The sequence below is a fragment of the Budorcas taxicolor genome, chromosome 13, assembly GCF_023091745.1.
Source record: "Budorcas taxicolor isolate Tak-1 chromosome 13, Takin1.1, whole genome shotgun sequence".
NCBI classification, from domain to species: domain Eukaryota; kingdom Metazoa; phylum Chordata; class Mammalia; order Artiodactyla; family Bovidae; genus Budorcas; species Budorcas taxicolor.
In genome coordinates, this window is record NC_068922.1 from 78,121,669 (window position 1) to 78,192,049 (window position 70,381).

General features: G+C 54.5%; 1 long non-coding RNA gene across 1 annotated transcript; it reads left to right on the forward strand.

Annotated features, from left to right (window-relative positions):
- The first annotated feature begins 17,290 nt into the window (after window positions 1-17,290).
- Window positions 17,291-53,235, forward strand: LOC128058516 (uncharacterized). The gene is made up of 3 exons (XR_008200495.1): window positions 17,291-17,416; window positions 20,985-21,153; window positions 52,301-53,235. It is a non-coding gene; the product is annotated as an uncharacterized LOC128058516 (long non-coding RNA).
- The last annotated feature ends 17,146 nt before the right edge of the window (window positions 53,236-70,381 follow it).

Below are 70,381 nucleotides of genomic sequence, written 5' to 3' on the forward strand. Positions count from 1 at the left end.
CGCCCGCGTCCTGCCGGCCTTTGCCTTCCTTCCTGAGCTAGTGTGTGGGCTCTGGTGCCACTCCCAGCTCTGCCCTCATCTGCTGGTGTGACCTGGGCCGAGCAGCTCCCTACTTTGTGCCTCAGTTTCCACTTCCAGAGCCTGCCCACGAGGGCATCTAGCTAATATAGCGCCGATGAGCAGACTCAAGGAGTTCAGTGTGTGTAGATCTCAATACCACGCCCGCCCGTCCCAAGCACACAATCATAGGAGCCGCAGTTGGTGGTGTTATTCCTACTTGCAGGAAGGAGGGAGTCTGTGTTGCCCTTAGACCTAGGAACACCAGTGTGGTAAGGCAGCTGGCATGGGATGGAAAGTTCTGGAGAAAGGAGCTTGATTCAGACGGCCTGAAGATTACTCAGAAAACTCACTTATTTCCCACTCTGAGGCTTTAAAAAAATTTTATTGTTGATTTGAGGATAATTGCTTTACCATGCTGTGTTGGTTTTTGCCATACAACAATGTCAATCAGCCAAAAATATCCATATATCCCCTCCCTTCCACCCTCATCTCATCCGGCCTCCACCCCGCCCCTCTAGGTTGTCACTGTGCTGCGCTTAGTTGCTCAGTCGTGCCTGACTCTCTGCGACCCCATGGACTGGAGCCCGCCAGGGGATTTTCCAGGCCAGAATACTGGAGTGGGTTGCCATGCCCTCCTCCAGGTAATCTTCCCCACCCAGGAATCGAACCCAGGTCTCTCACATTGCAAGCAGATTCTTTACCATCTGAGCCATCAGGGAAGCCCAAGAACACTGGAGTGGGGAACCTATCCCTTCCGCAGTGGATCTTCCCGACCCAGGAATCAAACTGGGGTCTCCTGCATTGCAGGCGGATTCTTTACCAGCTGAGCTACCAGGGAGCACTGTTATATACTAACTTCCCAGCAGCTCTATTTTATGTGTGGTAATATATATATATATTTCAATGCTCCTGCTCAGTGTGTCCCACCCCCTGCTTCCCCTGATGAGTTCACAAGCCTGTTCTCTATGTCAGCGTCTCTATTCCTGCCCTGCAAATAGGTTCATCAGTACCATTTTTCTAGATTCCTTATATATGCATTAATCTGCAATATTTGTTTTTCTCTTTCTGACTTACTTCACTCTGTACAAGTGGATGACTCACTCTGAGTTTTGAGGAAGTTCTTGGCAAGCTAAGGTGAGACCCACACGGGCTTCACCAGCCTGCACCCCGGGCAGGCGCTCAGGGCCGTGTGCTCGGGAGGGCCCTGTACTTGGGTTAATGCTCTGCTGTTGCGTTTTGAGATTCTTTGTTGTTTCAGAACCCGAGTCTCCTCATTTTCTTGGAGCCGGGCTTGTGGCGTCCAGCAAGGTCACTGAGCACTTTCACCAGAGTTTCTCCTTAGACGTTCAGGAACATTCTCTGAGTGTAGGTATCACCATCACTAACCTTGCTGACCTCAGTTTTCCTCACCTGGGAAGAAGGAAGAAGTACTTTGTGCAGGGCTAAGGGAGACAGGAGAGGAACTCTGTTTTCTGGTTCCCAGCTGCCATCAGTGGCTGAGCTAAGGTGAAACTCAGGAAGATTAGGTCTTGGTGGGGCTAACCATGTGCCCCTGGAGCACACAGTACGTGCTTAATAGATACAAGTTGCTCATTGATGCCTTGAGTGACCTCTTTGCCTTTTATTTCAGATGATGCTAGTAAGACATGCATTCATTCTCTTAAGACGTGAAAACATTTCTGATGAGGCTCGCTTGCCCCAGAGCCAATCCCTTCCTCACCCTCCTTGGAGGGTTTTATGATTTGGGGGTGCAAACTTCCGGACCCTGGTCTATGCATCACTTCGATCTGTGTGCCAGTGTGGACCTCCCCGGCAGCCCACTGGTTAATTTCCACTGCAGGGGGTGCAGGTTCTATCCCTGGTTGGGGAACTAAGATCCTGCATGCTGTGCGGTGCAGCCAAAAAAAAAAAAAAAAAAAAGGTGTGTGCCAGTGTGCCTTTTATTCCACGGACAGAGAAGCCTGGTGTGCTACCGTCCATGGGGTCACAAAGAGTTGGACACAGCTGAGCGACTAACACTTTCACTTTTGGGCTTCCCTCATGGCTCAGATGGTAAAGAATCTGCCTGCAATGCAGGAGACTTGGGTTTGATCCCTGGGTTGGGAATCCCTGGAAATGGGAATGGCTACCCACTCCGGTATTCTTGTCTGGAGGATTCCATGGACAGAGGAGCCTGGTGGGCTGTAGTCCATGGGGTCACAAAAAGTCAGACACATCTGAGCAGCTTACGCTTTCACGATGTGTCTTTTCCTTCCTTCCTTTTCTCCTGTTATACTTTTTAAAAGGCGAGTCTTTTATGGAAGTATAACCTGGGTACATTTTCACCAGCCTCATCCACCCAAAGCCCACTCTGTGGGCATGTCCTCTTGTGGCTTCCCACCTCCTTCCCATTTTCTAGCCCGTCTCTCTATTCCTGAGTCCCCGTCTATTAGTCCTGTCTGTAAGTGAAGCATCCGTGATCCTCCATGATAGCCACCCACTTGGTGCCCAATAGGTAAGCGGCTGGTAGATGAACTCACGGAAACAAAGGGAAAAAACAAACATCAGCAAAACCCAGTTCTGGGTCACTGAGGGCCCCGTCGAGGCAGCTCTTGGTTAGCTGGCATCTGTTGTGAAAGCTGTGGAAGCACAGACCATCTGGTACCTGAGCGTAGTGTTTTCCAGAGAAGAACACTGAGGGTGTCACGGGGTCCCTGGAGGGAGGAGCTGACGGGATGGCGTTGGGGGGGGGGGGTACCAGTCTCTGGGATCACTGAACCTCAGGTCTCCAGTATTCTTCGGAGGTCCCCAAACTGGGAAGTGACCACATGGCATCCTGGGCCCAGAGCCTCTGATGCCACTTTCCACGTTTCCCTGTTGCTGTCTGCTATGTCTGTGACCCTGCGTCCGGCGCACAGAAGACTCTCAAGGGTGTGCTCCAGGAATGAGCACAACCTGGGCTAAGTCCCTGCATACAGCAGAAAGCAAGACAGCCCCAAACCGTGTCTTCATGGCGTTTGCACCCTCATGGAGGGAGGTACAGCCAGTCAGACGGTGAGCGCTGTGAAGAGAAATAAAGGAGAGCCTGCAGCCCTCGGGGCTCCTCTGTCCGTGGGGACTCTCTGGGCAAGAGTACTGGAGTGTGTTGCCACGCCCTCCTCCAGGGGGTCTTCCCAACCCAGGGATCGAACCCCGGGCCTCCCACATTGCCTGAGCCACTGCGGAAGTCCGCAGAAGAGGAAGGAGAGGGAATTCTCTGGCGGTCCAGGGTTTGAGGCTCCATGCTTTCATTGCCAAAGGCCTGGGTTTGATCCAGGAACTAAGATCCTGAAAGCCTTGCAGTGTGGCCAAAATAATAATAATAAAAAAAACACTTTGATTATAAAAAGAAAGAAGGAATGCTGGTGTGTGTGTGTGTGTGTGTGTGTGTGTGTGCTTGTGTGTGTGATGTTGCATTTAACTACAGAGGTCAGGAAGGGCCTCAGTGAGAGAGGCTGTGTTTAAGCAAAGGCCTGGAGGAGGAGGGAGAGTGGGACAGGGGCCAGCACCTGCAAAGGCCCTGTGGTGGGGCCAGGCCTCCCCTGTGGGGGAGCCGCTTGGAGGCTGCTGGGAGTGAGGGGGACAAGCAGGAGAGGCGCTAGAAGGCGGTGTGTGGATGCGGTCATGGAGGGGTGGCATTCTGAGCAGAGGGGGATATGATTTGATTTCTCCCCCCAGGGTTATGGGTGGTGGCAGCCAGGGAGAGGAGAGACTGGAAAGAAGGAACGGTGGAAAGTGCTGAGTCCAGGGCCTGGTACACAGTAGGCACTCAATAAATAGCATCACGGTACTGTGGAGTCTTTGAATGGAGTGACCTGCTAAGCTTTAATGGAGGCCTTGCAGGTTGGGTGAGGCCCGGGGGGACCCCTTATGGAAGGCTTGGAGCCCCCTGATGAACTGGGTGGGGGAGAGGCAGGGGAAGACCCCCTGCAGTGCGGCAGGAGTGGCCGGTGAGCGGGAGGAGGGGCCAGGCCGGGGCTGGCAGGGAGCCGGGAGCTGGTGGGGGCTCGGGGACTGGTTCTCTGTCGGGAGAGGCAGGAAGCAGACCGTGCCCCCCGAAGCGCCCCGCAGCTCCCCAGGGCCTCTTCTGTACGGCTTCCGAGGAGTCTGATTCCTGGCGGGTGGCCTCTGCTCTGTGGCTCCTACCCCAGGCCTCCCAGGCCTCCCAGCTCCCTCTCCTGCACGCGCCATAGCTGGCTCCCCCATCAGCTTCGTCCTCCCTGGCCAGCACATCCTTGCTCACACCTCGGCCTCGCCCCTCCTCACCTCCCGCCCTCCCTCCTCTTTGGAGGGCTGCTCCTCCAGCCCCCAGCTTCTGCTCCTCTGTCTCCTGCTCTGCCCATGCTGCTGCCTCGTCGACAAATGCCTTTCCCTCCCCTCTCCCCCAGGTTCATGCCTACTCCTGACTTAACCCTCACTGGAGAGGGTCCTCACCCAAAGAGGACTTCCCTGACCCTCCACGTGCTCGCTTCCACCCCTGTGCGTGGTCTTCACAGCCAGGACCCTGTTCAGGGTCTGGATGTGTGTGATTCTCTATCTGCGGTCACTCTCTTCTGTAGGCGCTGAGATCCTGGGGCAGGAACTGGTCTGTCTCGTGGATCCTGGGCTCCCAGGGCTTAGAACGGCACCTGGTACTTGGTAGGTGCTCCGAATCCTGCATGGAGGTTGGGGGGTGGATGGTTGGATGAGGGTCTGTGAACAGGGACCTAGATGAATAGATGGATGGATGGATTTGGATGGGTAGGGTGGGCTGCGTGATAATGTGAACAGTGAACAGGATGAGGAGGGGTGGGCTAGTAGGCAGATCGCTGGTGGGTGGGGGGATCAGTGCTGGCTAACTGACAGGAGTTTGGCCAGGGTGTGTGGCGTGCAACAGAAAACTCGTGGCCTAAGAGTTAGGAGACCTTGGTTCAAGTTCAGCCTGGCTGCATATCGACACCAGGGCCCGTGGAATCTCAGCCTTGTCCAGTCGCCTCTCTTTGCCTCTGTTTCCCCTTTGATTGCTTTTTTTCAGCTTCATTATTGCTTACGTTTCACCGTGCAGAGTCCTTTTTACCACCCCCACCAATGTTTCCAGAGCCTCACATGAATGGAACGAAAGGGAGACTCTGAGATGGAGGGCAGGGCATCTCCCGGGCACTGCGAGCTGCAAACGCGGCTGGAAAACACAGCTAGACAGCCCACTGTTTTGCCACAGCCTCTCGGCTCGACGAGTCCCTCTTCTCTGGGAGGTGTTTGCTAAACACGCAGATTCTAAGGGTCCTTCACCCAAGCTCCCACTTTGGGTGCTTTGGAGCATCCAGAAGCCGGCAATTGTGATGATTTCTGAGCTTATCCCTGGGTTACAGTCACTGCCACCTTCCTAGACAATTGGATCCTACAGGTCAGCAGCCCAGCGAGTGTGTGAACCTGAGTGGATACACGTGTGTGTTGGGAGGATGCGAAAGGACTGGAAACAACCAGGATGTCCATTAGTGGGGCTGGGCAAGTTCGTTGGGGCTGGTCTACTCCCTGGAGGACACAGCAGGCGTTAGAAATAAGGAAGAAGGCTTTGATAAGACAAGATCTCCAAGATACGGCTAAGTGAAAAAGCAGGTGCAGAACAGTGTCGTTCCACCGCTTGTGTTAAAGCATTCATAAAAGAAGAGACATATGGATATGCCTGGATGATTCTGGAAGGACACACAAGAAACTGGGACCGGGGTGACCTCTGGGGAAGGAGACCCCGGGTCCAGGAGCAGGAGGGGGACCTTTATTCATATCTGCATCCCTTCCTGGGTCCTGGGTTCAAAGTCTGACACTATTCAGCTGTGTGGCCCCAAGCCCTCTCTGAGTCTCAGTTTCCCCCACGTTCTTATAGGGTTGTAAGTTTCCAGCCCTAGCCTGGGCTGGCTGGAGGGCCCAGACGAGCTGATCCTGCCTCCCCTTCTGTTTTCCAGGACGCTCTGGGTCAGGCCCCACTTGGCGCAAGGAGGGTGGGTACCTGGGGAGGGGGTGGCCCCGTGCAGGGCAGAGCTGAGCTGGAAAAACCGGCAGGGTTGGAGCAGTCAGGGCAGACACGGTCTTCACTCCTCTGCCTGGGGCCTCTCAGCGTCACTCATTCCCACCCTGCGCCCCTGATGGGCTGGACCCGAAGGGCTTCTCTAGACCCGGGGCTTTGGCCTGGAGACCAGTGGGGAAGGGGAGAGTGCCTGGGCTTTAAGCTGGGGCTAGAGGGCAAGGAGAGAGACAGAGAGAGAGAATGGAGAGCAGGAGAGACACACACACACACACACACACACAGAGCCAGGTGCAGCTGAGAGAGGTGAAGAACCAGAGACAGCAGGAGAGACACAGTGGGGATCTCGGGGCAGGAGTTGGGGCGGCCAGGATCCTGGGGCCGCCTGAGGTACAGGGAGCTTGGGGGCGGGAGGGTGTGGGCACGGGGCAGAGCCTGCTGCAGGCCTCAGCAGCAGGGCTGTCTCCACACCTCGGGGTGGCAGCTGAAGCTCTGCGTGCTCCTAGGAACCGGCTCAGGGGGGCCCCTTCTCTCGCCCCTCCAGCATTCTCTTGGGACCTTGTACCTGGAGGCTGCCTCTCCATGGGGCCCTCTCAGAGCAGAGCTGGGGAGGCCTGGGGTGAAACTGGACTAATTAGTGCTCAAAACAGATAATCGCTGCCTGGAACTGCCTATGGGTCCCTGGGATGGCTCCGTTGGGCCTCCGATGCAGGCTGCCAGAGCCCCGAATGTTGGACCGAGGAGGGCTCCAGGGGCCTGGAGCCTCAGGTCTGAGAACCTGACATTGCTCAGCACCCCCAGGCCGTCCTGCAGATCTGATGCCCTGGACTCCCAGTCTGAACGCATCTGTCCTAAGCCCTGCCTGCAGCCTTCCATGGCTCCCAGTGGCCCATAAACTAAAATCCCAGCCCCTCACCTTGGTCTAGGGGTGCCTGTTGATCTGTTTCTGCTCCTGCCTCATTACCCTGATCCTCCCTTTCTATGCTTTTACCCCAGATAGTCCACACTGGGCCACCACAGGACCTTTGCATATGCTCCCGGGATTCTCTTCCTCTTCCCAGAGCTCTGTCCTATGTATGCTTCAGCCCTCAGCTCAAAGTCACCTCACTAGGAGGCCTCTCCTGCACCTCTTCTTCCTTTTCTTCTTCTGGGTTTTTTTTTTTTTTTTTGACTCTTTAGGCCAAGCCACACGGTGTGTGGGATCTTAGTTCCCTGACCAGGCGTTGAACCCACGGCCCCTGCATTGGAAGCATAGAGTGTTAACTACAGGAACACCAGGGAAGTCCCTCTTCTTCCTTCCTTTTAATGGGACTCCAGCTCTGAGGCCTGCTTCCTCCATGCAAGTGTCAGTTTTCTGAGGACAGGCACCAGCTCTGCTTGATCATCACTGTGTCCCTCCGTGAGCCAGCCTGTGACCGTCAAGAAGCAGCCTGGGCATTTCTGCTGTGTGGATTCCTCCTAGGAAGGGATCTGAGAGGAACCCCTGGGTCTCCCTGCACCATCCCCACCCCTCCTGCAGTCCCAGCCTCAGAAGATCCTGCCTCTGAGTCCTCACAGCTGTGGGGTGGCCCTGGGTGTGATGTTGTAATGAATCACTGGCCAGAATCCAGTCCTGATTATCTCTGGGCTGTGCCTGGCCTACCTGACATCGAGGGGGCTGGGACCACAGGCCACCGTATCAGGCGCCCCAGCCATCCCACTGGGCCTCTGGCTGCAGATAACTGCACAGGCCCTGCTGGCCTCACCTCAGCTGAGGCACCTGCACCAGGGACATGCTAGGTGGCCTCGGGCAAGTCCCTGCCTTCCTCTGGGTTCCCAAGTCACGGGGGGTGGGGTCCTGCCCCATAGAAGAGAGTGGCAGGTGCAGGGGACGTGGAGTCTGTGGCTGGGAGACCTTGGATGTGATAGAAGTGACTTCTCAAGGAGAGTGAAATAGGAAAGGGGTGACACATGATGAGATTCCCATGTGTCCCCCATGGGGGCAGGGAGAGTCCGGGGTGACTGACAGCCCAAAGGAACCCTGGGTGCCCCAGGTTTACAGTGTCCTGAGGCCCATTGAAGTGGAGGCAGAACGTGCTGGCAAGTGAGGCTCTGAGCTACTTCTTGGGCACTGATCCCACGATGGCCTCAGTTTCCTCCTTGTAAAGCAGGGACCGTAAGAGTTTCCACTTCACAGGGACGTGCTTACATGGGATACTGTCTGTGAGGCACTTGGAACCGTGCCTGACGGTGGGAAGCAATCACTAAGGACCGTTACTGCCACCCCCGAAGCCTTGCCTTTTGCGGTCCCCACTGCTCAGGGGTTCCCACCCCCGCACCGTTCAGCCTGGACGATCGCTCTCCTGCTCCGCCTCACCCCTACATCTCCTCCCCACGTGCTGCCCGATGGAGCCTTAGGAAACATAAGCAGGATCCCCATGCAGCAACTTCGCTCAACAGTCTGCGTGGTTCCCACTGCCCTCAGAATAAGGCTTAGCCTCCTAATCAGAGCCCGAAGTTCCCCGCCAGGCTCCTGCCTCTCTCCCTCTCAGGCGCTCTGCCGGAGCGCTTTCCTCCCTGCCCCCTGCGGGTCTCGTCTCCGTGGGTCTCTCCTTGCAGCCGTCGTTATCGCCCTACGGTCACACTCGCTCAGCCGGTGACTCAGCGGAGGTCTAGTCCCCGCTCCGGAATGCGAGGCAGGAACCGTGTCGGTTCTGTCTCCAGCTCTATTGCCATGCCCATCACAGGGCTTGACACACACCAGGTGTAACATAAAGATTTGTCGAATGCATGGATGAAGAATGGTTTGGTGAGCTGGAGGTTGGGGTGGGATGGACGTCACCGAAAGCTCAGGTTCTTCCCACCTCGTGGTTCTGTCCTCTCTTCTCAGCCCCGTTCCTTATAGCTCCATGATGGCTGCCAAATCTCCTGCCATCTCTTCCTCACGTGGCTATGGTCAAGGCAGGCAAAGGCCTTCATATGTCCTCCTAAGAATGAAGAAATTGTTCCCAGACGTCCTTTGGCAGAATTCCCCATCTCACTGGCCACAGATACACTCCACGTCTAACCTCAGCCAATCAGTGCAAGGGGAGAGAGAGGGCCACGTTTGGCTGGGGCCAATTAGCATTCGCCCCCCCACCCCAGGGCACTGTGGGCAGAGTCTGCCCTTGACTTATAAGAGAGAATCCATCTGGGGCCAGAGCTGTGGACCCTGAACTGGGGGCATTCTGAGCATCACTGAGGCTGTGGGTCCCCCACCCTGCCTTCCCTCTCTAGGGAACCCTTGGGTGGTGTCTGTGAGAGGAAAGGTACGGCTGGGTGAGGGTGTCAGGCAAATTAGATGGCCAGAGGCCTTCTCCTCAATAAATATTGATAGAGCCAGAAATGGAGCGGAGGTGGGCGGGCCCAGAGCGAATGTAGGGAAGAGGGAGCCTGGGCCAGGGATACTGAGGGAGGGCCAGAGAGAAACGATGGAGAGGTGGAGACACTGAGGGAGAGACAGAGAGACATGGGGGAGAGACAGAGACATGGGGGAGAGACAGAGACATGGGGAGAGACAGAGACATGGGGGAGAGACAGAGACATGGGGAAGAGACAGAGACATGGGGGAGAGACAGAGAGATATGAGGGAGAGATAGAGACATGGGGGAGAGACAGGGGGAGAGACAGAGACAGAGGGAGAGACAGAGACATGGGGGAGAGACAGAGAGATATGAGGGAGAGATAGAGACATGGGGGAGAGACAGGGGGAGAGACAGAGACAGAGGGAGAGACAGAGAGACAGGGGGAGAGACAGAGATGGGGGAGAGACAGAGAGATATGAGGGAGAGATAGAGACATGGGGGAGAGACAGGGAGAGAGACAGAGACAGAGGGAGAGACAGAGAGACAGGGGGAGAGACAGAGATATGGGGGAGAGACAGAGATGGGGAGAGACAGAGAGACGGGGGAGAGACAGAGATAGAGGGAGAGACAGAGAGACAGGGGGAGAGACAGAGATAGAGGGAGAGATAGATATGAGGGAGAGACAGAGAGACGGGGGAGAGACAGAGACATAGGGGACAGACAGAGACATGGGGGAGAGACAGAGACATAGGGGACAGACAGAGACATGGGGGAGAGACAGAGAGACAGAGGGAGAGACAGAGAGACAGAGGGAGAGACAGAGAGATATGAGGGAGAGACAGAGACATGGGGAGAGACAGACAGAGGGAGAGAGAGAGAAGACATTAAGGGTGAGTCAGAGACACTGAGGGAGAGACAGAGACACTGAGAGAGACAGAGAGACAGGGAGAGAGACAGACATGGGGGAGAGACAGAGACACTGAGGGAGAGACAGAGGAAAGAGAAAGGCAGGGAGACACAGAAGGGGAGAGAAACAAAGAAAGACTTCTCAGGAAGGCTTCTGCATCAGCGCCTTAGCAGGCAGAGGCCCTGTCATGGTGGAGCAGTATCTCTGCCCCTTCTCCTTGCACTGCTGTCCTGGGCCAGTCGTGTGCCAGCCTAAGCTTTGGTGTCCTCCTCTGCTGGATGGGGTAAACGACCCCTTTCCATAGGACTGCTCAGCAGGCCCAGCACACCGGGATTATCATTGCCTCAGTGGCCTCTTTTGGCCTGTAAGTGGCCTGGAATGGTTGGGAATTCTTGCCCCAGGGGACAGGGGGGATGTGCCCAGGGTCACAGCAAGAGGGCAGAAGGGATCTTGGCCATGATTCTAAAGCCTGCGCCCTGTCTGTGCCCCGCAGGGCTGAATGGAGCAGGGAGGAGGGGCATCCCAGCTGCTGGGCACCCTGAAGGGCGGTGCTCACAGCAATCCTGGTGATAAAGCCGATGGCCCCTGTGCTCTCAGGGTGGCCCAAGTACTGGACACCAACCCGCTGAGGGCGAAGCTGCTCGATTCTACTCATTTTGTACTTCCTAGTATGCTGATGAGGAAACAGCCTCAGAGACCCGCAGTGACTTCCTAAGACAGAGCTGGGGTTTGGACTCAGACAGGCCTGGGTCTGAGTCCCTGCTCCTCACAGGCTGGCTGACCTGCGGGCAGCACCTCCTTTCTCTCAGCCTCAGTTTCCCCATTTGTAAAATAGGAAAACAGCAGTTTAAAAGATTTAAAAGACATGAGGATTAAATGAGATGATGTAGAGAAAACGCCTAAGCATGGGTCCTGGTACACAGTCAATGTTCAATAAAGGTTAAATGGTAGGTTGGGTAATAGTTTTAAAGTAATTTGAAAACAATCCCTTTAATTGCTCTCCTTTTTACAGAGGAAGAGCTGAGGTCCAGAGAGGGGAAGTGACTTGCCCAAGGTCCCCGGCCAAGTGGATGAGCTGAGATTGGAATCTCGTGATCCAGAGGCCAGAGCTTGCTGCTGGCACTTTGTGGCGCCGTGATGGCTCAGCTCTGGACTGCCCGTTGGAGTGTCAGTCCCTGTGGGTCAAGGAGATGCCCGTGGCTTGGTCCCGTGTCCCTCTGGCTTGGCATTAGTCGTATCACCCGTTGGGATGGTTGCAAAATCCCACTCTCTTTAGCAGTCGATAAAGAGCGCCCATTGCAAAACTCTCAGCAGCAAAATTATTAAATGTTGTGTCACCCTGCGGCCAGGCCCTGGGTGCCCCTTTCCTGCCTGGAGGCCTGGGTGGAGCCGAGTTCTCACTCTCTCCCTCCGTGCCCTGACCCAGCAGAGGCTGGGGTGGGCTGGAAGTCAGCAGGGGGCTTTCAGGGAGTGGGCAGAGGGCACACCTGGGCCCTGGGCCCACCCACAGCTCTCCACTCTCAGGAAATGATGGCTCCACCCTTCCAGGTGCTCAGGCTCAAACCTTGGGGTCACTTGATCCACCTCTTGTCCCACATCCGATAGTTGGTAGGAGATTCTGTCAGCCCTACCCTTGAAATACATCCAGACCCAACCAGGTTGCCCCCCTTCACTTCCACACCTGGATTCAAAGCACCTCGTTGCTGATCTCGCCATTCTCCACACAGCCCAAAGGGTCCTGCTAAACCCAGGTAGATCCTAAGTCAGATCTTGTCCTTCTGCTTAGAACCCTCCGTGGCTCACGTCCAGAACACAAGCCAAAGTCTTCCCAAGGCCCACAGGGCCCCTGCCTCATCTGGCCCCATTGCCTTTCTGACCTCCTCATCACCACTCTCTCTTCCTAGCTCACTTTTCTCCACTCCGATTGCCTCCTTGCGAGCTCTCCAACACACCAGGTGTGGTCTCACCCCAGGGCTTTGCCTTGCTGTTCCATGTGTCTGGAGCGCTCTTCCCCCAGCTCTGCCGCATAGCTGGATCCTGCACATCATTCAGACCTCATCTCAATGTCACTGCCTCCAGGACGCCTTCCCTGGCTACCCTGCTGAAGCGTCACCTCCAGTGTCACCCTCAGCCCTTCTTTCTTTCTGACTCGCCATCATATTACATATTTGTTTATTTGTTTAATATGTGTCTCCTTCCTCAGGGCAGGGACTGTTGTCTGTTCTGTTCACAGTCCTTCCCTGGTGCTCAGCCCAGGCCTGGCCCATAGCGCGTGTGTCCGTGTGTGCGCAGTCATGTCTGACTCTTCGTGACCCCATGGACTGCAGCCCACCAGCCTCCTCTGTCCACGTCTCTTCTTGTCCTCCTTCTCCAGGCAAGAATACCAGGGTGGGCTGCTGTTTCCTCCTCCAGGGCATCTTCCCGATTTAGGGATCGAAACTGCGTCTCCTGCATTGGTGGGCAGACTGTTTACCACTGAGCCACCTGGGAAGCTCCTGGCACACAGTAGGTGTGCCACAAAGTTTTGCTGAATCAGGGCATGAGTGGGCAGGAAGGGCCATGTCGGCCTAGATTACACCTCAGTGAACCTCACCAGGGCCAGTGAACGTGCTTTGCCCTCTTCAGCTTGTATTTGGAGACATCTTCCTGGCCAGCCTGTCAGATGGTCCCTCGACTGCCCGACTCCCCCCAGGGCCCCCTATCCAGCTCCCTGAGAGCACTCACCATGAACTTGACTTGTTTTGTTTGTGTCTATATCTACTCTCAGCCCTCCTTCCCCTAGCCTCGGAGCTCTGTGACAACAGACCCACGGCTGCCTTGGTTCTCCCGCTGCCCCCCAGTGCCCAGCAAGGAGTCTGGCACCCTGTGGGATGTGTCAGGGCCTGGCTGATCCAGATTTGTGTTACAAACCCGCCAGCAGAGCCCACTGGCCAGGAAGGAGTTAAGCGGAGACATGGTGCCTGGACCTGCAAAGTCAGGGAGAGAAGGGGGCCCGCTGGGGCCTTAATTATAACACGTCTGTCCCATAATGACACGGTGTTATAAACGGCACACAAAGTGTACTAATCTGATATTATATCTGGGCTTTTTACAATAGATACAATCAACCGACTGTAGTTTGCTAACTCATTCTTGACCTATCTCCACGCTCCACCTAGATTATTATCAGCTTCCTTAATTAAGTGGAAGGCAGAGCTCTGCAGGCAATGCCCACAGCCCCAGCACCACCAAGTCCAGCCCAGCCCTCCCATAAGCCGGGATAATAGCTACTCCCACACGGGGCGAGGCTTCCACCACCTCCTCCATCCCAAACCCTTGTCCCAGGCTTGGGCGGGACAGGCCTGTTCAAGGCCTCCTGAACCACGAGTGCTAACCACCAAGGGCTCAAGCTGGTGGCCCGTGGGCCTGCTTGGCTTCGAGGCACGTTGGGTTTGGCCTTTGCAGTGCTTTTGCTGAAAGTGAAAATGAGTTGCCAACCCTGAACATTAAGGATATTGCACAGAAACATCCACACTTCTGGCTTCCCTTGAGAAACGAGAGGATCCAGGAACTCCGTTTCGCAACTGCTGTGTGTTGGAGCTGAGGAATGGCTGCCGCCAAGGGCCCTACCTGGCCACAGCCGCTCCCAACCTGTTTCACTTTTGTGTCCCTCCCTGACTCTTGTGGGCAGCTGAGTTTGTGACCCCAGCTATAGGGTTAGAGGTCAGTTACCCATTTGGAAGACACTGAGGCTCAGAAAGAGTGCGTGACTTAACTAATATTGCACGGTGAGCCCAGAACTCAGGTCACAATCCTTTACTAAGTCTTTACTGAGCGCCTACTGTATGCCAGGCCCAGGGACACACACAATGAGAGTGTGGTAAATATCATCCCGCCGTCTAGAAGTAACACTCTTCTGCTCTCCACGGCCATAATGCCATCTTTATTGCTGGGTAATGGTATCTGTTGGAGACAGGTCCTTTCTCATTCCCTTGAAGTAGCTGGAAGTGGATTTTTCATAGCTGCTGGACTCCGTCTTGGGACAGGAAGTGGAAGCAGCCATCTTGGAAGGAAACCCTTGGAAGAGTTCCCATGACAAGGCCTCCCCCCCTTTCCAATCTGGGCTCTCAGACAGCAGGAGGGGGTGACAGGGTCGGCTGACAGGCATGGAGGGTGGGAGTGAGGGTGTGTGGTGGGGAGTGGGCAGAGAAGGCCCAGGAGTATCAGCTAGACAGAATCGGAGGGCTTGTCCATCCTGACTGAACCAAAGGTCAATCAATCAGGCTTCTCCCACTCCCTTCCAAAAGACAAAATGTGGAAGCGCAAGTCGCCAGAATACCCAAGTTACGCCACTTGGTAGTCTAGGAAAAAGGCGTTTGCTCAGCCAGCTTGGGAGACATCACTCCTCCCACCCCAGCACCACAGCGCCAGCCCTGGTCAGGAGGAGAAACTGCAGCTGGGAACGTCTCTCCCCAGCCCCTCAGTCCTGGACGCTGCTCGGGTCTCACTGAGCCCAGGGCCATCAAGGCTATGGCAGACCTGCTGGCCTCCCAGGAGCCACATGTGAAGAGCGTTCAGCTGCCCGCACGCTCTGTGGAGTGGCTCCTTACTGACGCGGGGCGGGGGGGATGAATAACAGTCCCAGCCATCATGTGCGTTTGCTAAAAATAAACTTGACATACTTTTGCGTTGGGAAACAATGTGGATTCCAAACATTCTCAAAGGGCAGAGAGGGGAAAAAAGGGAAGAATGGAAATCAAGTTTTTGAGCTTAGTAATTAATTAGCCTGTAAACAAATGACTCACGCTCTTTCCTGGCTATTTTTCTTTCCGTTTTGCGTGGATTTTCGTAGGTGCAGGGGGAGGGAGGCCAAGTGAACCAAACAGAGAGGCAAGACTGGACCCAGATCCGTCTCCCTGCGGTGCAGGATGGCAACTGTTGGAGGAGGAGAGGCAGAGCTTCAGGTGGAGGGGACAGCTTGCTGCTCGCGGCAGCCCGGAGAGCTGAAAGAGCTTAGCACATTCCAGGAGCAGGGAGAAGCCTAGTATGGCTTGAGTGGAGTAAGCAAGGGGGTAAAATCAGAGAGGTCCACAGGGGCCAGATCATTTGGAACCCTATCTGTTGCATGTACAGCGTCTTGACTCGACCCTGAAGACAGTGGGAGCCACAGAAAAGTTTTGAGCCAAGAAGGAATATCATCTCATTCATACAATGACGTCGTTTAAAAATTCGGCGATCAGAATAATAAATTCAAAATGTTCTCTGTTGTTTGGATGGTTCTTGTCTTTAGATTTCCCCAACGAATACTGATCCAGTGGTTGTATTTTCCTGAGGGTTCCTAGGATTAGTGTCTGTCTCTTCTCCATAGAACACCAGCCCCGTGATATCAGAGACTTTCTCGGTCTTGTTTACTTCTGTGCCCCTAGTGCCAAGACCAAGGCTTGGCACACAGTAGGAGCCCAGCAAATGCTTGTCAAGTGACTGAGCCCTCTCTGCAAGGTCAGCAGTCTCATTTCATTTTGTCAAAGGAGGAGCGGAGGGTAGTGAGGGCTTCACAGCCAGCCTGGGATGGTCCTGGGAAAGGCATGTTTTATTTAGTTCAAAATAAGGAGAAGTTTTAAGGGGAAAATCACTTCTGTAAGGGACTGGGCTCCCCAGTAATGGGGGCATTCAAATAGGGTGCACACCACCAGCCCCACAGTACCTGTCTCTGATTTGAGACAGACTTTGTGCCAGCTCACAGATGTCATCCGACAATGAATGAGGTTGGGGGTGTTGCCCATTGTGCTGAGAAGTCGAGACCTAGAGAGGAGGTGTGACATGTCCAAAGCCACACAGTCACAAGCGGGGGAGCCCACACTGGAATCCAGGTATGACGACGAAGGCTTTTAACTCCTTTTCTGAGCCGTCAACATTGGTTGAGTCTCAGCTCTACCACTTAGATGCTGTGTGACCTGGGGCAAGTCACTTTACCTTCCTGATCTTCCGTGTCTTGCTACATTAAATGGGGGTGTGGATACCTGCCTTGCAGGGCTGCTGGGTGGAGTTATGGAGGTCTGAGTGGATAACAGCCACACACGGTGCTCAGAGCTCACGGACCCCTCCTCTCTCTGCTTGGGTCCTTTTGACTTCGGCCCTCCTCCTGGGGTGTGGGCCCCCTCTTCGGTCAGCCACTCCCCAGAGTCTGGTATCCAGGCACCCACCACCCACTGGGTGTTGAATCACCCATGCCATGCGCTTCTTGCCTTCTGCCTGCATTTTCTTCTTCCTCCTTTTCTTGGTAAACCTACTGCCTTGTCTGATTGCCAAAGGTCCTCTCAGGGAGTGGCAAGTGGGGTAGGGAGACCCCTTCATCCCACGAATGTTTCCGCTGCTTCCTCATCCCTCCCACCCTCACCATGCCAGCTGAGATCACTAGGCACGAGGCTTGGGCCAAGAGTGCAGGTCACAGTTTGGGGTTTCATTAATCATTATGGAGCAGGTGGGGCTCTGGCTGGCCCAAGGCCCGCTGTGCGGAGTGTGGGGGTAGGCTGGGGGGGACCTGGGGTGGAGGGGGGATGTCAAGGGAAAAATTCTAGGAACAATGGTGCTCACAGTCATGGCAAACAACTACAGGAAAAGCCATACTGGGTGCCAGCGGGCATGCAATGATGGGGGCAAGGGGGGGGCAGTGACTGGGTTTGAGTGCCAGCGGGCGTGGAGTGATGTGGGCAAGTTGGGTGGTGGTGGTGGGGGTGACTGGGTTTGGAGACACTTCGTGGAGAAGGTGTGTGTTGAGCCAGGTGTGAGGAGGGGAGATGAAGGGCTGGTTCTTGGGGTCAGCTCAGCTGGGCTTGAATCTCCTCTCTGCCCCCTTTCCCAGTAGGTGAACGTGGTCAAGTTCGCGTCTGTCTCTGAGCCTCATTTAGAAAGTGAGATAATAATCATAGCATTCCACTCATCGAGGGTGGCGAGGACTAAGTGAGATTAAGTGTCTAGAGCAGGGCCAGGCACACAGCGGAAGCAGACTTGGTAGTGCGGATGCAGTGCCCCGCAGCCCTGGGTCTGAGTCTCCGACCTGCCTCTGTGGCTTGCTGTGGGGCTTAGGAATGGAGGTGTGAGATGTCCAGTCTGGCGCTTGGCACTTAGTAGGTACGTGGTCAGGGGGAATGAAATTAGGATCTTTGCATGCCCGATGCCCAGTGTGAGACCATCCTGACATCCCGGGTGGGAGGTGACTTCCCTTGTGAGGTGGGATGTTCCTATTGCTCTCACAGTGAGGAAACTGAGACTCAGGGACGTAAAGTTGTTAGCCAGAGATTGGACCCTCAGGCTGCTCAGCTCTGGAGCCTATCTTTTTGTAAGTGGGGGTGTCTCTGGGAGCAGGCATTACTGGTGTATGCCCCACTGGGCCCCTTAGGGCCACCATGGCTACAGATGGAACAGCCTTCAAAAGCTAAATAAAACAGTGCAAGTAGCAACTCTTGGCCCAAGATTCCGAGATCCAGCAGTGTGTTGCCAGTGTCATTGTCTCAGGCTGGGGACCGGGAAGCGGCTTTGTGTATATGAGGGCTGGCTCAGGGTCTTGGGACAGGGACAGCTCCTACCAGGTTTAGCCTGACCTTTCGCCTCCCACCCAACCAGCCTCATAGCACTCTATTGATTTATTTTGTTACTATTGGTCATTTTGGGCCACTTTTTTCAACTGTCCAGAATCTGAATCTCCTTCTAATGTTTGGAGAATTCCCGGCTCTATGAGCAGATTCTACTTTCCACAAAGGATGCTGGGAATATGAAGCTAGGTTTCCAGCCTCCCTTGCAGCTAGAGCATGGACATGTGACTGGGCTTGGCCAATCAGATGCACCATCCTGGACCCAGAGGGGGATCATTCTGCCTCTATCCAGAGACTCTAGTTCCAGGCAGGTCAAGTCTCTCTCCTGCTCAGAATCTTCCATGGCTCCCCATTGCCTTAGGATAAAAGCCACAATTATCCCAGTGTCCCACAAGAACCTCACCACCCCCAAGCCATCTCCTCCTCACTTCTCCAGTCACATGGGCCTCTCTCAGCTAAGCTCAACACTTCGAGCTCATCCCTGCTTCAGGACCGTGTGCTTCCTTTTCCTTCTTTTACACAGCTGAGGGAATGGGCTGAAGGGAACTAGGCAGGGTGGAAGGGGAGTTGGGATGGAGGTTGGCCTGGCCTCTGCCTCAGTCTTGCAGGAGTCTCAGCCCTTGTCCCAGAAACTTCTACCTTCAGGAAGACAAGATGGAGCCTTTGCAAGAGCTGCAACTCTGTTCGCCTCAGCTTAGCCTAACTTAACATTCTCAAGGGCAATGGGGTGGCAGTGATGGGGATGATACTGCCCCCAAGAGGATGGAAATTGATTCTTGTGGGGTGAAAATCTCTTAATGATTTTATGTCTAAAGCACAGATATGCATACCAAAAAAAAAAAAAAAACCCCAAAAACCCAGATATACAATAGTAGATTAGAAGACAGGCATCAAAACTTCACAGGGAGACAGGAAAAAAAAAAAAAAAACTGTCTAAACATGCTCCTTGCAGGCGTGAAAGCACGCTTAAGCACTCAGTCGTGTCCAACTCTTTGAGACCCCATAGACTGTAGCCTGCCAGGCTCTTCTGTCCATAGGATTTTTCAGGCGAGAATACTGGGATGGCTTGCCATTTCCTCGAGATTGAACCCGAGTCTCCTGCATTACAGGCTGATTCTTCACCCGCTGAGCCATCTGGGAAGTCCATACACATGCTGTTAGGGGCAGCAGTTAAAAAGAGTTGATTAACTTTGGTTTAACTCAATTCAGTTTAAAACTCACCTAAACTTGATTTGACTGAACTCCTCAGCTCAACTCAGCAAAGCTCACTGCAGTCTAAACTCACACAGTTTAATTCCTCTCATCTCAATTCATTTTGACTCAACGTACATTAGCTCTGTGCTCCTCAACTCAGGTTAAAAACCCACTTGAATTAGATTTATCTCAACTCATCCTAACTTAACTCCCCTTACCTCAACTCAGTTCCGTTTCTCGCAGTTCAACTCAGTTTAATTTACTTCAGTTCACCTCAGTTTTACCCACTTCAATTCACTCAAGTCAATTCAACTCAATTTAATGCTCAACTCAGCTCAACTTCACCTCATTTCCTCAACTCACCTTGTCGAAACTTGATTTAACTCCCCTCAGCTCAGCTTGGCTCAGGTCACCCACCTCAGTCACCTCACTCACTCACTCCATTTGCCACGCCCCCCTTCACAGATAGCCTTCCGGCCTCGCAGAAGAGAGAGGCCCCAGACTCGGTTCTGGCTGCCAGCATCCTCCCAGTCTAGCTGACATGTCCCTCGGCAGGTGCTCTGATGGGAGAGCACGGGGTGCTAAGCGAGCAGCATGTGGCAGCCCCTGGGAGCCTCAGATGCCTTCCCTTAGGAGGAAGAGTTGGTTCTGGCAGAATACTGGGAGGAAGGACATTCCAGCAAAAGGCACAGTATGTGCAAAGGGCCGGAGGCAGGGCATTCAGAGAACTGGAAGTTGCTCAGGCTGGGGGCATGATGGGAAGATGAGGGTGGGCTAAGCGGTGGCACGATCTGCTTGAGGTACCCTGGCCTGGGGGCAGTGGGGAGCCACAGTGGCACCGAGGAGCTCCTCTGAGGAATGTGATTTAAAGGATCCCTCCTGTCGCTGGAAGGACACAGTCTAGAGGTGAGAATGGACTTGCTGGGCAGTGACTGAGCTAAGAAATCCAGCATCGGGAAGTCAGTGGGGGGCGAAGCGGTGGGGAGCTCGCTTAAAGAAGGACTTAAGAAATGGATAATACACAATTGTTTGCTTAGTTGTGTCCGACTCTTGGTGACACTGTGGGCTCTAGCCCCCAGGCTCCTCTGTTCATGGGAGTTTTTCAGGCGAGAATACTGGAGTGGGTTGCCATTTCCTCTTCTAGGGGATCTTCCCGACCCGGGGATTGAACCCACATCTCCGGTGTCTCCTGCACTGTAGGCGGACTCTTTACCTGCTGAGCCCAATATATGATACATATTAACTGATTTAATCCTTCCAACAACCGCTATTACTATTATTAACTTTATTTTATAGATGAGGAAACTGAGGCTCAGAAAGGTCAAGATGTTTGTCCAAGGCACACAGCTTCTTCTTCTTTTTTAAAGGACCCCTCTTGCTTATAATGTTTATTTTTCATTGCACTGGGTCTTCACTGCTGTGCGCTGGCTTTCTCGGGTTGGGGTGAGTGGGGGCTGCTCTTCGCTGCAGGGCATGGCCTTGTCGTCACAGCAGCTTCCCTTGTCATGGAGCACAGGCTTTAGGCACACGGGCTCAGTAGTTGTGGCATGGGCTTCGTTGCTCTGTGGCATGTGAGATCTTCCTGGACCAGGGAGCGAACCCATGTCCCCTTCATTGTCAGGCAGATTCCTGTCCACTGAGCCCCCAGGGAAGCTGGACACACAGCTTCTCAGGGGCACAGCTGGGATCTGAATCAGGCATTGATGCTTCAGAGCCCTCAGGAGGACTGAGTGTCCCCTTCCAAGTTCTCCTGGCAGGTCCATCCTGCAGATTCTCACTCCACATAGTAGGTGCTCAGGAAACTCATGCTGTGTCAGTGTCTGGGGATTTAGATCATCCTCTCCATGTGAGTTGGGGGGGGGGGGCGGCCCGTCTCCATTTCAAAGGAAGAACCTGTTATCTTTGTTTCACAGGAAACTGAGGCCTGAGGTCACAGAGCCAAGGAGTGGTAGAGCCAAGCTTTGACTCCCCAGTGGGCAAGGGTTCTACAGACGGGCAAGGTGATCATCATCGGGGCCTTCAGCCGTCTGGATGCTTACTTCACACGCACGTGTGCACTGAGCAGGCCCTGCACGTTGCGTGGTGAGCTGATCCCACTCCGTCCCTCTCCGTCTTAAACTTCTCCCGCAGCTGGCCACTGACCTGAGGATGCAATCCAGGCTCACGCTTGCATCACGGCCTGCCTGGTCCGCTCCCCACCCTGCCCGCCTCTCTGACCTCACCTCTCACCACTCTCCCCTTCTTCCTCCCTGCTCCAGCTTCCTCCCACAGGCCAGTTTCTCACCCCAGGGCCTTTACACATGCACTGCCCTCTGCTTGGAACTCTCTTCCCGTGGCAGCTCCATCTCATCCTTTGGTTTTCAGCGCTAATGTTTCACCTCTCCAGAGAAGTCCTCCTTAAGCCCTTGAGAGCAGTTGTTCTCTATCACATCAGCTTAAAAAATGCCCTACTCCTCTAATGGATTCTTACTTGTTTATCACTCATTTCCTCTAGTAGATTGCGCTCTCGTGGGCACGACCACGTCTATCTCATTTGCTGCTGTACTGACTAACATCTGTGTGCTCGTGTGCTAAGCCGCTTCAGTTGTGTCTGACCCTGCCACCCGGGGACTCTAGCCTGCCAGGCTCTTCAGCCCAGGGGATTCTCCAGGCAAGGATACTGGAGTGGGTTGCCATGCCCTCCTTGATAAACATTTGTGAATGAATGAATGAGTGAAGAAATGGATGGGCACAGTTGAGTACCCTCGGTGCTGAGAAGAGGAACAGAAGTCTCAGGGCCCAGGCTGGGGTCTGACAGCTCCTTTCCCAAGGTCCCCGTGCACTGGGAGGAGCCCTGCCGAGGCAGGAGGGCAGGCACGAGGGGCAGGCAGGACTGGGCGAGGCCTCCTCGTTCCTTACTGTTTTCATCCTCTCAGTAATTATGGGCTCAGACACTCCTCGATGCCTTTCCCAGAATAATAGCTGGGCCTGTTATCAGCAGCATCACTGGGGCCTTTTCACAAACAGTCATTAATCAGGTCTCACCGCCACCCTGCCTTCCTCTCAGTGGAAACCGAGGCCCAGAGAAGCGAGGCCACTTTCTCAGCGTCACACAGCTGATGCGGGGGTGGGGGGGTGGGGATGGGCTATTTTGCCCCCAGCTCTCTGGTGTGGGATGGGGGCTTCTTCTCTGTTTTGCTGAGTGGGGAGCCTCCGAGTCTGCCATGGCTGGGGGGCCCTGGCCCCAGCCTTCCCCGAAGCCCTGGGGGCCTTCCAAGGTGGCCTCTTAATCACTGCCGGTTAATTAAGAAGGTTAAACAGCTCAGAGGACCCACACAGGCCTGCCTGGGGAGAAGGCGGCCTGACCATTTTGTAGCGAGGCCGCTGATACCCAGGCCCTGGCTGGCAGGGTGCTGGGCCATCTCTGCCCTCCGGGGGCCCGGGGGTCTCTGAGGAAGGTGCCCTAGGGCTCCGTCGTGGTGTGTGCCCCCTCCCCTTCTTCAGGTGTGTGTGGGAGGCACTGGCATCACTTAATGAGGCCTCCACAGCTGCCAAGCAGAGCTGGAGGAGTTGAAACAGGTTCTGGGTGAGGTGAGTTTCGTGGGCTGGGCAGAATCCATGGCCCTCTGCCATGTGGGCGCTCCCTGGGGCGGTGGGGGGCAGGCATGGGACCCCTGCCTCCTCTCTCTGCCCCTGTGGGGTGGGGGCAGAGGATGCCCAGGAAGGGACGGCAGGAATGACAGAGGATGGTGGTCAGGACCGGAGACTCACACCCTACCTCCCCAGCAATCCCGCGAGGAGCCTGCCTGTGGGAACCACACCAAATAGGGCCAGGGCAGCAGGGTCTGGGATTCCCAAGACATGGCTTACCTGCCTGCTGACACTGTCTTGGGCCTCGGGCCTCCAATCTGAGAAATGGGGGTGCTTGGATGTGATGACCTCAGGCTCAAAGCTTTAGGAATGATCTATCCCAGACAGAGTGACCTGACTTGCTGTGTGACTTTGGGCAAGTTGCTTCCCTCCTCTGGGCCCCTGTAGATCCATCTGTCCCCAGTGATGGCGGAGTGGACCAAGTGATGAAGATGAGTGGTCACTCACTCCTATGAGGGGCACCCAGACCCACTTTCTCTGGGACACACAGGGAGTTAGTTATTCAGTATGTCCCTACTGGTCCTGGGGAGACTGAGGCCCTGCAGTCAGGCTGAGGCGGCGAGGCAGGAGGTGTCTAACTGGTGCCTGGGTGCTCCTCGAGGCCAGGCTGCAGGTCCCAGTATCTGGAGAGCCAGCCTCTGTGCATTGCTGAACCCCTGGGGTCCACAGTGGAACATGCTCAGGCCTGGCTGGCTCAAGGCAGGACCCACTGTGTTCCCAGAGCCTGTGTGGGTTGGGGCCTGGCTGGCTGTTTGTCTTCTCCAACTTTTCTTTTTTAAAGACTTTTGGGAAGTATAATTCAATGAAGGTCACTTTATTAACTTACAATAGAGGTCACTCTTTTTTTGGTGCACAGTTCTGTGAATTTCGTTGCATAACCACCGCCGTGATCAAGACACAGATTTCCATCACTCCAGAAGGTTCCTGGGTGCGCCTTTGTGGTCAGTCTCTTTCGATACCACCATGTGTGGAAAACCAGTGATCTCTCCCAGATTTTTATTTGGAAGATTTCCAGTCTTTCTAGAAATGTGCATAAACCTTACACGGAACTGCTGTAGTGCCTTCATCCAGATGCCCCAACTGTCAACACTCAACACTTGGCCCCATGGGCATTCTTGGTCTCTCTGCGCATGATTTTTTGCTGACATGTTTGTAGGTTGCACACATCCTGATCCTTCACCCCAAATACTTCAGCAAGCACCTCTGAAGAGCGTAGGCATTCCCAGGCCCAACCCCAATGCCATGATCACATCCAAGAAAGTTAGCATTGATCTGGTCACGTTACCTAATATCCAATCTGTGTCTAAATTACTGAGGTTGCTCCAAAGTGTCCTCGACAGCTCTGTGTGTGTGTGTTTATTTTTCTTGTCTGGACTTTAGTCAAGGATCAGTCCCTGCATTTGATAGGATCTCTCTGGGCTCCTTTTATCCAGAACATTCTCTCTGCCCTGGCTTGATATATAATATACTTAAATTTTTTTTGATTGCACGGGGTCTTCCTTCCTCCACACAGGCTTTCTCTAGTCTCAGCGAGCGGGGCTGCTCCTTGTTGCGGTGCGTGGTTTTTCTCACGGTGGTGGCTTCTCTCGGGTGGAGCGCAGGCGCTCGGTGCTCGGGCCTCAGGAGGTGCAGCCTGTGGGCTCAGTAGTTGCAGCCCACAGGCTTTAGTGGTTCCGCAGTGTGTGGAATCCTCCTGGACCAGGGATTGAATCTGTGTCTCCTGCATTGGCAGGCAGACTCCCCATCCTCTGGACCACCAGTGAGTGAAAGTGAAAGTCGCTCAGTCGGGTCCGACTCTTTGTGACCCCATGGACTGTCCATGGGATTCTCCAGGCCAGAATACTAGAGTGGGTAGCCTTGCCCCTCTCCAGGGGATCTTCCAAACCCAGGGATTGAACCCTGATGTCCCACATTGCAGGTGGATTCTTTACCAGCTGAGCCACAAGGAAAGCCCAAGAACACTGGAGTGGGTAGCCTATCCCTTCTCCAGGGGATCTTCCTGACCCAGGAATCAAACTGGGGTCTCCCACATTGCAGGCGGACTCTTTACCAACTGAGTTATCAGGGAAGCCCTAATATGACTGCCAGGGAAGTCCTGAAATGTACTCTTCTTAAAAGCTGTCCCCAGGATTCTTCATACCTGGGGCTCAAAGTCAAGTCCCAGGGGTACATGAGTGCTAGGTGAGGGGGATGGCGGATGTGGGAACATGGATGTTCTGAAGGCCTTTTCTTTAAAACTTTGTTTTAAAGGAGAGGAAGGGAGGGAGGGAGAGAGAGAGAGATAGCCAGATAAGCAGATTCATTGTTTTAGAGTCCAGCAATGCTGAAAAATTCAAAGCAAAAATTAAAAATCACCCAAGTGGAACTGAGGGGGCCCTGTGGCCCAGTGACCATGGCTCTCATCTCGCTCTGCCTGCCCTGACCGTGAGACCTTGGCCAGGAGATGACCCCTCTTGGGCCTCAGTCTCCCCACCTGTGAAATGGGGTCAACATCAGCCTATACTCCTCACCCCGCCTTTGTGAGGATTAATGAATTAACAGAGCGCATCAACAGCAGCGACTCTGCTTGTGAACAGTTTCCTGATGGACACCTCTCTCTGTACCTGCATGCATGGGTATATGTGAACACTGCATTATAAAGATTGGGTCGTCTCCTTTTTCTTCCCTCAACAGTTCATCAGAAGCATTTCCCCATATCCCCAACTGTAACACTCTTCTTTCATTTAAGCTTCTTTATTAATTTTTGTTGGTCGATGATGCATTTATATGGTGCCAGACTCCAGAGGTACAAGTAGTGTACAGTGAAGCCTGTCTCCCGCCTGTCCCTGTTCCCTCAGTTCTTCGCCAAGATGTCTTCTTGTTTTGGTTTCCAGAAGAGTCCTATGCATAGATAAACAAAAACATATGATTTCTTTCTTCTTGTTTTCCTTATAGATATTGGAAGACCCTACACACTGTTTCTATGTCTTGTTATTTTCACCAAACAGTGGACCTTGGAGGAGGTCCACATAGGTGCATAAAGGACTGTCCTTTTGGCTTTTTTTTTTTTTTTTCTTTTAAGCCCATGTGGTAGGCCTTTATAGAAATGAACTGTTTAGTGAACCAGTTCCTTATTCAGGGATATCAAGTTGCTTGTAGGCTTTCACCACTACAAATTGCAACAGATAGGCTTGTGCAAGCCTCTGTGTGCCCATGTGCAGGCCTGGAGGATGTATTCCTAGAAGTGGAACTGTGGGTCAGGTGTCATGCATGTTTTCAGCTTTGCTCTGCCCCCATTTTCAATGGCTGCATGAATCCCGGTGTAATTTAACAGTCCCCAACTGGTGGACATTTAGGTGGCTCCAGTTTGTCTTTCCCATAAACGACGCCACAATGGACATCTTTGTGCAGCTGTCTTTGTGTGCCGCAGCAGTTGGGTTATGGGGAATTCCCAGGCATCTGAAGGCAGAGCAACAGGAAGCGCTGAGAACAGAAGTGACCCAAAGGGGCCGAGGGAGCCCCAGGGCCTGTGGCCTGGATGGGGATCCGAGGCTGCCGATCAGATCCTCAGGTTCACAGAGGCCTCTGCACTTGTGCTGGTCGAGTGTGATCTGGGGTCCACAGTGTCAGCCAGGCCCACCCGAGAGGCTGAAAGAAATGCCGTCTTGGGCGCCGCTCCGGCCCTGCCGAATCAGGACTCATGTCGTCTTTGGCTGGTGCAGCCGAATTTGAGAAGAGCTGCCCTAAAACAAATCTAGAAACCCCAAGACCCGTTACTAGAGGAAGTGGCTCGGCCTTCGGTGTGGGGCAGACCTGACGCTTAAAGCTGGCTTCACATTGGCTGGCTGTGTGACCGGGCGTGAGCTGGGGACCCCTCTGCGTCCCATCTTTACAACAGGAATGAGGGTAACACTCACCTCACGGTGAGTGAGACTCCAACACGAGTTTTCACGTGTGTAGCATGTGCTTGCAGGCGGGAAGCGTTCAGTAAACGCTGTCATAGTCGGCGAGGTGCGCGTCCTACAGAGGAGGTGTGGGCGGCAGCCTCGCGCCATCCGCCTCTTGGTCTCTCCCCTCGGCCTCTCTCATCCTTCTCTCTTTCTCTGTACCTGTCTCTCCATGTCCACCTATTTCTCTTTATTCTGCCTCTGTGTCCCTTCTTTCATTTCTGTCTCTTTCTCCTCATTTCTTACCGTTTCTCTCTTTTCATCTTTACCCTGTGGGGGCCATACAGGCTATATAAGCAACTATGAAAATGCTAAAACGTGGGGAAATGGGGCTACAAGACAAAGAAGAAATCCCAAACTAAAAATTAACAACAGTATAAGGGCAAAATCATACCATTAAACAAAGTCAGAAATATCAAGAGCAAAAAATACGTGTTTTCAGTGGGACGTGGGGCCCTTCAGCCTGCTTGGTGGTTGGGACGGGGTCTGCCAGGATGCCCGGCCCAGAGCATCGTCACCTTTCTTTCCCGTCTCTTTGGCCCGTATGCGGCCTTGGCCCTGGGTAGAGCTGAGTGCCAAGCAGCAGAGATTCTGGTCCTACGCGGTCATGGAGCCCCTTCTCTGTGGCATTCTCACTGTGTGATCCCGGCGGGCACCATCAGTCAGGGAGGGCGGTCTCGCCCATTCACTGAGCGCCTACTGCGTCAGACCCCGGTACACCACACTGAATGACAGAAACCCTGCCTTGTGGTGCTTATATCCTAGGGGCTGTGCATGTGGCAGATAAAACAGGAGTGAGTAGATACTCAGAGCCGTTTCAGATAATGCTGAGTGATGGGACTAGAATAAAATAAGGGTGGACTGCTTTGCCCCGGGGCTTCCTGGGTGGCGCTAGCAGTAAAGAACCTGCCTGCCAGTGCAGGAGACGCCAGAGACGCAGGTTCTATCCTTGGCTCGGGAAGATCCTCCAGAGAAGGGAATGTCTACCCACTCCAGTATTCTCGCCTGGAGAATTCCATGGACAGAGGAGCCTGGCGGGCTACAGTCTACAGGGTCACAAAGAGTCAGACACGACTGAAGTGACTTAGCATGCTTATACTTTGCCCTGGTCAGGGGGAGTGGGATCTGGAAAGGCTGCTCTGAATTCATGAACCAGAATGATGAGAAGGAGCTGGGCACAGGAAGATCTAGGGAAAGGGCATTCCAGAAGCGGGAACAGCACACGTAAAGGTCATGAGGCAGGAACAAGCTTGGAGCCAGTCACGATTACAAGCTTTCAGGGGATGCCAAGGTCTCAGGAACCAGACGGTCTTTGCTGAGTGTTTTGAACGAGTCACTTGCCCACTCTGAGCCTTTGTTTCCCCTAGTGTAAAATGAGAACAATACAGACCCAACACTTAGGGAAGAGTGAAGGCCAGAATTCCTCTATTGGTGTGTGGGGGTCTCCAGAAATGGGGTGTGGGAGAATTTGTCTGGAAACCGTGGCACAGCAGGACCACTCTTTGTGCTTGGGTTCTCTGGGATCGCTTTTGGGGGGCGACAATGGAGATTGTTTTGGGCTGAAAGCAGTGCTCCAACCTCCCCAGGGCTCAGCCTCTGATTTCAGGAGTTAATAGCTTAAAGCACTCAGTGTAATTGGTACAGGAATGGGGAGGGCATTCCAGGTGGGAGGAAAGGCGTGGAGCTGGGAATGTTTAAGGTGTGTTAGGGGAAGAGTGCAGAGACCAGCTTGGCTGGTGGGGAGGAGTGAGAGAGGAGGCTGGAAAGACAGGTTGAGGCCCAGGATGAGACCTTGAATGGCATGCAAAATGAGGGTGGGCCTCAACCTGTAGGCAGTGGGGAACCAGCGTGCCTTCCGGAGCAGCAGACGCCTTGGAAATGGTTTTTGGTTTTGGGTTGCTTTTTCAGTGCTATATTTCAGACATTCAGAAAAACATTTAAAAGATCACATAGTCAGCTTTCATGCAGCCGTCACTCGGCTTAAGAAGAAAACAGCCCAGTAGAGACGGCGTCCCTGGCCCCTGCCCCTTCCCGGTTGCATTTCTCCTCGAAGCTGCTGCGGGCCTGGCTTGGTGCTCGTGATTCCACCAATGACTTTGTCCTTCTGTTGCTTGTTTGATGGAGGTATAACGTATACACAGCACAAGGCACCAATCTCAATTGTGTAATTTGATGGCCCGTGGGATCACTACCCGGATCCAGTCACGGGCCACTCCGAGCCTTTGGTTTTGCCATTCTTGAACTGCGTGCAAATGGGGGCCGTTCTGTGAATGCTCTTCTGTATCTGGTGCTTCCTCTCAACCTGGTGGGATCGACCGCGTTTCTTCGGTGGCTCATTCCTTGTCACTGCTGTGTAGTAGTCCACTGGTTAAACAGACCACAGCTCATATAATCGCTGTACTGTCCGTGGAGATATACGTTTAATTTCTGGTTTCCAGTATTTCAAATAGCGCTGTTATGAACATTCTTATGCATGTCTTTCGGCAGACCTAAGAACACAGTTCTTTTACTGTATGTTCAAGAGTGAGGTTATGAGGCACATATTTAGTCCTTGTAGCTATGGCCAATTTCCCAAAGTGGTTTATACACACACACACCCCCCTTGGAGACCTGGGGTGCTGTTTTGGTTGTGGGTGTGACTCAACAGATGGTGTCACTAGTACTTTTGCTTCTGCAACTTGCTTTTTTTTCCCACTCAGCGTTCTGTTCTCAAGATCCGTCGCCATCGGTACAGCAGCTCGGGCGCATCTATTTATTTTTGGTGTAGGATCAGACCACAGCACTCTCCTGCAAGCTCTCCGCATGGACGTTTAGCTTGCTTCTGACTGGGATTCTCTTCCGGATTTTCATAAGCATCTGCTGTGTGTTGGGAGAGGCCAGCGGGGATGGGGGCGGAGGGGCGGCTGCATCCAATCAGGTGGGAGATGAGGAGGAGGGGCCGCTGGTGCAGATGGCTCCGAGGGACGTTTCACAGACCCAGTTGAGGTAGAGGAGGAAGGAACCCAGACCTGGATTCTGGGGGCCAGGGGCCCGGGGTTGAAGCCCCCCTCCCACTTGCTGGCTGTGTGACCTTGGGCATGTCACATTGCTGCCCAGAGCCTCAGCGTCCTCATCTGTAATTTGGCACAACTCACTCTGCCTGGCAGGGGATGAATGAGCAGAGACATTCAGGGGTCAGGGTTCGGATCCATCCGTTAGCTGACTGACTTTGGGTAAATTGCCTCTTCTGAGCCTCTCAGTTTCCTCATCTGTAAAATGGGGACAAGAATAATACCCGCCTCCCCGTGATTTTGCAACAGTGAAATGCGATTCTGTGCATAAAGCACGTGTTGAATGCTCGATAACTGGAGCTACTCTTCATTATCACTGTCCCTCTTGTTGACTTCTGTCTTTCCCACCAGCTGGTAGGTGCTGGGAGGGCCAGGCTGCCATCATTCGCCCCCATTTTTCTCTGGAGGCCAGTGGAAATATTTGGAGTCCAGCTACATGTTACCGCTGCATCCTGGGGGCCCTTGGGAGGGCTCAGCCCTCTCTCAGAGCCTCTGTTTTCTCTTGTAAAGTGGAGCTCCTGGCAGTGCTGGGCGCACCAGGCAGTTTCCCACCAGGCATGTGGTCTCCCAGAAAAAGCTCTAGAGCAAGTCTGATGGAGCCCCCAGGGGTCACGATTTCCTAGCAGGGCTGTGGCTGTGGCAGTCTGGGGGGGAGCTCCCGGGGGGCTTGTCACTTCCAGTTGAGCTCCTTCAGGATGGGGGTACGAGAGGGGCAGTGAGAGGAGAGAGGGAGGGGTCCCGGCTCTGCCGACCCTCCGAGGGTGGGCTTGAGCAGCAGGGCTGTCCAAGCCCCGGCTGCAGGGTGGGCACCCTCCGGCCACATGACCGGGAGGCTGGCATTGCAGGCTGATGCCCGGCCTCTGACGCCCGTGTGCTGTGTGGCCCTGGAGGGCTGGCACACCTGCTCTGTGCCCCCATCTCCTTGGCTGTGATTGTCTCGGGGAGAGGCCTTGCTTCCTTGTCTCCTGGATTTTCCGGCCCCCTGGCCCGCGTGGAGGCTGAGGCCAGGGCTCTGGGCCAGGGCCGCGCACCTTGACAACCCGCCCACGCCGGGCACAAAGGCCCATTGTCTGGGCCCACGTCGGCGGGGAAGCGGGCGGGGAGCCGCCGCCTTTCACCCAACCTGCTTGTGGTCGCGGGGACTGAGGAGCGATTCACAGAGGTTCCCGCCTCCTGACCGGGCACCCGGCCAGGCTGCCTCCCGGGCAGGCACTCGCGCCAAGCGGGGTCAGCTCCCACCTTGAGCCAGGCCTCAGTTTCCCCCGAGATCCTCGGGGCTCTGTCCTCCCGTCACCCAGCCTGCCGCGCTTGAGGTGGCCGTGGGCACCAGGGCTTTAGGGTTCTAGTTCTGGGTGGTTTGGGGTGCGTCTCTTCACCTCCATGAGCCTGTTTCCCTGTCAGTAAAAGGAGCCTTGGAATCCACGACTCTCGGGGTGAGAGGTACAAGGAGATGCCACGGGCAACATCCATCTGGCCGCTCGTTTACTCAGAAGTCCATGCTGCTGTGTTAGTTGCCCAGTCTTGTCTGACTCTTTGCGACTCCATGGGCCGTAGCCCGCCAGGCTCCTCTGCCCATGGAATTCTCCAGGCAAGAATGCTGGAGTGGGCTGCCATTTCCTCCTCCAGGGGATCGTCCGAACCCAGGGATCAAGCCCAGGTCTTCTGCATTGCAGGCAGACTCTTTACCCTCTTTTGCACCCACACTGGGTGTCGACTATGTACGTGACTAGTTACAGGATTTGCGGGGGGAGGGGGCGTCGGGGGTGGGGAGGCCTGTGCAAAATTAAGTGCAGTGCCTCTTATTCAAAAGGAAGAATTTCAAGATGGTACCAGCAAGGGAGTGTCTGAACGTGGGACCCCGTGTGACGGGCCTGTTCGCACGCCCATGAAGCCCACCCTGACTGTGTGCCAGATACCACTCCAAGCATGGGGCACAGCTGAGGAAAGAGGAAACTTCTGCCCTCCTCGGACTGACAATCTGTGGGGGAGGACCTAGGAGTCCCTCAGGGCTGCTGGGTGCCCCTGGAGGCCTGCTCCTTCGGGGCCTGCTCACCGGGCCATGCAGGGTGACCTTGGGGTGCCCAGGATTCCCTGAGAAGCTCCAGGGTCAGTGACCCTCACGACAGTCTGGGTACCCGCAGCAGTAATGGCAGACGTTTGCTGAGTGCCGGCTCCATGCTGGGGCTGCTCCCGGCGCAGACATGATGGATTCAGAGCATCTCTGTACTAGCCTCATGAGGAGACAGGGCGATGGGGCTCTCTCCTGTACAGAAGGAGAAACTGAGGCAGGGGTTTAAACCCAGGCCGCCTGGTGCCAGAACCTTCTCCCCATCCCACCCTCTGCCAGGGGCCAGCGCCGAGCCAGGTGCCGAGTGCCCGGGGACAGAGGCCCTGCTGGGGTTCAAGGCTGAGAAGGGTGCGGGTATGCTGGTGGCCTGCCAGCTGCCACCTGGGCTGGCCCTGCTGTGTGGCCCTGAGTCACAGCCCTGTGCCCTGGGAAGCTGTCTGCGCCCCGGGCACCCGTGGGGCCTGAGTCACAGTAGAGCACGCCCTGCCACCCTGCCCACCTCCTGCCTGGGCCTCAGGACAGATGGGCCCTCGGAGCAGGTCCCTAAGTCAGAAAGTCACATTTCTCTCCACTGTTGGGGACACGGGAGAGGCATCTATTTGCAGCCCCAGAGGCACATTTCTGCCTTCTCTCCTTGAGCCCAACCCCACCCTTCCAAGCCACCCCAGGATGGATTGACTGTCTAGTGAGTTACTGAGCTCCCCATGACTGGGAGCATTCAAGGCAGGAGAGCCTATCAGGGGTGCTGAAGAGTGTTCCTGCATCAGCTGGGGCCTGGTGCTGGAGTGTGTGTTTCCAAAGCCCAAAACTTTACTCACATGCTTATGTTTGAATAGCTCCTGTGCGTGAAAGGTACAAACTCCAGAAAGTACAAAAGAATATGGAGTGAAAAATAAGTCTCCGCTCTTCCTGATCCCCAGTCTCCAACTTTCTCCCCCAAGAAACAGCCACTATTTACCAATTTTTTCCCCCGAGCTAATTTACATAATACAAACAAATTTATAAATTGTCCTTTCCTGTGTCCCTGCTACCCAAACAGATGGTAGCCAATGTCTTTCATACCCCAGTCTGCCCCTCGTTTTGTTTTTGTTTTATTTGATAGCTTATCTTGGACCCTGTTCCAGATTGGCACACAGATCTACTCTGTTCTTCTTATCTTTCCACACGGTATTTCTTATTTTTTTTCCAAATCTATAGCACATTTCATTAAAGGGCTTTTCAATCTCGAATTTGCCTTTTTGGAATCTTTGCTCTCCTTTTCTCTGGAATTGGTCAGAGAAAAGTTTTTCAGTTTGCCTGGAAACTGTAAGCTTTTCCCACATCTGCAGGGATTTTTTGAGTCTGTTTTGATTGAAATTATAAAAGAAATAAGAAGAGAGGGAGAGAGAGAGTGAATGAGAGAGAGAGAAAGAGAGGAGTCCTTCCACCCACAATCCCTGCATGCCAGGCGATGGTGATCCCTGGTGAACCCCAGAGCATCAGCTCATCTACCCGGAGTGTGGCCAAGCTGCTGAAGGAGGCACCAAATGTGGCACCAGAGAGCCCAGAAGAGAGGACTTCCTATGCATGTGCATGCGTTCGTGTGTGTGCACACGCACATGTGTGTGAGTATAGCGGGTCAGGGATGGCTCCTCTGAGGAGGCAATGTTTAGATGGGGCCATAGGGATGCATGGGAGTTCATATGAGGCAAATGGAGAAGGGCCTCCCAGGCAGAGGGAACAACGTGAAGAGCGACACTGGCTAGATACAGAAACAACTCCTAGCTTCTATTTATTGATCACCTACTACGTGTGCTCATGAGTCATTGCTGCATATAAACTCCCCCACCTCTATGCTGTTATCACCCCTCTCTGACTGATGGAAACGGAGATGCAGGCACCGTGACTTGCTCATGGCCACGAAGCTCCGGGTATTGAGTCTGGATTTGAATCCAGGCAGCTTGCACCCTTGGCTATTCTGCTATTCCATAGGGTGAGAGGAACAGCTGGGAGGCCCTGAATTTTCAGCTTCGACCGTCTGACCCCCCCAGCTCAGGTCTCGCCCCTCCTCGAGGCCTCCAGTGGTTCCCCACGGCCCCAGGACTCACTGTGCCGAGCCATCCTCTGTTCTTCCAGCTAGCGTGGGTGCCGTGGGCAGCACAGGGCCTTGCTGGGTCTGGCCCGGTGTGCTGGGTTCTGCAGGCGCTGCCTAACTATCAGGAAGAAGCCACGAACGCTAATTATGGAGCAAGGGAGTCGTCAGGGGGACACGTACCCTGGCCTGTTCCCACTGGTGGAGTTGAGAGGGGGGTGGAAATGGGCCTAGACCTCAAGATCTTAGTGGCTCCAGGCCCCAGGGCTCTGTCTCAGGGGCCACACTTGGGCACAGCCTCCCTGGGCTCCCAGGAAGAAAGACAGTGAGCAGACCCTGGCCCCAGGGAACCAGGTGGGCACTGGGCCTGGGGCTTTGTAAATTTCACTGACCCTGCAATGTGGGGTTTCACCATCCCTATTTTACAAAGGAGAAAGCAGGATCAGAGAGTGCAAGTGACTTGTCTCAGGCCACACAGCAAGTCAAAGGCAGAGCCAGGATGTGAATCCAGATGCTGAGTTTGACTCTTAACCACACCACATTCCTGGCCCCGTTCAAGAGGGTTTTCCAGTCTGCCCCTTGCCAGGGGCTTAATCTCTCTCTTACCTGGTCTTCAGGGTCAATGAACGCCTTGCCCTGGGGAGCTTGAATGCTGTGCCCAGGACCTCGGGGTGGAGGGGTATCTGTGGATGGCCTGGGTGCTCCCCCACCCCAGGATTCAGGACACAGCGCCCATGTTCCCTCTGGCTTCTCCCACAAGTGAGAGAATTCAAATGTCAGGCCAGCTCTGCTGCCTGTGGGGAGACTGGTTGAGCAGGTCTGGGGGAGGGATGGAGGGAGGAAATTATTAATAATCGCAAAGCAACCTGCCTTGCTGCAGGCCTGGAGATGTGTCTGTGTGTGTCTGTGCAGGTGTGGGGCTGGGGTGCTAATTCTAGGGAGCCCCATCCTGGAGTGGGGGACAGTCTGGGGATCAGCTGCAGCTTCCCGGGGACCTGTGTGTGGGAGGCGAGGTGATGGGGGACACAGAGTTAGCATCCCCGGGTTGAGCGACACTGTGGCCTCCCTGCCTCCCTTCAACCCCAGTTAGGAGGAGTCTGCCAGTATCAAGAGGAGGCAGGAAAAAGCCCACTCTGGGTCTTCAGGAGGCACCTCAGTCTGCGCCAGATTTAATTCTCACCGCGTCACATGAGGAGGACGGTGTTTTTATCTGCAGCTGACGCTGTTGAAGAAACGGAGGTGCAAAGGTTTAAGTGGATTTGAACTCAGCGTGCTGGGTCGCAGCCTGACTGCCCTCACTGTGCCCTCTGCTGGGAGTAGAGAGCTCCCCCTTCCCTGGAAGAGGCCCCTATCCACTCCCTCAAAAATTAGCACACCCTGGCAGATGGGAGTTGGTCTGGATTGTCTCTGGACCTCAGTCTCCTCATCTGTAGAATGGGCACCAGGGTTAGGGCCTCCAATCAGGGGAGGAGGGAAGGAGACATCCTTTCTTTCCTCTCTTCTCCAGCACCCCCTGCAAAGGCTGCCTGACAGTCACAACCACAGGCGGCTCCCCACCGGGTCTTCCTTTACCCCTCAGGTGCTTAACGGCGCCGGTTCTTTAGGTGGGCTTTGGCAAAATCACTCTGACACGTGAGTGATTGGTTTACATTTTGCAGGAACGTGGCTTGAATGGTGGAATTTGAGGCCGAGTTTTGGGGAACAAACGGGGGGTATGCTGGGAGCCCGAAGTGGGCCTCTGGACGTGGGACTGGCTGACACCCGGATTGCGTGCCACCAAGCCCCGGGACAGGCTGCGTCTGCAGGGACTTCTGGGGCGTCCCCTCCCTGGTCTGCCCCGATGGGCTGATAAGACCCAGCCTCGGAGGAGGCTAATTACAGGCCTCTGTGGTGGCGGGCAGGCCAGTCATGAGGTGGGGGTGACTCAGAAGATTGCTCCATGAGCAGGGCGGGGGTGGGGGCCGCCCATCTGCCCCTCACCAGGCTGGCCCGAGGAGGCCTGAGCACCCTGGGGAGGCCCTGCAGGGCCAGTGGGTGCGGCCAGGCCGGGGTCTCACCCCTGGGCTTGTGACCCAGGCCCTCGTACCACTTGACATCCCCGGGCCTTGGCATCGTATCGGGGCTGGCTGGGTTTTCCCCTTGTTTAGTCCCAGGCATTGGCTTCTGGGAAGTGGGAATCTGGCTTCAGAGGCATCAGACGCCTTGTAGGCTTCCTGAACCGCAGCGGCAGGGCTCCGGGAATCCCAGGGGCGCGAGAGGTAGAGCCTCAAGCATGAGTGGACTCCAAGAAGCCGCAGATGATGATTTCTAGAAGCAAATGTTCCCAGGTTCAAGGACTCACATGTTAGCAGGTTTGTAGAATTACAGATATGTAAGGGAATTGGTTAGAATTGGTTCCAGAGAATTCATACATTCTTTGAGCAAGAGATTAAAAAAAAAAACACAACCCCAAACAGCTGAAGAATTTAGGGATAAATTATCTTGGTGTCTTCAACTGGCTCCCACATGGGTCAGATAGGAAGAATAAGACAAGAAAATAAAAGTATAAATATCCATCTTTCTTGTTTTATCTAGAGAGAGGGAAGCACACGAAGCTAAAAGTCAGTGTTGAAAGCGTTAACCACTCAGTTGTGCCCGACTCTTTGTGACCCCCATGGACTGTAGCCCACCAGGCTCCTCTGTCCATGGGATTCTCCAGGCTAGGATATTGGAGTGGGTTGCCATGCCCTCCTCCAGGGGATCTTCCTGACCCAGGGATTGAACCCGTGTCTCCCACGTTGTGGGTGGATTCATTACCGTCTGAGCCACGTCAATTGACTGGTGAGATTGCAGGCTTTCACGGCCCCATGTTTTCTTTTTATTTATTTATTTATTTTCTATGCGTTTAAAATTTGTCAAAATAAAAAGGTGGGCAAAAGGTAAAATAGAGATTGAAATGTAAGCATAAACTGTAGCATATTGGGTTATACAGCTTTGGGGATTGGCAGTATTATGACTTTCTAATCTACACATCCCTGATTGTCTTAAGGCAGTGACGGTATTTTTTATTTATACACTTATGCAGAGCACCTCCTGGGGGCCTGGATTTTCTAAGGGCTCCACAAATGCGAGCTATTCAGTTCTTACAACACCGCAGTGAGGGGTGCGCTGTCGTGGCGCTCATTTCACGGGCGAGGAGAGCAAGGCACGGAGCAGGGGCCGGTGCCTGCCGTGTGCCAGCTGCTGTGCTGGGCCCCTGGGCAGAGCAGCAAGCAGGGCAGACGCGCCCCTGCCCTGGGGGAGTTGGCAGGGCAGACGAGTGATAAGCTGACGCTTGAGATGGCCCTAAGTGCGAGGAGGAAAGGAAGCTACTTTGACGGCAGGCAGGTGGTGAGGCTCTCTCCCTTGGAGGCAGAAGGAGGCCCCTCTGAGGAGGCGGTGTTTGAGCTGAGACCTGAGCAAGGAAGGAGGCTCCCCGGGCAGAATGCCCGCTGTCTGCCCAGGCTGTGCCTTCTGCCCGGAGCGCCCTTCTCTCTACTTCTCTGCGCCAAACTCCCACTCCCTGTTCCAGGTCTGGCTGGGCAGACACCTCCTCTGGGGGTGGGAGGTAGACTGGGAGGGGGGGCTTCCTCGACCTGAGCAGGAGCCTGTCCTCCAACCCCTCAGCTGTCTTCTCTCCTCCCTGTTCCCCGAGCAGAACTTAAAAGACAGCGGCTCCATTAGAATCAGCTGCACCACCCGCCCTCCAGAGGTGGAGGTCCAGAGAGGTGAAGAGACCTGCCCAAGGATACACAGCTAGCAAGTGCTGAAGTGGGGGTCCACACTGGGGATTTACAGGCTGCCTGTCAGCCACTGTTTACCTGCCCTCCTCCGCTCAGAACCCCAGAGGTTAGCTCTGCTCTCAGAGGAAGGCAGGTGGAACCCGAGCCTCTGGGCCCCCAGAAGCACCCTGTGCCCATTGCTGCCGTCCGAGCCCCAGGGACCCCCGGGAGCTCACCTGGGGCCAGTGGCCCCCCTTCAGTGGCCCTGGGACGGGTCCAGACTCTTTGCTCCCCTAGCTGGTTCCCAGCACTGATTGGCGTAAGGCCAGGCTGCCTGCACACCTGGCTCCCAGCTTGGTCCCCGGGGCCCCACCAGGTGGCAGGGACAGCGAGGCCCTCAGGAGGCTCGGTCTGAGACAAGGGGTGTGTGTGCAGGGCGGGGCTCTGGTCGCCTCCCCCTGCTCTCTCACCAGTGGGGAGCCAAGTTGGGAGGACGGAGCCCAGGCGCTGGAGGCCCCAGGCTGAGCTCAAGGCCAGCTCTGTCCTTTTGAAGGCCCTGAAGCCTGGGACTCCTGATCTTAACTGCAAAATGGGCACTGTAAAGCCACTGTCTGGGAGGATGAGACAGCAGTGTGGTGACTGGCACACAGTTCAGTTCAGTTCAGTTGCTCAGTCGTGTCCAGCTCTTTGCGACCCCATGGACTGCAGCATGCCAGGCCTCCCTGTCCATCACCATCTCTGGGAGCTTGCTCAAACCCATGTCCATCAAGTTGGTGATGGCATCTAACCATCTCATCTTCCGTCGTCCCCTTCTGCTCTTGCCTTCAATCTTTCGCAGCGTCAGGGTCTTTTCCAAGGAGTCAGTTCTTCGCATCAGGTGGCCAAAGCATTGGCGCTTCAGTAGATGCTCACCAAATGCCAGCTCTTTGGACTGCAGACTCCGCTGCTGACGAGTTCTATGACTCGGGTTTCATTCGCTCATGCGTTCCACCAGGATGTACTGAGACCCTACTGTGCACCAGGTCCTGGGCAGGAGGTCGCGGTCTGATCCCAGAACAGACGAAACAATCCCCGCCTTTGGACAGACAGTGCGTGAGTGAGCAAACAGCATCATTTCAGACCCTGGTGCCCGTTTAGGAGAAACACTGCAGGGTGGTGTGACGGAGAGTGGCCAGGGGCTTCCTGAAGTAGGGTGGTCGGAGAGTGTCTCCTGAGAAGCAGCTGTGACCTGAAAGAGGGCTATTGATGGTGAAGGAAATCCCAGAAGCCAGGGCCCTCAGGTGGGAACAAGTTAGGGGCTCCAAGTACAGGAAGGTGCGTCAGAGCGAGGGAAAGGGAGAGGGTTGGAGAAAGAGGGAGCGGGTGGGCCCTTCAGGGCCTCGGAGGCAGGAGGACTCTGAATTTCATTCCAACGGTGATTATTATAAACAAAGGCTACAGTTATGAGTGACTACAGTGTACAAAGTGCAAACTCATGGTGATTCACTTCCAGCCCGGAGCCTGGGCCCTCTGGAACTGGCACCTTAAAAAAAGCACCTGCCCACCCCTCCCTGAGCATTTCTGTTTTCGAGAAATACAAAGGGGACAGGTCATCGCAGTCTGTTAGATGGGAACGTGAGTTTGTCAGCTGGGAATGTCTCTGGACTTCGGCGCTTATTGGGAGAGTCGGGAGGAGGGGTGCTGGGAAGGGGAATGGTATCACCTGCCCCAATTTCAACAGCGCCTGTCAAATGGGGAAGGCTCGGCAGACCAGCTGGTCCACCCCCTGACTCCCCGATGAGGAACCTGAGGTCCAGACGAGGGGAAGTGAGTGGCCAAAGGTGACGCTATGAGTCAGAGGCAGACGCTGGACTTGAACCCAGGCCCCCTGACTTCCAACCCAGAGCTTCTGAGAAATGGGTGTCTTGCCAGGGGCTTCCCCTTTGCTCTTTCCTCCCAGACAGTGTCAGCTGCCCTCAGGGCCAGGGGGTCGCTGGGAGCAGGGGAGGGGGACGCTGGGAGCAGAGGTCCAGAGGGGTCGGGGGTCGGGGGTTGGGGGTCGGGGCCCACCCTTACTCGATCACAGAGCTTCTCATCCACAGCACCACTGGCATTTGAAGCAGGTCATTCTGCTTCACCCATTCTCTGTCGTGGGGAACGTCCCGAGTGGAGCCTTCAGACCACTTCTCAGCTGGACACAGGGTCCTGGGAGGGCCTCGCGAGGTCATAGAGACTGGAAGGAGGGAGGAGAGAAAGCAGTTTAACTCGGAGTTAGTGATGACTCCTGAGGGTTCAGCCCACAGCGGCATTTGCAGAGCATTCAGGTTAAACAACAGACATAAACAGGATGAATTAACCAAAGAACTTCTCCAGGGTCAGGAGGACAGGTCCTTTGGTTTCAGGCACAATTTCCAGACAGAAAGGGTGTCACGTGGAGATGAACAGGCCGTGTTCTGGAAACATGAGGTCTGAAGCTCACAGGTTAGATAGTAAAATAGAAAAATAAAGCTTCCGGTATAGAAGACGCGTCAGTTGGATTTGGACAAAGTCATTCCATGACCTAGACGAGTGTATAAGGGACTTCCCTGGTGGTCCAGTGGTTAAGACTCTGTGATCTCAATTCAGGGGCCTGGGTTCGATCCCTGGTCGGGGAACTACGATTGCACACATGGCAGCTAAAGATCCTGCCTGCCCCAGCTAAGATCTGGCCCAGCCAAATAAATAAACAAATATTTTTAAAAAGAATGTATAAGACAGCATATTGGAAAAAGATGCTAGTTTTTAAGGATGACTTTATTTTTTTACAATCATTGTAGATTGACAGAAAAATGAAAAAGATAGCACCCTGCACCTAGCCTCTCCAACGATGAACACTTTAACATCTGTCTACCTACTAGTACACTTGTTACAGTGAAAGTCTGCAATTTATTCAGGTTTGTAAAATTTTTTTACCCAGTGTCTTTTTTTTCCCCTCTCTTTGAGAATCCCATTTAGGAGTCCACATCACATTTTGTTATGATGTCTTTTAGGCTCCTCTTGGCTGTGACGGTTTCTCAGACGTGCTTTCTTTTCGGTGAAGTGACAGTTCTGAGGGATGGCTGTGACGTTTTTTCTGTAGGCTGCTCCGCTATTGGCAGAACTGGCCAGCTGTTTTTGTCGCGGCTAGGTGGGGGTGATGGGTTTTGAGGAGGAAGCTCTCAGCAGTAAAGTGCCATTTTTATCATATCACATCAAGAGTGCACTCTGTCAACAGGATCTATCGCTGCTGATGTTGACCTTGATCACCGGGCTCAGGCAGTGCTCACCAGGTTTCTCCGCTGTGACGCCACGCTTCTCCCCGCCCTGCCCTCCTCGACATCGTGCTCTTGGAGAGGAAGTAGTCCTGCTTGCGCTCAGCCAAGTCCAACTCTTCGGCCACCCCAGGGACTGTAGCCCGTCGGGCTCCTCTGTCCATGGGATTTTCCCAGGCAAGAATGCTGGAGTGGGTTGCCATTTCCTCCTCCAGGGGATCTCCCTTAACTCGTGTTTCAGCGTCTCCTGCATTGGCAGGTGGATTCTTTAACCACTGAGCCACCTGGGAAGAAAGGGAAGAAGGAAGTCACTCTGTTAGCCTCCACCCAAGGAGTAGGCAGTTACTCTCTGCTGTACAAATGATTCAGAGTTCTTCTGCCCACAACTGTCTGTTCTCTTTTACATATCGGTTTATTCAGTCATTTCAGCATGGACTCCTGGCTATTTATTTCATTTATACTTTGAGTTATAATTCAATACGAATTAATTTTATTATTCAAATTGTTGCAGCTTTGGCCAGTGGGAGTTCTTTGGGTTGGTTCCCTTGCCCATTGCTGTACCACCATCAGTGTAGGTTTTTTTTCTTCTCTTTCTTTCTTTCTTTGAGCATTTGCTGACTTCCAGTGCCACAAATGTGCGAGGCTCGTTTTGTGTATTTCTTGCTCCAAACTTAGACTCAGTCATTTCTCCGTGGAGCCCTTGTTCCTCTCTGGAGTATGGTGTTAGAAACTAAGATGCCACCAGGGAAGTCCCATCTGGGTGCCGTTCATGCCCGCTGCTAGTGGGTGGCATTTTTTTAGGCCTTCTCAAAAGTAAAGGAAAGAAAAAAAAAGGTATTGAGTTGGCCAAAAAGTTCGTTTGGGTTTTTCATACCAGCTTACAGGAAAATACAAATGAACTTTTTGACCAACCCAATATACGTGTGAATATGTGTCTATTTACTAATTCATGTATATGATTTTATCTACAAATATTTCTATGTGTGACCAGCTGTATCTATATTTCACTAGACATGAGTTCATACTGATATCTCCAGAATCCAGTGTGTTTTACAATGTGATTTGAAATAGTGATGAGTCACTATATTGATAACGATAATTATCAGTGCCATTTACTTTGTGCTTACTATGTGCGACTTACTTTCTGAGTGTTTAATGAGCATTATCTCCTTTAAGCTACTTGTCAGCCCCAGGCCCTAGTTATTCCCCTCAACCTCATTTAACCAGCGAGATATCAGAGGCACAGACAAGTCAGGATCTTGCTGAAAGTCTCCCACGTAGTAAGTGACGGACTTGGTGTCAAACATAAAGGCCATCCACATCTTCCGTTAAAGAGGGTTTATATACAGCCAAAAAGAAAGGAAGAGAGTTGTCTTACCCTTTTGACTGGTTGATATAGTATATTTCAAAGACATTTCATGTCAATGTCACGACTTCCTTTGAAGCCAATACAGAATTTTGGGTCTCAGACTTTTTCTGCGTGAAGCTCTGCTGTCTCAGGCACATCCACCCAGTCGCCCTGCTGGGCCGTCCTCAGGGTCTTCCTCCAGCCGGCCTCATGCGAAATCTGCAAGGACACAGAGTCTTCAGGGAAGCATGTGCTAGGCGGCTCAGATCCCAGAGGGCCCAAGGAAGGTGGAGAGGGGCCGTGGTGTTCTGACCCCTAGGTGTTCCTGGTGTCAGTCTGGTCCGACCTGCTGGGCATCTTCAGAGGGGAGTCTTGGACAGGAGACTGCCCTGACCCCCAGCGTGGCCTGAGGGCAGCCCAAGCCCCTCCTGCCTCTCCGCAGGCAGGCTCCCTTCTCTCAGGGGCCCCACCCTCCTCCAGCCCAGGGCCAGGCTGATGCTACCTTCCCCAGGAAGCCTTCTCTGCCTATTTCACTGTCAATGATGTCCCTGTTCTTGGAGATTCCGGGCCCAGACTTGGGGTCTCCAGCGAGGGGCCCTCAGACACGCTTTCTTTTACCTGTGCAGTGCTTTTTAACATTTTGATTTGGTAGGTAGCGTTGAAGGGCAAAAGGTTTCACGGGAAAACGTGGACACCCAGGCTCTCTTACAAGGGTTGAAAGCCTGGCAGCCCTGAGCTCGCATCCCCAAGCTGGTTCAGCCCAGTGCCTGGCACAGAGCAGGTGCTCGGCCACCGCTGGAAGCATGAACGGGCCAAATGCATTTGGCTTGGAACCCTGGCTTTAGAGGCAGACAGGATTGACTTTCAGCCCATCCTTCCTGGCTATGGAACCTGGGGAAAAAAAGGTTTCTTCTCCCTCAGCCTCCGTTTTTTCTCATCTGGAGAATGGGCTTAAAATAAACCTCATCGGGTGGTTGTGGTGTTGAAGTGAACTAACATATGGGGTGGGCTTAGGACGGGGTAGGCTCTCAGGGAGCCTGGATAAATACTTCCTTTTCTTCCTTCTTCCCATTTCCCAGTGACTCCATGCACCACCTGTTCAATCCACAAATGCCTACTGGGTGCTGGACACACGAGCTCTGGTTGCTGCCCTCAGAGAGCTCCTCTTCCTGGCCTAGCCGAAGAGGGAGCTGTTTCATTCATGTGCACATTCATTTACTTATTCATCCACCTGTGCCGCAAATGCTGTTTATTCAACACCTACCGTGTGCCAGGAGTTATTCAGAAGAGAGAGGACACAGCAGCGAACAAAACAGAAAAAGTCCCTGCTGTCGTGGAGCTGGCATTCTGGTGGTCGCTCAGGGACCGTGAAGCAATACGGGGTCAGGCAGCAACGAGTTCTGTGAAGAATGGTAGGCACGATGGAGGCGCTGCTGTGGGCAGGGAGGTTGAGAGCCGTGTGCCTGGCTCTCTGACTCAAGAGCATTCCAGACAGAGAGAACAGCAAGTGCAAAGGCCCTGGGGCAGGTACAGGCCTGGGGTGCTTGCAAGGCAGTGAGAAGGCCAGTGTGACTAGAGGACAGTGAGGTACATATTTCCGTGATATGCAAATTCATATCTCCTCTCTTCCTCCTTTCCTTCCCTTCCTCCTCTCTTATTTTTTTTTAAATAGTGAGACTCTTAGTTTTGTAATCCAAATACACAATAATTTATAAAAATAGAAGTAGTATCTGGGAAGCCCTTGGCTTGTTGGTATGCAGGAACAGTGACTGCTATTATTATCATGTCTTCTTCTCATTTCTGGTAGGAATGAATCACTTACTCCTGAAGTTTCCTAAAGAGGCAATGGACCCTGGAGCCCTTGTCCCACTCTAGCATGCCTTTCTTCTTTTCTCTTTCCAGCTTCATTGCGGTGTCATTGACCCCTAACACCGGGTAAATTTAAGGTGAACCACGTGTCGGTTCCCGTGTTGATTCACCAGAGGAGCCTGGAGGGCCACAGTCCTGGGGTCGCCAAGAGTCGGACACGACTGAGTGACTTTCATGTGTTGATTGGATATACTTAGAGATGTCAAAATGATTGCCACCAGAGGCTCAGCTCACACCTCCGGTGGAGGCCTTTCTTCTGCCTCATCATTCTTTCTGGTTGTTGTTTTCCCCTCTTTGGTTGCCTGGAGTGGCATGCGGGATCTTAGTTCCCCAGGGATCAAATCCACACCTTCTGCGGCAGAAGTGCAGAGTCTTAGCCACTGGACCGCCAGGCAAGTCCCTTCCCCATCATTCTTAGGGATTCTGGAAGGTGAGTGTGTGGGGTGGGCGTCCATGGGTCTGTGATGAGGGCAGGTGCCGCTTCCTTCTCTTCCCCGCCCCCCAACCACCCCGCTTCTTTCCATCTGCAGACTCTTCAGCAGAAGGAAGCACCCAGATTCCAAAGGTCTTGTTTCAGGGACACTGAGAACGTGTGAGTCCTCTGGTGTGTGTGATACGGGTTGGGGCAGTGTGATATGGGAGGAGCAGTTCATTGCATCAGAAAAAGGGGGTTCTCAGGGCGCGTGAGGCTGAGCCCTATAACAGCTTCCCGGTCCCCACTGCAGTCCCTCCTGCGTCACCAGGGCCGGACTTCCAGGCTCCTTCCCATCTCCTTACCTCCACAGACTCACATCCCCTCCTCTCCTGCCCTGATTGTGGTGGTCGCCCCTTCCCTGGGCGCCCTGCTTCCACCCTGGGCCCCTTGGTTGGTTCTCTACCTGCAGCCAGAGGTGCCCCTTGCAACCGAGGCAGTCGGTGTCCCTGCCCTACTCTGCGCTCTCCCAGGACCCCACCTCGCTAGGAGGCTCCGCCAGGTCACCTGAGGCCTGGTATGACGGGGTTGCTTTGCCACTTTGAGCAGGCCTCCCCTACTGCCGTCCCCACCTCGCCTCCTTGGGGCTCCGGGAAGAACTCCTGCTCCAGCTCTCTGACCTCTTCACCTTCCCCAAACACAGGGCTGGTTCTTGCCCTCTCTCTGGGGGCCAGCTGGCCCCCAGCCGCCTGTGCTGCCCATGGCTCCCTGTCTCCACCCTCCAAGCCCTTTATCTCAGTTTGGAGAAACACAGCCACGGATCTGCTCACGTGAAGAATGCCTGTATCCCCTCAAGGTGTCCGCTCCAGGAGGGGAGCTGGGCCTGGGGGCTGTACCCCAGTGCCTGGCACGGTTTTTGGCACGCAGCATACAGTAGGGGCTCAGTGGGTGTTTGGCAAATGAGTTAGCGTTAGTGCTGTAAAATCAGACCGTGCAATCTTTGCAAGGTTCTTAAAATCTCTCCCGCAGTGCAGAGTTGGAGACCCAGAGGCACGGAGACTCAGGGGCTCTGGAGTGCATCTGCCCCCTTCCCCAAGCCCGGCTCGCGGGCCCCTCTCTGTCTCCCTCCGCCCCTGGGTCCTCCTCTTTGTCGCTCCATCTCAGTGTCTGCCTGCCTCTGTCTCATTCCCCTCCCTCCCGCCGCCTCTCCCCTCCTCTCTGTCTCTCCCTGGTCTCATCGTTCCCTCTCTCTGTCTCTCTCTGCCCTCTGCCTTCTCTTTCCTCTCCTCCCCTCCGTTCCCTCTCCCGCCCGTCTTCTCTCTGTTCTGTCTCTGCCCTCTGTCTGTCTCTCGGTATCTATGTCTGTCCCCTCTGAAGCTCCCCCTCCTCGGGCAGCAAGCCAGCTCCTTTTCCAGCTGCCATCTGCCCCACCAAGGGGCCCCCCCACAAGGGTGACAAGGCTGGTCTGTCCCGCGGTCCTGCGAGGCGCACAAGGGAGTCAGGAAGGCTGGTGCCGGGCGGGGAAGCTGGCAGCAACCTTCTCACCAAGTGACCCGTCGAAGGCGACAACCTGGCTCTTCCCTGGGCCCTGTTCTTCTTGTCTCTCCGAAGAGAACAATCTCAGGGACTTCTTTTACTGGTCTTCCAATCTTCTTCTTATTTTATTGGCTTGTGGTGATGCTCAGAGAAGTTTATGGCGGGCAGATCTTTACCCTCATGGCTTCCACGGCAGCAGGAGCAGTCCTTTGCCGGGAGCTGACCACATGTGGCACCAGGTTGGGTATGTTCCCTGGCTTACGCCGTCGTCTGTCCTGGGCTCAGCACGAAGGGCTGTTTCTGCCCCGCCGGGCCTCCTTTCAGGAACCTGAACTCACTAGGCTGCCCCGAGTCCCTTGGCAGTTTCATCTGTTTGGGATGCTCTTCCTTCTATCCTTGGCCTAGTTAAACTACTACTTCTTCTGATTCTTTCCCAGACAACTGCCTCCTCCAGGAAGTCCTCCCTGATGACACCCCCACACACAAGCCAGGTCACCCTGTTAACCCTGTCACTTAGCACGGTTGTTATTATTTATTTGCTTTCAGCCCCCACAAGGCTCCCCACCCCACCATCTGCACTTAGATTCCCCCGTTCATCCTTCCCCATGGGAAGTTGGGAGGCCCCTGCCTGTGAGTCAGCAAAATTCTCCTTCCTCTCTTGGCACTTTCTCTGGGGAGATAGGGAGCTGGCTTCCTCCAAGGGGGATTAAGTTCAAGGATGCATAAGTAGAGGGGAGGTGGACAGGGCCTCTCCCCGGCTGCTGGACCAGTCACTCAGCCCCAGACAGCTTTTCTCCACCATCATCTCCATGACTGGAGAAGGAAATGGCAACCCACTCCAATGTTCTTGCCTGGAGAATCCCAGGGACGGGGAAGCCTGGTGGGCTGCCGTCTATGGGGTCGCACAGAGTCGTACATAACTGAAGTGACTTAGCAGCAGCAGCAGCAGCAACATCTCCATGACAACCCCTCCCTGCCTGAGCCACCGTTGACACATTCTCCTGGTCTTCCTGCTCCCCCCAGAGAGGCCAGAGGGAGCTTTTCACAAGCCAGATTTAACCTCCAATCTGTCTTGCTACGAAATCTTCCATGACTCCCAGAATAAAGTCCAGCCTCCTCAGTGGGTCTACAAGCCCTCTGTGGCCTGACCTTGCTTCTTTCCCTTCACGCACCAGCAATACCCAGCCCCTTGTCGCTCCCTGTCTCCAGATCTTTGCACTTGCTGTTCCCTGCAGTTTGAACACTGTTCCCCTAAATGGATGAGAGCTGCAAGGCTCGCTCTCTCTCTGACCTGCTTCAGGCCTTTGCCCAGATGTATCTTCCCAGCGAGGCCTTTCCTGACTGCACTGTTCCCTTCCCCTGTCCCTCCCTTTTTCTTCCTATAACCTTGACACCCGGGACAGGGCACATAGGTCGCCAGTCCGTCTTATTTCTCATCTCTCTCCCTCGTTAGAGTGAGGGAGCTGCCAGCTCTCAGGGGGCAGGTCCTTGGTCAGTATTTTTCCCTGTTGTAACCCCAGCAAGCAGTGGGCCCAGGGCTATGTGGCTTTGGAGCCAGACAGTCCTGGTTTCAAGTTCTGGCTCAGTCACTTCTTGACTTTCTTCTTTCTGGGTCTTGGTTTTCTCACCTGAGGAATGGGAACAAAAGCTTAGAATTGGAGTGAGGGTGAAATAAAATCCTGTGTGTGAGGGGGAAAAAAAGGAGGAAAAAAAAAGAATGAAAATGAAAACTCATCGTTCATCATTTTGGAGAAATGGGTGAGACCACTCACTCATGGTCTGGCTACACCGTGGACTATTACACAGCTGTTAAAAAGAATGACTCATGGTTTTCTCAGGTGCCTTGTGTGCTTAATCTTTTCTGTTTGTTTTTAAACATTCTTAGTTACACGGGGATTTCCCCCACCTAGGGTTTATTTTTTAACTGAAAAATTTCAAGGAAAAATATAGTGTATACAGTTTTCTTGTTATTGCTTAATCACTCAGTTGTATCCAACTTTTTATGACCCCATGGACTGTAGCCTGCTAGGGTCCTCTGTCCATGGGATTCTTCAGGTAAGAATACTGGAGTGAGTTGCCAATTCCTTCTCCAGGGGGTCTTCTAGGCCCAGGGATGGAACCCACGTCTCCTGCATTGGCAGGCGGATTTTTACCCCTACCTTTGTTCTCAAGAGGAGGAATATAGACATTCATAGTTTTTATAGTTAAAAAAATGACGATGAAATTCACAAAACATAAGTCATTTGGTGGTTTAGTCACTAAGTCATGTCCAGCTCTTGTGACCCCATGAACTGACTTATGAACCCCACCATGAACTCCACCAGGCTCCTCTCCATGAGATTTTCCAGGCAAGAACACTGGAGTGGGTTGCCATTTCCTTCTCCAGGTCATTTTGCTGCTGCTGCTGCTAAGTCACTTCAGTCGTGTCCGCCTTTGTGCGACCCCATAGACGGCAGCCCACCAGGCTCCCCCGTCTCTGGGATTCTCCTGGCAAGAACACTGGAGTGGGTTGCCATTTCCTTCTCCAGTGCATGAAAGTGAAAAGTGAAAGTGAAGTCGCTCCGTCGTGTAATCATTAGCTAACGATTTTGAGTGTACAATGCAGTGGCGTTTCGTATCTTCACTGTGTTGAGCAACATCTTCTGTATGTAGTTGCAAGACACTTTCATTGCCCCCCAAAAGAGAGACCCTACCCATTCAGCAGGTCGCTCCTCATCCCAGCCTGCTCCCAGCCCTGGCGACCTCTGTTCTGCTTTCTGTCTCTATGGCTTAATCTATTCTGGATATTTCATACAAACGAAGTCATACAATACATGACTTTTCGTGTCTGGCTTTTCAATCAGCGTAATCTTTCTGAGGCTCCTGTAACGTGCATCAGTTCTTCATGCCTTTTCGTGGCCGAATAATGCTCTGTTGTGTGGACGTACCACGGTATGTCTACCCATCCGTCTGCTGGTGGACATTTAGGTGCTTTCACCTTTTGGCGATCATGAATAACACTGCTAAGGACACCTGAGCGTGAGTCCTTGTTTTGTGTCTTCCTGAATGAGAAAAGCAAGAGGCCGACAAACAACGTGATCCCCATTTGTTAAAAAAAAAAAAAGGACAGATAAAGAAATCCTTTATCCGGCCGGAGCCTGCATAGGATTTTGATGCTCAGAGAAGAATACGCAGGATCCCATTCTCAACTGTCAACATGGTGAGAGAGAGGGCTTCTGCAGAAAAGGAAAAGCAAAGAAAAAAAAAAACGTGGCTAGATGCCAAACCAAAACAGTATACCCAAAATAATTCCATTTAGGCATGTGTGACAAGTTATCCACTGAGTCATTGTGTGTGTTAGTATTAAAAACACACACAAAATAAAACACCAACCCCGCACCCCTCCAAGGATTCTGTCCAAAAAGGGTTGGACAGGGGGCCTGGGAAGATGAGGAACCAAACAGGAGAGAGTACCTCCAGGAGCCTGCTCTCCGGAGGGTGTCCCCCGTTTCCCCTGCCCACCCCCGGATTGTGAGGACCCATTGGAGCCAGATTCCCTCAGTGCAGCCTGCTGTCTGACTGGGGGGTCCCAGAGGGGTCCCAGAGGCACACAGCAGTCCTGCTTGGGGGCCCCTCTGCAGTGATCCCCCATGCAGTCCCCACTTCCTGCAGGGAGGTTCAAGCCAAAGAGAAAGAGGGAAGGAGCCCAGAAGGAGTGAGCAGAGAGTGTGGACCCTCTGACCTCCGCTGACCTCAGGGCGTGCCCTCAGGACCCCGGATGGGCTGGGCTTCCTGCCTGCTGAGTTTGCTTTCTCTCTGGTGTCTCATTTTTTCTTTAGAAAATATATATCAACTGCCCAGAACTTCGTAAGAGATAGTCTAATGAGCCCCAGGCCCCCGTCACCTGGCTTCCTCACATCTTAGCACTGGGCCATGTTTATTTCATGTCTGTAACACTCAGGGGCTGGCAGGAAACAGACCCTTCTGCAATGGTGCACCCTAGGGAGGGCTTACAAAAGAGACTTTTCAGGCAGGATTAAGGGAACTCCTGAGGAAAGGTGCGGTGTGGGACTGGCCGCAATGGCCGAGCTGATGCTTGCTGCACTGAAAGGGTCCCGGCAGGAGCTGAGACCTTCCAGAAGGACACCCTGCAGGGAGGGAGCTGTCTCCACACCGCCCTTGCCCTCCCCGCTGGGTCTCTGATTGTTCCTGCATTCCGGGAACCCCCCAGGAAGCTGAGAGTGGGGTTGGTGGCATTCTCGTGGGTCTGCTTTCCAGACACGTATTAAGATGGGAAAGGCGCCGATCAGAAGGAATGAAAGAGGACATGTGCTGAATTTCCTGGCGACACAGTGGTTAGGGCTCCATGCTTCTACTGCAGGGGGCACGGGTTTGATCCCTGTTCAGGGAACTAGGATCCTACACGCCACGCAGCATGGCCAAAAAAAAAGAAAAAAAAGAGGCATGTGCATCACTTTACACCCCTACCCCCATCTGTGGTAGCCCCTGGTGTTGCTCTGATTTCAGTTCTGGCCCCTGGGATGTGATGGGTGATGTGGCTGAGGGGGCAGTCCTTACACTTAACTCCCTTTTTGCAGCTGCTACATGCCTGCTGGTAACCTTTGTCATTTTCAAACTCTGGTTTTTTAAGCACCTGGTAGTTGAGCACTTAACCTGCTGAGGTGTGTTTTACACAGCTGATAACCTGAATCGTCTCCTCACCAAGGTGTGGAGAACAGCAGGGTTTTGTGTAAGGCTGGGCCGGAGCTGGACTTGAACTTGGAGCAGTTGTTGGGGAAATCCTAGCCCTTAGCCATGACATCCTCTGCCCCACGGTTGAGGCTTCTTCCTTCTCTACTCTGTGAGGTTCCCAGGAGAACCTCCTGCTCACAGGATGTGATGCCTGGCTCCAGCTGAGGGTCCAGGGTACCCTGCCCGCCTCCTGGGAAAGGCTCTGCCACTTTCCCCTGTGTCAACTTGGGGGATGATTTGATGCTCCAGGACTCAGTTTATCCACCTGGAAAATGGGTGTAGTGTGAGCCTCTCCATACAGGGAAGTTGTGAAGGTTTGGTGAAGTGACGTGCAGGAAGCCCAGGGCTGGGCACACACAGGAGGCCACCCAGTGGGCCCTACTGGGTTTCTGATTTCCCCAGAGACGCCTCCTGGGGGCCGGATCTCCAGGTGGAGGAAGGACGAGGCCAGGCCCTGCGAGCCTGGGGGGCCTGGTCCCAGGACAATGCAGAGCACTGAGTTCATGCCAGCCCAGGTTTGGGGTTAGAAAAATAGGAGCGTGATCTGGCCAGGACTCAGACAAAGGCCTGGGGGCTGGTCGACTAGGGGCGTCAGGTTACCCCTGCCACACAGTCGGCTCCCCTAATAGCTCGTGGGGGTGTGTGCTTTCCCCCAAAGATTATAATTAAATGAGTGATCAGGGCCCCTGGCTGAGGCCTTGGCAGGAGGGTTTCATTACAGGAAGGACTGCAGGTCCAGGACTTCCAGGCTTGGGGGGGCGTGTCCCTGTGACAGTAATAACATGAGCAGAGTGATCCCGCCAGCCTGTGGAGTGCTTCCTGCCGGCCAGGCCCCAGGTGAACAAGGCCGCGTGCCTCGTTTCTCTTGCAGCCCTGAGAGGCAGGTCCCAGGCCCCAAATAGGCAAACAGGGACTCGGAGACGCTTCGGAGCCCCCAGCTCACCTGGGGGTCACTCCCCTCACCCCTCAGCAACGTCGGGGTGAGGGGGTGCAGAGTTGCCTCTGTGTTCTCTTCTAGAAAATGCGAATCACCTGACCTCATCGAGTTGTGAAATTGATTGGCCACGCAGGGAGGATGCAGAAGATGCCCCTTCTCTTCCTTCCTTTTTACCAGAATGAAGGAGGGCCGGACTTTCGGGAGTTCATCCCAGGAACGCCCTGTTCCTCACACACCACCACTTTCCGTGTGTGTCAAGGCCTACAGACGGCATGCAGAGAGTGAGGGGAGGCTTCAGAGGAGGCTGCACTGGGGCAATTTTTGCCAGGGAGGAGATGGTGAGAGTCTGGTCTGGGCAGAAGCAGCAGCCAGATCCAAGAGACGGTCTGGAGAGACAGTCTAGAGAGCGCCGCAGGGACTAAGTTAGACCGCGGAACTTGAATTTCAGCTCCTTCACATCTTTGCTGTGTGACTTCTGGCAGGTCACTGGACCTCTCAGGTGTCAGTCTCTTACCCGTAGAATAGGTGTGTAAAGAAGAAAACCTTGCTCAGAGGGCTAAAGAGAACAGGGCCCAGCTGTTTAGCATTATGTGCCATATAAGGTAATTCTTAATAGATGCTATTTTTTTTCACTTCCTCCAGGAAGCCCACCCTGACCTCCTCTGGCTCTTGAGGTGACCTGGACTTACTCTGTTGAAGAATGTTGCCTCTTTCACATTCTAATCTCTCATCCCAAGCTGGACCCCCTGACTGGGACCCAAAAGAGGGCTATATCTCCAGAGGCCGGCAAGAACCCAGCACAGGGCAGCCATGGGGGCCAGGTGTTGGGTGAATGACATCACCGAGCACCTGTTGTGTGCCGAACCCTTCACACACGAGTCCGGCGTTTAACATCTTTCTTCCGGAATGCTGGCTTTGCCAAGACTGGTGCATAGTAAGCACTCCAGGATTATGTGATGGAAGTGCTGAGATGAACTGTCACTCAGAGGAAAGAAGACTTCCTGAGGATGGGGCCTTAGCAGATTGAGCTCATGAGACGATCAAAATAAGAAGAAAATAATAATTGTCATTTATTATTATCCAGGATCATTATTTATTATCATTATTTGTTATGATCCCGGATCATAATAAATAGTTCATCTTCCCAGGGGCTTGGTACTGCTCTTGTGCTCATCTCACAGACGGGGGAACTGAGGCACAGAGAGGTGAAGGTGGAAACCCCAAGTCACACAGTCAGTGAGTGGCAGAGCCAGGATTAGACCAACACTGTTTGCCTGAGGAGACTGTCCTGAGCTTATTACAACACACCTTCCACTATTAAAAAGAGAAGTGCCGATGGCTGTACCCATTTTGCAGATGAGGAAACAGAGTTTCTGAGAAGCGAAAGGGCTGGCCCGTGTCTGGAAGCAGAGATGGTGGCTCAGCTGGAGGCGCGCAAGGGAATGCCCCAGCCTCCAGGGTTAGTACTCTAAAGGAGCGGGGAGCTGTCCCCTGCCTGTTCTTGTGTCTGGCCAATACCCCAGCCTCTGTTTACCCAGCCCAACACCCAAGAGCTGCCTCTTCCGCCTGCCCCGGAGTCTCGGGTGCCTGCACAATAGGATTCTCTGTCTGTGCAGCTGGTTTTCATTCAAGCCCTTTGTGCTGAAATAAAAAAATGAAAAGAAAACTTGGCTCCTCCCCACTGCTTTGCTTCCCAGGGAGAGACGATCTCAGCCTTTTCTTTCCCGCATTCTGGGGCCCAGAAATGTCCATCGACTGTCCAAGATCACACAGCAGGGTTGGAGCCAGACCCCGGCCTCCGGCTTCAGGGCCGGTCACTCCCTCCTGGCCCCTGCATCTGCTTCTTCCTGACTCTGTCTTCCAGGCCTGCGGAGAGCAGAGGAAGTGGGGCTGGTGCTCCCTGAGGCTCTGGACGTGCCAGGCGCCCTGCCACCCGCAGATCACAGGCCGTTCACTGCAGTGCAGTGAGGTCTTGTCACCCCTCTCTGAACAGAGGAGGAAACCGAGGCTGCAAGAGGCAGAGAGCCGGCGGCCCCGCAGCTGGGGAGCAGCGGAGCTGGGGTTTGAGCTCGTGCCCCCACGGCTGAGTCGCTGCCGCACCTGGCACCTCATCTGGGGCCCTTGATGGAGGTCCCGGCCCTGGGGATGGTGGAGGATCCGGGAGGGAAGTGGGAGCCTCGGCAGGCCCAGGGCCCCGGAGTTGAGTCAGAAGGGAACGATGGGGGTGGCCCTGGGTCAGGCGGGAGCTGGAGCCGGGGGCCTGCGGGGCACAGCGGGGGGCGGGCCTGGGAAACTCAGCACCTCCCTTCCCTTCCTCCAGCTCCTGGGTCAGGACGGGGGTCACTCCGGGCCCCTTGGCACCCACACGTGGACAGACCCAGGGCTCCAGCAGGAGGCAGGATACGAGAGGCCGGGCGGGCCCCGTGCAGTGGGGATGGCTGATGCCCACACACTTGTGTTGACTGAGCGCTAGCTGCAGGCCAGGCGCTGTGCCGAGGGCCGTCCTGGGGCTCCCTACCAGCCAGGGGCTGCGACTGGGATTCACGCCCTTCCACGGGTGTGGAAGCTGAGGCCCAGAGCGGCCCTCGATGCTTGCCTGGGGCCACCCAGGGACCAAGAACTTTGGAAAGTGGGGTCCTCAGGAGTGAGCTGCCTGCCCCAGGAGGCATGCAAACAGGGGTGAAGGGAACTCAGTGGGGGTCAGTGAGGACTTGGAGGGGAGTACGTGGGGCCAGGGAAGCTCTAAGCTGGGGAGCGAATGAAGCCTCTCTAGCCGTTTGTTGTGGGGGATGAAGCAAATTCCCGGGTGCTCTGGATTAGAAACGTGCCTGGTATGCAGGAGGTGCTCGGTGGATGGACGCGTCCTTCATAGACCACCTGCTGCTTGCAGAAACAGTTGCTCATGCTCACGGAGCCTGCCACGGACCAGGCCCTGTGTCCTGGCATTGTTGAGCGCTCCCTGTATCTCAGCCACTGTGCTGATGCTCATGGATTCTGGAGACTCGACACATCAGATGGACACCTGCTGTATTTTTTTTTTAATATTTATCTGTGTGGCTGGGTCCAGTCTTAGTTGTGGTACGGGGATCATGCATCATGTGGGATCCTTCGTTCTCTGCCCTAACCCCACACCCAATCCATGGAGGCTCTCTAGTTACGGCTCGCGGGCTCCAGACCGTGGGGGCTCAGTAGTTGTGACATGTGGGCTTACTTGCCTCATGTGTGGGATCTTAGTTCCCTGATCGGGGATGGAACCTGCATCTCCTGTGTGGCAAAGTGGATTTTTTACCACCGGGCCACCAGGAAAGTCCTGATACCTGCTGCTGTTACCCCCTGTTGGCGGATGAGGACATGGGAGGCAGGCAGCGTGGCTAGGTGCGTGAGCTGGTGTCTCTCTGCTGTGTGGCCGCTGGCAGCTGCTAAGTTCCCTGGGCCTCGGTTCCCCCATCTGTACCATTAGATATGTCTACCCATGTCATCCTGGACTTCTAGAATGAAGTTTTAAGTGTCATCCTAGGTGAGGGTTTAAGTATCTGTGAGGCTGGCTTTTTCTCTCCCAGGGACCAGAGAAAAATGCTGCCCTAAATGGAATCCTCTAAAAGACTCTTTTAAGGCCTTCTCACATCTCCTCTCTATTTTCTCCCGTCTCAGGGCTCCTTCTCATTTTCCTATTATCCCAGTGAGACCTTCCATGCCTGGAAAAGTAAAGACATCTAGCTAAACATTATAACAAGAGTCTGGGCTTTAGCTTAATTTCTCTTCCCTTCTTTTTTTCCTCATGGGCCCTTGTGGCTGCTGTGGCACCAGACATCACATCCCACATGACCACATCCTCACCAGGAAGGGAAGGGGGCTGGGCAGGAAAGAGATCTTTCTCATCTAGAATTTCACTCTTTTATCAAACAGGAGAATGTTGTCTAAATGTCCCAGAAGACTTCCCCTAGCGTCCCATGTGACAGTGGAGTCACATGTTTGCCTTTAAGCCAGGAAAGAATGCCTGTGGCTGACTTTAGACCAATCAGAACACAGTCTTTCCATCTGCCCTAGAGAAATCTGGGCTCTAAAGTTGATGGGGGCTCATCTGGGCTGGCCGCCAGTTCCAGTCTCACCAACATCCCACATCCAGGCTGCATAGATGGGCTGGGTTTGCCGGGACGTCTCTTACTTGTCCCTTGAGTCACTCCCTGCCCCTTGGCACCATCTTCCCAGGGCTGCAGAGGCTGGTCTCTCTGGTTCTCTTCTGTCCTCCCCACCTGTTCTTTCTCAGGCCTCACAAATGGCCCTTGAGGTGGAGCGGAACTCTCTCCTGCCTTCACCTGACCCCATGCCTGGCGAGCTCAGCTCACAGGGCCCCTCGTCCTTGACCAGGTCTCCCCAGTCCCTGTCCGCGTGTCCATCGGTGGCTCAGGCTGCTCGGTCTGCCTGAGACCAGCTTCTTCCTCCTCCCAGGTCTCTGTCTTGCTCAGTTTCCCAAATCAGAGACGCGGATGTCATTTAACTCCCTGCATCTTCCCCGGCTCAGAAAACGGCACTGCCCCTAACCCAGGAGGGGATCAGCTCTCAGACCCTGGAGTCACTCTCAGCTCGCTCTCACCCTACATCCACTCCATTAGAAATCCCGCCGGCTCTGCCTCCTGACTGGACCCAGACTCCGGGCGTCTCTCCCCTCCTCTGCCAGCACCTGGTTCCTCCTCATCCCCGCCTCCCTGCTGCCACCTTCCAGAAGGACCCTGGCAGAACTTCCATCAGCTCACTGCTGCCTCTCACAGCCCTCCCAGGCCCCCGCCTCCCTCCCTGCCCCGCAGACCCTGCCTCCCGCTGCCTGCCCTCTGGCCACAGGGACTTTCGCACGCACCTCCTTAAACACACCAAGCTTTCCCCAGCCAGGCCCTGCCTTTGCCCTTGCTGCAGCTCACTCTGGGACACTGTCTTTCGGGACCTTTCTGTGACCCGCTCCCCTCCTCACTCAGGCCTGTGCTACCACGAGGGTCCTCCCGGTTCACCCACCGCGGCAGCCACCCCCACCCTGCTCTGTCCCTGACTCTGATTCATATTTCTGGTGAGCTTGCCATCCTCTCTCTCTCAGCTGGTCATTTGCTCAGTGTTTTCTGCCCACCCTGAACTCACTCTGAAGGTGAGCTCTAGCAAGTGGGAATGCTGTCTTATTCGCATGGAGCCTGGCACACAGTAGGTGCACAAAACAGTGGTGTTTTTTTTTTTTAATTTTTGTTTTAATTTTATTATTATTAAAAAAACATTTAACCATACCATACGGCAAGTGAGCTCTTAGTTCCCTGACCAGGGATCGAAGCCGCAGCCTCTGCATTGGCAGTGCAGAGGCTTAACCCCTGGGCCACCAGGGAAGTCCCAGAATACTGTGCTTGTCAACAGTCCTGGCAGCTCCTCAGTGATGCAGCTTGTGGGGTCCCTGCGGCCAAAGTAACTTCCGGCTGAGAGCTGATGGGTCCCTCTCAACCCAGGGGCACTGCCTAGACCTGTCAGGATTGGGGGGCAGGGAGGGAGGGGTCCAAGAGGTGGGGCAAGCACCCCTGAGCCTCCCTTCTGCCCGAAGCAAAGGGCAACAGAACCCAGAACTTATCATAGCCTGGGCCATGACACTCGGCAGGAATGGAATTTAGGAATGTTCCGTTCACCCTCGGGGCTCCGTTTGGGAACATTTTGTTCGATGGTTTCCTTTTCTTTTCCTCTTTTTCTGAGCCATGGTACCCACTGTTCGAAAGAAGATCCCATGGAGGTGGCCCGCATCGCCCATGGACAGGCTCAAACTCTGGCCCGTAAGGTGGAAATCGGCCCACGGCCAAGTCCCCTCGGGGATTCCACAGGAAGGACACAACCCTCCCCGACCGAGGCGGATGTACGCACTCTGTGCCATCTTCCCAGCATTAGGTCCCCCCCTGGGGGAGGCCGGGCTGGTGTTTGGGGGCTGCAGTGGGGGAGCAGGGCCACGTCTGAGCAGACTCAGACCCTGGGGGCACTGCTAACCCACGTCTCCCCGTCCTGGCACGCCTACCGGGTGATCAGCTCCTCTCGCTCTGAGACTTGATTTTTCTGCTGAGCATGTATGGTTGAATTCCTGTTAAAGTGCCTAAGTTGGGACTGCCCTGAATAGAACATGAGTAAAAGGGGGAGGTCTGTTCTGCTTGAAGTCAGGGATGGGAGACCTCCCGGCCTTGACCTCTGTTGGAGGCTGGCTCCAAGGCTCGGCCCTAGAGTATCAGGCTCAGGGGAAGCCAGTCTGAAAGCCCACGGCTGAGGTCCATCCCTTTGGTTTCTGTCCAGGAAAGGAAGTCTCTCTCTCTGCTGAGAGCTGAGGGAGGGGACAGGTGGGGGTGGGGGCTGAAGCAGCCTTCCTGGGAGAGGGGCTCTGGGCAGGGCAGCGGTGGGGCTGGGCCCACAGCCAGAGCGGGTGGCAGGAGAGGGCATCTGGAGGGCATGCTTGTCTGTTGCTCTATTCATTCTGCATTTGCCATTTATTTATTCATTTGTTCAACAAACATAAACGCCTACTCTGTGCCAGGCGTCGGGGAGACAATGAGCACTGCCCACAGGGAGCTCACAGCCCAGTATGGGAGCTGGATGCTCATCAGATCACCGTCGGAAATGTCCGTTTATGACTGGCAAGCCTGAGGTGATTTGAGGGCCTGTAATGGGGCTTCCCTGGTGGCTCAGCTGGTAAAGACTCCACCTGCAATGCAGGAGACCAGGGTTCAATTCCTGGGTCAGGAAGATCCCCTGGAGAAGGGACAGGCTACCCATTCGATTATTCTTGGGCTTCCCTGGTGGCTCAGATGGTAAAAAAATATCCGCCTGCAATGTGGGAGACCTGGGTTGGGGAGATCCTCTGGAGGAGGGCATGGCAACCCACCCCAGTAATTCTTTCCTGGAGAATTCCCATGGACAGAGGAGCCTGGCAGGCTACAGTCCATGGGGGTCACAAAGAGTCGCTCATGACTGAGCAGCTAAGCACACAATGGGGCAGGAGGGTTGAAACATGACTGGGGAGGGAGGTCAGGAACCTTGAAAAGAACTGACCTGGGAACTGGAGCTTGAGCAGGGGCCAAGGACCTGAGGAAGGGAGGAACACATGCTTCAGCAGTGCGCCCAGCATGTGCAAAGGCCCTGTGGTGAGGCAAAGCAGACTGAATAAGGGAGTCTAAAAAGACCATGTAGGGGCTTTCCTGGTGGTCCAGTGGTTAAGAATCCGCCTTCCAATGCCGGTGATGGAGAGGCTGTTCTTAGGGTAAGAGGGGGATGGGGTCCAGAGGCCCCTCTGCCGACTTCTGCCCTCCAGCTTGACCGCCTTTCACAGCCTGGCCTGGTATCTTTCACGAATTTTCTTAAATCACCACAGACCAACTCCTGGAGGTGTCCGGGGTTGAGCCCACTTGCCAGATGAGGAAACTGAGTCTCTGCATTGTCTCATGGCCCCACCCACTTCCTCCCGTCCAGAGAAAAGAGGAACAGGGAACAGACACCCCCGTGGTCAGCTGGGAAGAGTCTGAGCTGGGAATGGAGAGGGTGGGGCCCTCGGAGGTCCACACCCGGGATGGGCAGGGGCCCTGCTTCCGTTTAACCACAGCCGTGTGACATGCCTCAAAAGGGAAGCAGAGGCTGCCTCTCTGCACCCCCTGTGCCCAAGGGAGGGGGCTAGGGATGCCCTGGGGGAGGGCAGGAGCCTGAGTGAGGTCTCCGTTCCCCCCGCCAACCCCGGGCCGGGTTGCAAGACTAAGTTCTGGGAGAACTTTGGGGTCAAGCAAACCCAGCCGGGTGACCTCAGTCAAATCTTGTCATCTTGGCTTCCTCCTCTGTAAACAGAGGATCGGAGTCTCTCCCAAGACTGTTCTCAGGTTTAGCACACCTTGGGGACTGGCTGAACGTCTGGCCAACAGTTGTTAGTTAGAAGAGCTAGCAGTGTTTTTCTATCTGAAAAAAGTAGCCAGTTAGACAAAGTACCCATGTATTTGAACTTCCACAATGTTCTTGAGCACGGGGTTGTCCTGGGTGTTGTGGAGATAGCATTGAGCAGACCAGACACAGACGCATGCAGACGCCCCACCGTGCCTGCTCTGTGGCAGACATCACTAACCCATCACCTTCCCAGTGAAATCAGAATTTCACCCAGCCATGTACACCCTCTGGTGGATGGCACTTAAGGGACCACCTTGTCATTGCCAGGGAGGGACCGTGAGTGGGGGCTCGGAAGATCCCAGTGAGAATTCCCCTAGGCGATTTATGTTATTTCCTCTCAATTTCAAGAAATATCTATTAAACACCTACCGTGTGCTGGGTGCTGGGGACACAGTGACCAGGGTGGGCACAGTGCTTGTCTGCTGGCATGCTGGTGAGGCAGGCAGACAAGGACACCAGTAAGTAGACAGTTTCGGGGCTTCCCGGGTGGCACAGGGGTAAAGAACTTGCCTGCCCGTGCAGAAGACGCAGGAGATGTGGGCTTAGTCCCTGGGTCGGGAAGATCCCCTGGAGGAGGAAATGGCAACCCACTCCAGTATGCTTGCCTGGAGAATTTCATGGATGGAGGAGCCTGGTGGGCTACACTCCACAGGGCCGCAAAGAGTCAGACACGATTGAGTACACAAACCTCCAGGCCTGGGGCGGTGCTCCGATGATATGACCGGAGGAACACAGTCAGAGGAGACGGCAAGGGCGGCCTGGAGAGGTGGGGGGCGGGGGCTCCGGGAGGAGGCGGCGGCATTTCCGGAGACCTGATTCCTGAGATGCACCCACCAAGCAGAAATAAGGAGGAACGGTGTTACAGGTGGAGGGACCCGAGGGAACGAAGGCCTGAGGTGGAATCAGCTTGGCTTTCTTAAGGAGTAGCAAGTTTTCCTGGGGGTTCCTGGGCAGTGTCAGAGATGGGGAAAGAATCAGAAGATAGTGTTGAAAAGAGGAAGGGACCAGGCACCTGGGGCTTGGAGGCCAGGATCTGGCATCTGGATTTTATCCTAAATGTGAAGGGCAGTCACTGGGGGGTTGAAGCAGGGGTGTGGCTTGCTCGGGGTTTTATTTCTGATCCCTCCAGCTGCCATGTGGGAAGGTTGTGTAGGGGACAAAGGTGAAGCAAGGAGAGCAGGTTGGAAACAGCCGCAGATGTCCAGGCGAGTGTTGATGGCGGCTTGGACCAGTGTGATGGCAGTGAACACAGGGCTAGATGGCCAGGGCTGGCCGGAGGCCCAGGGCTCTGCATTCGGTTTCATTTTTCCTTCTTACACGATCCTCCCTAGGGCTGTGGGTCACTGGACTTTCCCGAGGGTGGCTGAGAGTCCACAGCATGCTGGCGATCTGGCCTTCTCTTCCTCCTGGCCCCCTCCTTGCCCAGCCCTGGACCCCAAACCCTCCTCTCCAAGGGCAAGCCCTGACCCAGTTACTATGTTAACGTCTCCCTCAAAGCCCAGACTTTGCCAGTGGTCCCCTCAATATGCCGCTCCAGGAAGAGCCCTCAGAATCTGGGCTGATAGGTATAGATATATTCCAGGGTCCCTGATCACAGAGAAATACCCAAAGACAGCTTGGCAGAGGGAAGCCTCTTTCTTGAGAAAGTTTTCCTCTGATCCAGACTGTTGCTGAGTTGGGGGAGCAGACTTTCTTTCCCTACTTACTCAGGCCTTAGGGGCTTGGATTAGCAGTGGCTGAAGAGCTGTACTGAGGCTGCATCTGGGCTCCTAGGAGGGAGAATCATAATTGATTAGTAATGCATATCGATGCTGGAAAAAACCTCTTGAGAGTCCTGGACAGCATGCAGATCAAACCAGTCAGTCCCAAAGGAGATCTACCCTGGATTTTCATTGGAAGGACCGATGCTGACGCTCCAATACTTTGGCCACCTGATGCAAAGAGCCAACTCATTAGAAAAGACCCTGATGCTGGGAAAGATTGAGGGCAGGAAGAGAAGGGGACGACAGAGGATGAGATGGCTGGATGGCATCACTGACTCAATGGACATGAATTTGATCAAACTCCAGGAGATGGTGATGGACAGGGAGGCCTGGCGTGCTGCAGTTCATGGGGTCGCAAAGAGTCAGACACGACTTAGCCACTGAATAACAACAACAGTGCCGTGTGGATTAAGGATGGAGTCTAGGGGTCTTGTTGGCCTCATCTTGTGTCGCCAGCATGCAGTAGGTCTTCAGGCTTACCCTCTCCCATCATGCCCCTAAATATCCAAGTATATTGATGCTGCTTGAAAAAACCTCATGGACTTGCTCTCCTCATCTGTGAAATGGGGATGGTGACAATACCCTAGAGGTGGGAGGCTTAGAGGAGAAGCGTCTCTGCTCCCCAGCAATGACGGGAAACAGAGGTGCTGAGCGCTGCCTTGTCCAGAGTCACGCAGCTGGGAGATGGCCGGGCTGAGATTTGAACTCAGGGCCCCTGAGTCAGGGAGGGCAGGCGGAACAGTTGGGCCAGGGTGGGGGAAGATGCTGCCTGGATCTCCCTGTGACCCTGGGCCTCACTTCTCCTTTCTGCCCAGTGTGCTCAGCACACAGGAAGCCTGGCGGGGGCCTCCCTTGCCCATCCCGTCTGCAGCCGGGTGGACACGGGGTCCTGGCGTCACCGGCTGCCCCCCGCCCCGGGCCTCCCACTTCCTGTCTTGTGTAAGACGAGGCGTCCCGGGCGTGAAAGGGGCAGGCGGCTCTGGCGGAGGGGTGGACGGGCGAGGACGGGCCTCTCGGGCAGGGTCAGTGTCCGCGGTTACCGCCAGCCGGCCTGGCCAAGCTCCCACCCCTTCCTCCTCCTCCTCTGTTTCCCCAAAGTTCAGGCAGCCTTGAGCAAGAGGCTGGGGGACCCAGGAGGTCTAACCCAGCCATATCTCGTCTCAACAGAAGAGGCCTGGGCTTGGGTCCTCAGGGAGAGGGTCCCCAACCACCACAACAAGGACAATAATAGTGACTTCCGTCTACTGAACTCCAGAGACACAGGCCCCTCTCAGAGAAATGCAAATGTTTATAGAAGCGCCTCCTGCTTCTTGCAGGTGCTGTATTAAGCCCTTTATATCTTTCCGTCCCCTTGAATCCCTGCAGAAAATCCTGCGAGTTGGCCTTTTTATTTTAACAATCCCCTTCTTCAGATGAGGAAACGGAGGCTCTGAGAGGTGGAGGGACTTGCCGGTGGTCATGTAACTCAGCTGCATCCCACTGCACGTCACCGTCTGCACCCCGGGGCCAGCCGCGTTCCAGCAGTCGGGAGACTCACAAGGGAGGGGCATTCAGCCACTCCCCCCTGAGCAGTCTGAGGCGTGCGGGGAGTCTCTGTCAGCCTCCGTTTTCCCACTGGTACCAGCTCTGGTCTCTTGGGCTTATGTTTGTGGGTCAGAAGGGCTGCAGCAGGGCCAGAGTGGGCGGCGTGGGGAAGAGGGAGGACCTGAAGACCCCTCTGGGGGGGCACAGCCCCAGGTCCTCGCGGTGCCCACCTGGGAGCTCACGTTGTGGTCACTGTCCTCACTCTTTCTGCCTGAGGGCTTCCTGGGGCTGTGGAGTGCCGGGCAGAAGGGTGAAACCCTCGCCCACAGAGGTGGAAACAGGTGCGTGAGTACTGGGTGCGTAAATGCGCTTTCTCCCCCAGCTTCCCAGGGGCTGAGCTCACAAAAAACCCGCTCACCCTTTCCTTGTCCCACTTCCGCACTCCCTACTGATGTTTCTGGGGTCATCCTCCCAAATACGCAGCTTGCACCCTAGTCTTCGTCTTGTGTAGATTTTGCCCAGCTGAGCAAGCAGGTGTACCACTCTGAGGTTGAGAGATCAGGAATCAAGACCTGAGTTTGAATCCTGGCACTGCTGACCTTGCCTGTGACCTTGGGAACTGGCCTCCTCTCTCAGAACCTCAGTTCTTCCATCAGTGAAATGAGAACTTAGTACCGCAGACGAGTTATGACGAGATGGAGTGTGAGATGATGGGGGCCAGAGCCAAGTTCCCAGCTGCAGGGCCCACAGGTGATGCTGGGCATCATCTCTGAAGGCTTCGGGGTTGGGATGAGTAGGGACCGGCGGTGGTGTGGGCAGGGAAAGAGGGGAAGGGGACCAGGCTGGACAGAGGTGCGGGGAAAGAGCTGGCTGTGAGTTCTCAACCCTGTTTGGCTGGCAGGGGAGGCGGGTGGAGGGGACTGCAGAGGATGGAGACAGCCTGCTCCATCCCATCTCTGCTGCCTCCTGGGATGCCAGGGAGCCCAGTGGGATGCTTGGGCACAGCAAAGAGCAGTGAATTCACTTATTGTGGGGTGAGAGGTTGGGTGGGTCAAGGGTGCACTGTATCTGCGTGGCTTTCACCAGGGAGACCATCTCCTCTCTGGGGTCTCAGATGCCAGGGCTACCTGTCCATGGGGTCTCTTCACTGAGTCTGCTTGAGGCAGGGCTGTGGTGGACCTTGCTCAGTGGCTAAGTTGTGTTCAACTCTGCAACCCCATGGACTGTAGCCCACCAGGCTCCTCTGTCCATGGAATCTCCCAGGCACGAATACTGGAGTGGGTTATCATTTCCTACCCCAGGGGATCTTTCCAACCCAGGGATCAAACTGTGTCTCCTGCATTGCCAGGCGGATTCTTTACCATGAGCCTCCTGGGAAGTCCTAGGTACCCTCTTTTACTCTGGGTGGTTCCTCATGCCCAGAAGGGCCCCCATCCTCTAGCAAAGACCTGGGGTCTTCCCCACTGTGGTGATGGCACCCCAGCACCTGGCTGCCCAGGCTCCAGACCTGAGTTTCACCCTGGCTAGTCCACCAGTGAGCTTGCCCAAATGTCTGAGGGTCCATCTCCACTGCCCACCTTGTCCAGCACTGCCTTCTCCCACTGGGACTTTTGCAGCTGCCTCCTCAGGGGTCTTCCTGCCTCTACTCTTGCCTCCTAAGCCAGAGGGATCCCCCTGGAACCCAAGACAGGTCCTGGCCCTCCTCTGCTCAGAACACTCCAAGGCTCCCGCTGCTCTCAGAGCAGAGGCCAAAGTCCTCACAGTCCCCCACAAGGCTTGGGGGGGGTCACTCCACCCTGTCACCTCCTAGCCCCCTCTAACGTCCCTCCCTTCCCCCACCCCAGGCCACGTGCTCTCTCCCATTTTCTGCTCAACTGTAGCCACGCTGACCTCCTCCTTGTGCCACAAACTGCTGCTGCCTCAGGGCCTTTGCACTTGCTGTTTCCTCTGGAATAGAGAACTCTCCTCCATCAGCTGTCCCCAGGCCTCAGCTCAGAGGGGCCCTCCTTGCCCAGCCCCTCATTTCTGTCACCTCAGGCTCTTTTGTTTTCTTCCTAGGACTTAGAGCTTATCCTAGAAGATTACCTTGCTTGTTTATAACCCTCGTCTGTCTTCTTCCACTGGAACATCACCATCATCAAGGGGAGAGTGTTGTCTATTGCTCCTGGCTCTGCCTCCAGCCCCCAGCACAGTGCCTGTGCAGAGCAGGTGCCCAGTAAAGCCTTGTGAATGAATGAATGACTAGTTCCTTGACACAGCAGGGGGCTAAAGCCCAGAGAAAGCCCCATGGGGCTCAAAGTCCCGTGCTCCTTCTCTGGACTCACCTTGATCTCTGCAGCACTTTGTTGCTAGTGGAGCCACAAAGAAGGAAGGCCAAATTTGGGGTCCTCGGTGTGCATCTCAGCTCCTTCTTGTCTTGTTTCATCCCGTGGGACTGTGGGCAACTTAACTTCCTCGTCTGAAAGTCGGGTCATGTGAAGGTCCCAGGGGCACAGGGTTGAGGTGCCAGCGGGCTGAGCTGGTGTGTGGTGAGGGTTCCGTACATAACAGGTGCTCAGCAAACAGGAGTGGGGCTGGCTGTTGGGGAGGCTCTGGTCTACAGTCCCCGTCCCTCTGCTCCAGGCCCTGTAATTAACACTCACTCCACTCAGTGGGCTTGAGAGGTTCCACGCGTGGGCAGGCCTGTGGCCAGGGTGCCCGGCAGGTCCCACGGGCACTGTCTGGCCCAGGCCTCATGGCAGACACTCCAGGCACACTCAGCACGGGCTGGGGGTGGGGGTCACCGGCTCCAGGCTGGACAAACCAGTCAGCCTCCCAGGCTGGGCCTCCGGCCGGCCAACTTCCTGTGGCCCAGAGGGGTCTCCACATCCTTCCTTCTGCCTCCTCCGCTGCCGTCACCTCTCACCTGCGCTGGTACAGAAGTCTGCATCCCGTCCTTCCAGAACGTCCCTCTCCACCCTCAGCCAGATGGTCCTATACAACTGAGCATCAGCCTGCCTTGCTCTCCCGCTGAGCCACATCCCCAGCGCTCCGAGGAAGATCGAGCCTGAGCTCGTCCTTTGGCTCACAAGGCCCCGTATCAGAGGGACCTCCCCTCCCTCCTGCCCCCTCCCCACTCACCCTTCCAGACGCGTTGGCTGCCCTGTGTCTCTGAAATGACCCAAGTTCATGCTGCCCCAGGGCCTTTGCCCTGGCTGCTCCCCCGGTCTGAAACACTTTTCCCCAAGTGTCCACAGGCCCCCCTCCACCTCCCCTCCTCACCTAGTATTCCATGTCCCTGTCCCTGGTTCATGTTTCAGTCACCTTCTGACTCTTTCCAACCCCATGGACTATGGTCCATCAGGCTCCTCTGTGCGTGGAATTCCCCAGGCGAGAAAACCAGAGAAGGTTGCCAAGACCTCCTCCAGGGGATCTTCCCGACCCACGGGGTCAAACCCACGTCTCCTCTGGCTCCTGCACTGTCAGGCAAGTTCTTTACCACTAGGGCCTCCTATTCTTGCTCGAAGAATCCTGTGGACAGAGGCACCTGGTGGGCTAGAGTCCACGGGGTCGCAAAGAGTCCCACCGGGCCTAATGCACCATTGTTTCTGTTGCTGTTTAGTCAAGTCTGACTCTTTCGTGACCCCATGGATTGGATTCTCCAGGCAAGCATACTGGACTGGGTTGCCATTTTCTTCTCCAGGGGATCTTCCCAACCCAGGGATTGAACCCAGGTCTCCTGCCTATGTTTCCTGAATTGCAGGCAGATTCGCTACCTCTGAGCTGGTGGGGAAGCCCTTCCGACACACTGTGGACTTGACTTATCCACAGAGGCAATGCTTTTTATTTCTTTTGTTCTCTGTTGGGTCTCCAGTGCTCAGTACAGGGCTGGGAACGCGACAGGTGCTTGCCAGCTGAAGAATGACTGAATGAGCAACTCTGTGAGCTGTTGGGAGATAAAGACCCTAAGTCACCCAAACGGTACAGTGGTGAAGAGCTCGCCTGCCATGCAGGAGACATAGGAAACCTGGGTTCTAGTCTCTGGGTCGGGAAGATCCCCTGGAGAAGGAAATGGCACCCTCCTCCAGTATTCCTGCCTGGAAAATTCCACAGACGTAGGAGCCTGGTGGGCTCCAGTCCACGGCGCCGCAAAGACATGACTAAGTGACTAAACAGTAACAACACCAAGGACACTCAGGTCCCTCTGGGTAGGTGACCGGCCCAAGGCCACAAGGCTAGGCCCAGCTGAAGCCCAGACAGGGGCCCAGGCTCATCAGACCCTGGAGCCAGCCTCCTGGAACCTGCTTCGGGAGGATAGCAGCTGGGGTGGAGGCCCTGGCGGGAGATGCTGTAGATTCTGCTGCCCCAGCAGGCCGGGCAGTGCTCGGGCCGGGCCAGGAGTCCCGGCCGGCCTGCCTGCCGGGCATTCCAGGCTCCATCCCAGGTTCTGAGCTTTCTATTTTGAGCCTCCTAGTCCCAAGGACTGTGTGTTCCCAGCAGGCGGCGCGGGCCAGAGGCTGAGCCTGGGTGTGGCCGTCACCCTATCTGGGGCCTGGTGGTGGCGAGAGCCGGAGCTGGAGCTGGAGCACTGCCAGGGAGCCTGGGGACCCGGATTCCTAGGGGCTTAACCTATTGGCTGCTGAGGCCTCTGACGCAAGTCTTGTTCTCCACCTGACTGTCCCCCATTCAAGCTCCTGCTCTGCTAACTTGCAGAGCCAAGTACCGACTGCTACCGACTCATCCCACCTTGGATTAAACCCCTCCGACTGGCCCCAGGACTCCAGGGCCTGTTTGCATTGTTCTGCCCCTTTACAGCTGTGGGAACTTGGACAGGTCACTCATCCTCTCTGAGCCCATTTCCTTATCTGAGAATTGCGGCCTATAAGAGTACCTATCTCTTGGGCTTGCTGAGGAGATTCAGTGGGATTAAAATCAATGGAAGTGCCTTGCACTCAAGAAACTACTCGGTAATTAGCCACCCACCCCTGGAGGCATTTTCCACCCCCATGTCCCTGAGTTATTTCTCCCCTTGCCCTCCTCACCACCTGGTACTTTTGCGTCCACGGGCATGCTGGTTTCTCAGCTGCCTTCCCACCTAGGACATCAGTCCCTCCAGGGCAGGGAATTTTATTGGCGTTCTTCACCGCTGCATCCCTGTAGACCAGTACAGGATCTGGCAAACAGCAGGTGCTCAATCAGTGTGGAAAGACTGAATAAGTAAATAGTGACCCCTTGGGGATACAAACCCTGAGCTCTGAAAGTGTCCTTAGCCTCCTTCCCCAGCCCAGGGAGGGGGTGGGGTACCTAGGGTCCTTGGGTGCGTGTTGGTACCAGTCAACCATGACCATATGCTCCACCTGGTCCAGCAGCCGGCGAGCGGTCCAAGTCAGCATCGTCTTCATTTCACAGATGGAGAGAACAAGGGTCAGAGATGGGGAGGGCCTTGTCTAACGTCACACAGCAGCTATCTTCTGAGCCAGGATTCCAACCCAGGACTGTGTGGGGCTTGGATCGACATTTCCATGGAAAGAGTTGGTGATGGAGAGCATGGTGGGGCCGTTGAGGGGGCCCCAGGGCGGGAAGGAGGGATGGGAGGCATTACCACCTTGAGTTCCACCTCTCTTTGTGCCTCTGTCTCTCTTTCCATCTTCCTGGACCCACCGTCTCGATCTTTGCCTGTGCCTCTGTCTCTGTGTCTCCCTCTCTTGTGCTTGTGACCCACTGCCCCGGAGGGAGTATGGGCAAGAGACCCCTGGCTGTGGGGGGGACGAAACTGAGGATCTAGAGCCAGACCCCACTGCAGACCCAGTGTGGGTCCCAGGGTCTCAGTCTCAGCCTCCAGACTTCAGAGTAGAGAGAGCCCCAGGCCCAGTTTCAGAAGATCCGGGTTGGAATCCCAGCTTCGTCCTCTCCCCGTTCTATGGCCGTGTTCACTTAGCCTCGCTTTCTGTAAAATGGGACTATTGAATCTCTATCTCATCAGGTTTTTGGTGATTATTATTGTCACTATTCCTACCTTTCTGAAGCCTCAAGTAACAAGGATTTTTGGCCATGACCCACGTGGGATCTTCGCTCCCCAACAAGGGACTGAACTCACACCCTCTGCGCTGGAAGGCAAAGTCCTAACCACTGGGCCAGCAGAGAGTGTTAGCCGCTCAGTTTATCAAACTCGTTTAGATCCCATGGACTGCAGCTCCTCTGTCCATGGGATTCTCCAGGCCAGAATACCAGAGAGGGTAGCCATGCCCTTCTCCAGGGGATCTTCCCAACCCAGCGATCAAACCTGTGTCTTCTGCATTTCAGGGAGATTCTTTACCATCTGAGCCACCAGGGAAGTCTCTGTAATTATTTTTCCTTAAGAAGTGAAGAAAGTGAAATTCAGACTCCTTTCACTCATTCATCAAATACTATTGAGTGCCTACTCTGTGCCAGGTGTTCTGGTTTGCATGCATTATCCCAAGGGTTGGCAAACCATGGTCTATGGGCTAAATCTGGCCCATAGCTTGTTTTTGTAAATAAAGTTTTATTGGCACACAGCATGCCCATTCATTTACTATTATCTCTAAAGCCTGCACCCTCAATCACATGTTGAGTAGTTGTGAGAGAGAACATATGATCCTCAAAAGTAAAAATATTTACTATCTGGTTCTTTACAGAATAAGTTTTCCAAGCCCTAGATTAACCTATCACAGCCCTGGGAGGAAAAAGGGACCGCAACTCTGATTTTACATATTTGAAACTTTGTCCAGTGGCTCTAACAAGGTTGGATCTCAACAAACCCTATCTGAGTCTTATTCTTCTTCTCCTGACCTTTAGGGGATGTTGAGCGGACAAATCGAACCCCACAGTGCAAATACTGATTCACACACATACAGTATACAAATAACAGACATGGTCCCACACACAGAAGGACAAACCGGAATGGCCCACCCCAAAACGACACGCAGAAAAACACCCCTGCCTCAGCCTTTCTCCCGGCTCCATCCAGCGGGTTGCTATGGCTGCAGTGAATGGTGAGTGTGAGGCGGCTGATGAAGAACGCTTGTGGGCTCCTTAGAAGTGGTGGGGGTCTCACTGATGCCGAAGTCTGCCCTGAAGTCTCAGAGTTTCTCACCTGGCTTGAGGCTTCGGTCTGGTCCTTGACTGCAGCTCCCTCATCTCCTCTGAGCTGCTTTCCCAGTCTCCCTCCTGCTAGCCTTGGGGAGCTCTAGGTTTGCCCTCCACCTTTTTCCAGGGGACCTAGAGTCACCAAGAGGCCATCCTTCCCACTGCCTGGAGGAGGTTACTCAGGCACCTCCAGCTTCCGCAGGCCCAGGGCCAGGCGTCACGGTGAGACTCTGCTGAGAACAGCTGCAACTCCCCTGATGACCGCGACTGCTGCTTGCTGTACCCTTGACTCGAGCAGTCTCCTAGGATGAATTAATCCAGTAATTTATTTTCTCAGCGCTAGGTGACACCTTGGGCAAAATTCCTTCACCCTGGGCTCTGCAAGCGGGCTGTGGTGGTACCCACCCCATCAGAAGTTGTG